The following is a 72,010-nucleotide window of genomic DNA, read 5'->3' as shown; positions in this document are numbered from 1 at the left end:
ACGGAGAAAAATAACCAGAGAGAGGAAGCATGTTGACAAGAATTTATATTACAAACTTAACTAAATGGCCACTAGAAATACTTCAGAAAACCTCCAATTCATTCGGAGCTAGCTATGTAGCCTTGTGGTCTAGCTCTTAATACTCTGAAATAATATAATGGCATCCCTAAAAGAAAAGAAATAAAATACCCACTAGAGTTTCTCTAGAGTTAATTCTTCCAGGAAGGCTGTCTCATCATGATGGGTCAGGACACCCTTGTGTATTTTTATACCTGCCCATCTTGATAAGCTTTTAAAAATGTTTGTTCTTGTATTCACAACCCATCTGTAAACATTTCTCATTTTGAAAAATGTCAGCGTGTGATGCAATCAGTGCTATATTGGGCTTGACCCCGCCAGTGAGAAGACAATGAGTCGTCTAGGGGAGCAACCTGTGGGGACAAATGTTACCTCTTACAAGCCATGATGAATGATTTATTAAATTACATCTCTTGAACAAAATATGAAACAATCGTAACTAAAAGATATTATAGTGCAGTAGAAAGAGGGCTGGATTTGTGGATGGAAGGACTAGTTTCCAATTCTGGCCTTTCCACTTACTATATGTGTAGTAACTTAGAACAGGGTAGCTCCCTGGTCCTCAATTTCCTCAGCTATAAAATGAAAGGATTGGTTTGAAAGACCTCTCAGATTCCTGCAATCTGTGTGTGTGTGTGTGTGTGTGTGTGTGTGTGTGTATGTGTATGTTGTGTATAACTGACCAGATCTTTCCCACAATCTCTTCTCACTAAGAGAAGGCAAACCATTCAATAGAACTGAACTTGGGGAAAAGCCACAGTCAGCATCTTGGACTGTTGTTTCACTATAAGATTTTAAGAGCGAAATTTTAAAATTTTTATCCTTGTGCTTCATAATATAATTAAAATATTTTTGTTGTTTAGTTATTTTTAGTCATATCTGAGTCTTCATAACCCCTTTGGGGTTTTCTTGGCAAAGATACTGGAGTGATTTGCCATCTCCTACTCCAGCTCATTTTACAGATGAGGAAACTAAGGCAAACAGGTTTAAGTGACTTGCCCAGGGTAACTCTAAAAGTTCAGGTTTTCCTGACTCCAGGCCCAGTACTCTATCTACTGCACCGCCTAGCTGTCACTGAAATATACAAAGGGCTTCTCTTTTGCTTCATTTTGTTTTTGGTGTGGGGCATGATGTAAGGGAAGGTTTTTTGGAAGAAAGCAGGGTAGTAATAGGGTGTACACAGGAAAAAAACAGATGTTCTTTTGCTTTGAGAAATGTACTTTTGTATAAGTATGGATTTAGGCTCTGATCCCAAACCTGTGGCCCAGCTGAAAGATTGTTTATAGCCAAAAGCATAACAATAACAATTCACATTTATAAAAACTTTAAGGTTCTTCATAACAAAACTGTAGGGTGAGTACCGTATGTATTATTATTGCAGTTTTACAAATAAGGAAACTGAGGAATAAAGTGATTTGTCTAAAGGCTCGAAAGTGTCTGGGGTGGGATTGAATTTCAGGTCTTCTGATTCCAAGTCCAGAGCTCTTTCCCCTGCATTCCTTACCTCATTAGCTCTGCAGTCATAGATAGGATAGGAAAGATGTCTGGAGGGCAGGATGAGAAAAATGGAATTGGTCATTTTCCAGAGAACCTATTTTGTTGCAAGTAAACCTCCTTCCCCCCACTTTTCCACCCCAACTGTACCACTCCTTGGTTTATGCTTTGAAACCCAGCTCCACTTTTTGTCATTTAGTTCTTGTCTTAGCTGAAATGTGAAAGGGTGAGGGAGAATGGAAAACTGAGAAGAGAGACAGAAATATAGGCATAGAGAGAGAGAAGAGAGACAGAGAGAGAGACAGAGAGAGAGACAGAGGGAGAGAGAGACAGAGACAGAGAGAGAGACAGAGAGAGACAGAGACAGAGAGAGAGAGAATGGTAAGAGGAAAAGTCAGTCTTCTGGTGAGCCAGGGCAAATAGAACAGTGTCAGAATGACATTTCATAATGATACCGGAAAAGTAATTTGCTCTTTAGGTGAGTGCTCTATCTTCCAGGGGTGTGTAACCCGAAGAAGGCAAATTGATTTGTCCTGGTACCATTTGGTATCCTGGAAGAGGTAATTTACCTCATCATGTCAAGACACTCTACTAACACAGAGTTGTTCATTCTCCCTGGTTTAATATTGGAAAAAAGGTTTTGCTCAGCATGGGTTCAAACCTCATAATAAAGTCACAGAATCAGAGACGAATGATTTAGGACCATCCAAACAAGTGCATGGAGAGCTTCTTTTCTGTCTCTGGTTGCATCTTTGTCAGACGTTTTCTTTTCAGTCAAAGATTTTGCTAATCTTAAGAAGACTGGAAACTGGAATAAGCAGGTTTTGTGTCTCTTCAGTCATTAGGCCACGGCTTCTCACACAGCTCCAGCACCAATTCAGGGGAGATCAGTGAGGCAGAGGGAGGCTCCTTTGCCCCTTTACAATGGTTACTCATAGGGTTGTAGATTTAGAGCCAGAAAGAACATTAGATAGAGACTGCATGATCGTAGAATTAAAGCTAGAAGTTATCTCAGAAACTCTCCAGTTCAACATACACGTTTTCACTTGAGGAAACTGAGTCCCAGATAGAGGAAGTGACCTGCCCAAGGAGATACAAGCACTAAGTGGGAAACAGGACCCATTCACTACACCACCTCCATTAAGAATAAAGGGGAAAAAATACCCCAATGCTAAGATACGGTACTGTAACACAGAGTCTTATTTGTGAGATAAATAGGAATCATCCCCGAGCAGATACTCATTCTGATTATGGAATGAATGCTGATCAGAGTACTCTGGCTGGTTGACTGGAACTTGCTCCTTAGGACAGTGAAAGCATTTCATGTGACAGACCAGCGGCAATTGGTGGGAGCCAAAGGCTTGAAGGGGCGCAGATGGTTTTTCGTTGCAGCTGATAAAAGGCAAAGTCTTCAGCAGACTGTTGTTCAGTTTCAGTCATGTCCAACTCATGACCATATTTTTTGGCTAAGATACTGTTTTCTTGGGTAAGGTACTAGATAAACTTCCCTCTTTCTGTTAAAGCCACTTCTTTCCTTCTAATCCAACAGGTTCAAAATTTTAGTCAATCTCAGTTCAGCCCCCCCCCCCCCCCCCATCATTAGTTGATTGACTGGAACTTGCTCCTTAGGACAATGAAAGTCTTTCATGTGACAGATCAGCAGCAGTTGGTGGGAGCAGAAGGCTTGAGGCAGAACTTTGAGGAAGGCTAATACAGTTGCTAAGCAACTTTCCCACTTCCTCCTCAGCTGTCTGTTCTACAGGGGGAATAGGCACCTTGGAAAGGATGAATTAGAAATAAGAGGGAAGGCAGTGTAGCAGACCAAGTGACAGATGTGGATTCAGGAAGGAGGGAGTTTGAATACTCAAAAAGACACCAGCTCCTGGGATAAAATATTAACCCCTCCATCTAACACTGAAAACCCTTCACAATGTGGTTCTTCCAATCTATCTTGAAAGAAGAATTTCACATTATTCCCTGCTCATATGTGCTTATTCCATCCAAACTGATCTGCTACTTTATTTTCTATGTACATGGAATCACATCTCTTACCTCCGTGCTTTATGCCACCATCTATCCCTTCCCCCTGCCCAACACAGAAGAAATACCTCCTACCTAATGCCTTCAGTATCTCATATTCTATTGGGCAAATATATAAATTCACAGATAAATGTGTACATGATAATTTTAGGAAAGAGAGAACATGAGCAGCTAGGCGAATTAGGAAAGGCATCCCGTAAAAGTTAGTACATAAATTTCGCTTTAAAAGAGCTGGGATTCGAGGAGGGGGAGGTGAAAAATGAATGGGATCTACATGGGGGTGTCTGTATACAAAGTCCTGTCTGTATAAAGTCCTAGAGATGGGGTTTGAGAAACATTAACTGCCAGTGTGAAGTGGAGTGACGTGAAAAAAAAAAAGCCCAGGAAGATGAGGTAGAGCTAGATTGTGCAGGATTTTAAACACCAAGGAAAGGAGTTTGATTTTACTTTAGTCACATTAGGGAGCTCCTGAAGCTTCTTGAGAAAGGGAGTGACATGCTCAGAATTGTGTTTATGGAAGATTATTTTTGGTACTCATGTAGAAGATGGATTGAAGATAGGAGAGTCTGGAGGTTAGGAGTTCAATTAGTGGGCCCTTGCAATAATAACCTTGGTGAGAGATGATGAGGGCTTGAAATAAGGTAGTAACGAGGTGAAGAAAGAGGGAGGGATATATTTGAGAGATGTTATGAAGGTATAATTGCCAAGACTTGACAGCTGATTGGGCGGAGGGATGGAAGAACAGAAATATTCAAGGATGATGACTCCAAATTTGTGATCAAAGAGTGCTAATTCTCCTGTAGAAATTCCTGATATCATTTCCTTTAAGAAGGTAGTGGCTTTATACATGAGTGGAGATAAAGAGATGGATGCAAGAAATGTATGGAAGTAGAACTGACAAAACTTAGCAACTAATGATAGGTAAGGGTTGAGTTGAGATTGACTAAAGTTTTGAACCTGTTTGATTAGAAGGAAAGAAGTAGCTTTAACAGAAAGAGGGAAGTTTATCTAGTACCTTAGCCAAGAAAACAATATCTTAGCCAAAAAATATGGTCATGAATTGGACATGACTGAAACAACTGAACAACAGTCTGCTGAAGACTTTGCCTTTCATCAGCTGCAATGAAAAACCATCTGTGCCCCTTCAAGCCTTCTGCTCCCACCAAGTTTTTCACGTTGTTTAATAATGCTTTTGGGTTCCATGTGGTCATGCAATTTTTGTCTGCTTTAACTATCAGAAATAGATAATTGCCTAAAGGTCTGACAAGTATGGAAATGGGTCTCTATCACTTCCCAGACATATAAATTGTTAATATCAAGTTATCAAAGGGATGCCTTAGTGCTCCTCAGAAAAGATATACCATATACCACTACTTGATTTTTTTCTTACTCTGAGACAGCTTTGGATTTGTTTCCATGTTTTAGGGCATTTCCCCCTTTCCTGAATAAACTGACTTCATACTCCTTTGATACCTTTAGACACATCATACATTCAAACATTTTTTGTTGTTCAATTATTTCAGATGTGTTCAACTTTTTGTGACCCCATTTGAAATATTCTTAGCAAAGAAACTAGAGTGGTTTGCCATTTTCTTCTTCAGCTCATTTTACAGATGAGTAAACTGAAGTGACTTGCCCAGGATCACTCAGCTATTAAGTGTCTGAGGCTGGATTTGAACTCAGGTCTTCCTGACTCCAGGCCTGGCACTGTATCCATTGTGCCATCTAGTTGTCCCCTGTCCAAACACAGGAGAAGTAATAAGTGATTCCTAAGTTATAATCATTTTCTCAATTTTTCAGTTGTTTCTACAACCCATTGATTAATGAGCTTAGTGAATCTCCTCAGAATCCTCTCTGCCTGAGGGACATATAAAAACAGTCCTCACCTGCAAAACATGTAGAAATCATGCCAAAGGATTAAGGGTCAAAAATCCAAATAATTCTTAAGCTAGTAAGCATTCTGGGCCCTGGACTAGTGCAAATTCCCCATGGTTACCTAGCACCAAATTAATATGTAATGTGCTCTGTCTCTTAGACGCTGGAGGTCAAATTCAGTCTTGCTGAAACAGACTATTAGTTTTTGAGTTTTATACTCTATGTAATTACTCACATAAGTATAATTACCCACAGGTGCTCTAGGCTAATTAATCTATGCCACAATACACTTTGCTTCCAGCTTGAGAGACCAGTGCTAGGACCTGGTTGCTTTATTTTCATGTTGACTTGACAACCAGTTTATTTCCCTTTTACATTTTCCATGCTCTCCCACTTTCAGATCCTCCTAAACTCTGCGCTTAGCAGCAGTATGGCATGGTGGTTAGACAGTCAACCTTGGAGACAGAAAGCTCTGGGTTCAGTTCCTTTCTGACATATACTCACTATGTGACTGTGTGTAAATTATAATATCCCAGGTAAGTTTCTAATACTAAATTACATATGAGTTGCTAGTATGCATTGGTGGAAGGAATTTTCACTTTGGGAGTCCCATCTAGTGGAACAATTTCCCTCCCCCCTCAATCCCTTTCTTTGGCCTATCCATCCTTCTGTCCTACTCAACGTCTACCATATATGTGGTTAATAAATAGCAAGCCAATCACCGAGGCTTTATCTTAGAGCCAAGGTAGTTAAGTTATGAGAACAAGATGGCAACAATGAATGTCAAAAACCTTCAGGGGATCAGTTTCTCTTCTACTCTGAGGCTTCCTGGTGGCACCATATAAAAAACATGCTCTCTAGCAAAAACAACAAAAAACGGTTGAAGATCTGATTGTATTAGCCAAAGGAGACTAAGAGAATTAGGTGAGGACACCTTGTTGCCCAGAAGTTCAGGTCTAGAAGTTCTGGTTTCCGCAGATGGCTTTTTCTGGGCACCAACATGTTGGTAGTTCCCGGGATGGCAAGCATTGAACATCTTTCCATTCATCATCAATTGGAGGAAAAACAGTATCTGACCTTCTTATGGTTTTGTTTGTTTGTTTGTTTTGCAAATCATTTTAAATATTTTGTACTACAGATCAAAGTGGGGTGTGTGGGATGTTTAGAAGGACTAACATCTCTGGTGTGAGGGCTTACCAAGCTCTTTTCAGGACTGCTCATCCACCTTTGGTGTCCACCTATCACCCAATTCTCATCTGTGGCTCCAAGAAATTGGAGCATCTGCAGTGGCCACACACCATGGTAAACCCTCTTGGCAGACAAGCTAAACCTGATTAAGAGTAACCAACAGGCTTCATACCTGCTACTGAGTTATGGAGATATCTATCCCAATCATGTGAAAACTTTCCCTGGTGGAATGTGAACAATAGCTATGAAGGGGTTTGAAGCAAGCTCTATGAAGTGCTTAGAGCTTGGTGCATCTACTGCATGCAGTTGTATAGACTTTTGTCCTATCACTGAACTTTGATGATTCAGGAAGAAAGTGAGGATGATGACTTTGTGTAATTCTACCTTACTTAGATACTGTTTATGAGAGAGGCAAAACAAGACATCATCCAAGAAGTCATTGGTTCTCCTTGAAAACAAAGTATTATGTACAGTTTTCAAAGTTCAGTGATCTTAACGAAGTTTGAATGAGTTTTGAATTTCCAAAGTGTAGCGTAAGGAAGCAAACACAGCAAGACAGAATGCAGAGAGATGGGAGTCAATATAGGAAAAGTAAACACAGATAGTTTTATTGAGAGGAAATGCAATGAAGATAGTCAAGGATGGTGAAAACAGGTATTTTCATAGGATTCTTATCTGGGTCAAGCATGTCAAGGTTTGGGGACTGGTGCTGATTAAAGCTGAGGAAAATAACTGGAAAATGGGATGAGAGTCAACATTTAAACTCTATGCAGAGAAAAGGGGACTTTCCACCTTCATTGTAGGCCTTACTTTCATGGGAGTGATTCAGGAGATTTGAGTCTTCCTGCTATGTCTATGTTGAGTAGGGCTACCTTGGAGTCTACTGAAGACCTTTCAAGTAGAAAAACAGATAGCAAGTGTAAATAGACCCTAGTATGTTCCACTTCTAAATAACGATAGTTAAGATTTCTGTGCAATGGGGGTCTGGTCCATTAAAGCCAGCTATTTATAAGGATGTGTAAGTAATCCTCTTGATGTAACTGCAGCCCTTCATCAAAAAAATGTGGATTTTGAAGTATGTACACATATTCTATGACTATTTCTTGTCCACTTACTTGTGGTGAAGAAAAGATTCTCTTTGACTGCTGAGCCAGAACTGAGTCTACATAAAAAAGAAAAGTCTCCCACAGAAACAACTCAAGCTCTTGCTCCCTGGCTACATTCAATTAAGGAAGCAATACTTGTATAAGTCTTTGAGTAGGGGGAGCCACCATGGCCAACTCTCCACAATGGGGCAACATACAGCCATGCAAATGTAGCCTTGCTATTGCTTCAGTTCGTTTTAGGTCTCTTCTTTCCTGTTTTAGATGGAGGAGTTTGGGGGACAGAGTGGATGATGATGTAGCTCTGCAAGCTTCAAAAGGTTGGGAGAGCACCACTGGTCCAGGACCTTGAATCCATGCTAGAGTTTGTAGGCAGCTGAGCCTGTGGAGAGGCAATCAGAGTGGTTCAGTATAGTAGTGGATTGATAGAAGTCAAGATGACTATGTCCATTTGTTGTTCACATTTGGAACTTGGTAGGGACGATACTTCGGAGCAGCCACTTTAAATTGGACCCTCCATTTTCCAGGGGCTGAGATGAGACAGGGAAAAGTGTTTTCCAAGTGCAAGGGGATGTTTGCATTTCTGTTCTTGCTATATCTTCTTGATAAATATTACTTTTAAGATTGATGTTTTAAAATTGGTGTTAATTGATGATACTACAGCCCTAATCACTGTGTCAATTAATAACATAAGAGAATACTATAACTGGTGATTGAGACTAATAGCTAACAGTTTAGAAAAATACCTCAAGCCCTTAGGTAATAACCCTAGAATTCTTAGTTTGGAGGAGACATAGCTAGCCACACATCTGGGGATTCAACTTTGGCTGTTCTGATTCTATGGACTGTACCTCTGTGGTTCTACTATTTTCTCAACCTGGAATTTCCCTCCACCATTCTGATCGCTTTTACTGATGAATTTCTCCCAGGGTCCTCAATTTTGGGGCCTAATCCAGACTGGCCATGCTTCATTCCCCAATGAACTGTATTTCTAACTCTCTGGACTTTGCCTCCGTATCCTTATTTGGGTACCTCTGTCCCCTAACCCTATTTTAGTCTCCCTTTTATGTATTATCTACCCCTATTAGAATATAAGCACCTCAAAGTCAAGGACTATCTTTTTTGCTTATATTTGTATCCCCATCACTTGGCATGGTACCTGTGCTTAATAAATGTATATTTCCTGCCTGCCAACTCATCATTATATATAGGAGTTGGGATAAGGGCCCCAGAGTTTACTTACTACATATTAGCTTTAAAGATTTCAAGTTGATTTTTCTTCAGATCTTTTTTATGTAGTCATCACAAAATCTCTGAAAGGTACTTACCCATTTATAGAAAAGTTAACTGAGGCTTAAAAATTAAGCAATTTTTTATTCTTTCAGAGTTACTAAGTATACAAGACAGGATGCATATGCAGATCTCTCAAATCCAAATCTTGAATTCTTTCTACAGCTCTCCACCAACACAACATCACAAATAGGTTAGCATGTCCACATTTGTACTCTTGTTTAAAGACAATTGTGTGGCAGCATTTTGTTATATTAAGGGAGCAGCACAACAAAGTGCTGGGAAAAGCTTTCCTCTCAGATCTTTTGTAAATGTCCTCTCTAACTCCCAATTCATAGAACTTATCCAGAAGCAGAGGCTAAACCTTTCAGGGATATTACTGAAGGAATTCTTATAGCGAATGGCACCTGGGATTAAGTGATCACTGAGGTCTCTCCCTAGTCTGAAGAGTTTCTGATTCTATGACCTAGGCTCTGGGTGTGCTCACCATTGTGTAGTCATTCTTTGTTAAATCTGAAACCTTCATATTACTGAGTTTGAACTGGTGAGAGAGTGGGTGACAATAATGAAGCTTTAGGAAATCTTTCTTTTCTACCTATCTTGACATGTGAATTATATAGTGATTATATATATGGGCTAAGGTGTTTTTCTTCCTGTTTTGAATTCACACAAATATCTGGACTGTTTATACTGTGTTCAGGTCCAAGTGTTCCAAAATTACCTTTTCTTTGAACCTAGAGTCTTCCATACTTGTAAACATGTGCTCAGACTCTCTTTGTAGTCAATGGACAAAAGAGCCACTGAATCAAAACTAAGGTGGAATTTTCAAAGTCAGAAAGGAAAAAAGGGTCAGAAATTGAAAGTTTGGTAAAGTTCACAGGAATCCACGTTCTGAGGGTAAAGTTACCTGGCTCTACCTGGCTCCTTCCCAGAAGTCAATACTTCAAAATTTCAGTGGGCTATGATTTTATTGGTGTTGGTAATGATGCAGAATGTTCCACCTCTAGGGGGTGTAGTGGATAGAGAACTGGGACTGAAACTTCCTGAACACAGGATGAAAGACCTGAGCTCAAAACTAGCTTCAGATACTTACTATCTGTATGACCCTAGGCAAGTCACTTAACTGCTATCTGCCTTAGTTTCCTCAACTATAAAATGGGGATAATGGTAGCACCTGCCTCAGAGGGTCATTGTGAAGATCAAATGAGGTCTTCTTTGTATAGCACCTAGTACAATGCCTGGAACATAGTAGGTGCTTAATAAATGCTTGTTATTTTTTTCTCTCCTCTTCTGTCCCTGTGACTTAGTAGATATTTGTGAGCTGCTGTAGAGAGACAATCCCCAAGCAACCGACCTGCTGATGAGCTTCTGCAAATATATTTAGACGGGCAATAGACATACAGTTTACCACTATACCATCCACCTTGGTAAGATGGAGAAAACTTGCATAGTTTTTGAGAATTTCAAGGTTATCACCATGCCACAATATGGAATTGGAGTAGGGGTTTAATTTAGTGGGGTAATTGGATTCCTTCCAAGAAGTAACTCATACTAAAATATGCTTGGGAGATGTTCTGCCTTGGAGACTAAGGTACATATCTACATGTCATTAGGAAGCCACTAACTTCAAATGTAATAAATTCCAGAGTAGCTATAAATTTGGAAATAGTAACATTATGAAAGTAGGACAAATTGAGGAACGGTGATGTTGTAACGAAGAAATAAAACAAGGAGGGAGCCTAGATAAAGGAGAATCTCAAAGCAAGAACTAGTTTCTGACACGGCCCATGAAAGAGGGTGCCCCAGCCTACTGACATGAATAATCTGGTTCACTTGGCAGGTGCGTCTTTTTTGTGAAAAAGTGACTCATCAAGCTATCATAGTTTAATGAAAACCATCTCTTGACATTTTTCAAATGTCTTTCCTCCAATTCTATATTCACTAAAAACCTTTTTTATTAGCTAAATTTCACAGATACTTTGGTAATAAGGGATTTGCCTGGCCACCTGACATTAGATTTCCAGTTGGTTTAAAATATAAATACCAGAGTTTAATTGCATAAATTAACATCTTTGTTTACAACGTCTTTGCCTTTTTATCCCCAGTGCCAAGAGCGATGTCTTGTACAAAATAGGTACTTAATACATAATTATTGAATTATTAGTTTGTTTCTTTGGTCCAGACTTACTCCATCAGCTTTGGGGAACTCCCAGGTTGGAAACTCCTTCCAGTGATATAGATCGCAACTCATCTGTAACTTAGAGGCTTAGAGAGCGGCAGCAGACATTGAGTGACTTGGTCATTGTCACGCAGCGAGGATGTGTCAGATGCAATGCTTTAACCCACTTCTTCCTGACTCTAAGACAGGCCTTTCTGTCCACCATACTTGCTTGCCTCACTTACGAGTTTTGTTAACATATAACAGCTCCCTCAAAACAGATCAGCTCTGGGTGAAATGATAAAAATCAAAGTTGAAGTTTTTTCATCTTATTTTAAAAAGTATTTTATTGATGATTTTGGCTTTTACATGGCTGTGATTTCTGGATATTTGCACCCCCTTTCTAAATCAGTAAGTCTTCCCTTATAACCAAAAAGACAAAGCAAAACAAATCAAAACCAAAACCAGTTAAGCAAAACCTTCTGCCATGGAAACCACATCTGATAGTTAGTATATACAATGTTTCTGCACTCATAATCCCCCACTTGTAATAAAAGGAAACATAAAAGTGGGTTTTGAATTATCAAAGCTGAGGACTAGATTCTCAGAGTTCAAGAGAAACTGTAACCTCTGAAGCCTGACCTAAAACATCCTGCCAATCTTCCAGTCAGGAGAGTAGGATCTATTTTGGATGTTATCTTCTCTTTTTGCCCTACCAATTCTTGGACACCCAGCTAGTGTGATCTCTCCCCCGCTCCCTGAAGCTTTCCCTGGCTCCCCCAGGATGCACCCATCTCTCTCCCTTCTCTAAAATCCCCCCCCCCCCCCAAAGCACTCAGAGTCCTACCAGAACCATTTAATACTTAATTATATCCTGCTTTACATTGTTCTGGCTCTAATTGTTTCATGTGTGTCAATCTTTCCCCCCAACAGTATAGTAAGCTCCTTGAGAGAAGGTGCCAAGGCTAGAAGACTCTTTTGTATTTTGCTCCGTCTCCCCTGCATCTCATCATCTCTACAACACAGTGCTGGGCACAGCCTTGGCAATAAATGCATAAATTCTAGTCGTCATTTTTCTATCCAAGTGCTCTATCGGTAGGATTGATTCACCAGAGACTGATTTTCCACCTCTTCTTCAATCTCCACTAGTTCTCTCCTGGGTTGAGAATGACCTTAACAACATCTTTTTGCTAGCAAGATAAATGCATCTCTTACTCAACCCTGGATGTCTAAAATGCTCAAATGACCAAATTTCCACATGGTTCACAAAGGAAAGGAGAGCTTGGTGACCTGACCAGACCACACTAATGGCCAAAAAGGTGTCCCCAAACATCAAAGGAGGCAAATGCAATTTCCCTTAGGATATTAGTAAATGATTATATCTCCTCTGAAGCAGCAGAACTGGCAGTCCCATTTTATTTGTCCCACATCCTGTGGGACCGGTAAGAGAAACTAAAACATTTCTATGAATGGAATTTTTTTCATTAACACAGGACTGTTTTAACCCCTTTATTAAAAAAAAAAAAATCAGGCAAATTTCCATATCCAGCTTAGCCCTTTGCAATTCTTAAGTTTGTTCGATCTTGGATAACATTCCAAGGCTTTTGAGGTGGGGCCAGAGTCCCTGCTTTCATCTGTGTGCTAGGGAAGCTGGAGGATACCTATGGTAAGAGTATTAATACCTATCAAACATTTTTGCCAATAGAACGAACAAAACTTTGCTAGCCACTGAGAGTGATAAAAAAAACGTAAATAACAGATTTAGAGTAGTAATTTATTCTTTTAAAATACAGGGTGGGCTGTGCCAGGTACTTCTGGGCAATAGTAAAGAATGAATTTCATGTTCTGGGTATGGGGAAAAGAGTAAATCCTTACTGTCCCCAGATCCTTTCAGCATCCTGATTCATTCTTAAGCCTTTACTAGAAGTTTCCAGAGGGTTCCTAAAAGTAATGGGTTGACCCTAGAATTCTTCCCCTTTCTGAGAATTTCTCTTTATTAGGAGGTTTATTAAAGGCCTTGGTTGAATTCAGCCTCCCTCCCTCCCTGTGTTTTCCCTCTCTTTGAATCCTTCCTCAGCAAACTAGGACCAAGGCTCAGTGAGTATCCTTCAGACTTGCCCTGGATGACTAGATTAGGTCCTAGCTCAAGAATTCCCGTGGAGATCTGAAGCACAAACCATCTTCTTTCTAATGTTCAGGGCACAAGGCTGAGGGATATAGGAGGCAAACTTCAAACTCACGTCTCTTTACAGTATCAACATCATGGTCTTGGGGCATTCCATTTCAAAGAGCCACTAAGTGCTATCTCCAAGAATTCTGTAAAGATCACATGCCATGAATTTTGCAGAACAAGGAAAGAAATCTGGGTCTTGGAATCAGAAGACCTGAATTCAACTCCTGACTTTGCCACTTAGCAGAGGTGTGACCTTGGGCAGGCTTCATCTGCATCTCAATTTCCTCACCTATAAAATAAGCAAACCAGTTGGATATGATGGCCCCTGAGGTTATTTCTGCCTCCTACATCCTGACAGACTTTGGTGATTCAATTTTGTTAAATGTGAAGAGTGGTAATGATACACTGCTGGCCTTTTAAATTGCCCCTTACTCCCCTACCCTCCATCAAATATTTAAGGCACTGGGTTGCAACAAGGTTTTTATTGATCAGTCGTTTTCAATCCATCCAACTCTTTGTGATCCCATTTGGGGTTTTCTTGGCAAAGATACTGGAGTGATTTGTCATTTCCTTCTCCAGCTCATTTTATAGATGAGGAAACTGAGGCAAACAGGGCTAAGTGACTTGCCTAGGTTTATTCTGCTAGTAAAGGCCTGAGACTAGATTTGAACTCAGGGAGATGAATCTTCCTGACTAGGCTCGGCGCTCTATCCACTGCACCACCTAGCTTCAAGTTTGATTATTTTACTTCTATGTTTCATTTGTAATGGTTCATATATATGTACATACATTCATATATGAATACATACATATATTTTTGTTATTGTTTGTCTTACCTCCACCCATTAGTTTCTGGAGTATAGAGAAAACATTTAATATTTCCTTTGTAATGTCCTAGTATCTAGTGAGTGTTCAAAAAAGATTAGGTGATGAGGATAATTGATCTAGAGTTGGAAAGGGCCTCAGAGACCCTCTAGTTCAATGCCCTCATTTTACAGATAAGAAAATTGAGACTGAGAGGTTAAGTGACTTGTCCAAGGTTATCTAGGCAGTAAGGCGGCCCAGCGTGGTCCTGGAAGAATTCACAGGTGCCTTCCCTATTAGATTAGAATAGTTTGACCCCAGGTCCTATGACTTTAATGCTAGTGATCAATCCAACGTGCCATTCTGCCTCTCCTGTCTTCATAGTAATTTCATAAGTAACCATTGACTGCCTATCTCCAGCAATCAAATCAGGTATTTAAGCAATTATTTTTCTTGACCTACTGCAAAAAAATCTATTATTCTTTAATACCTCAAAGCTATGTGATTTTCTTGGTGTGTATTTCCTACATCAATACCAATCATAACCTCTCTGAAGGTCTTTATAAGTTCCACTGTCTAAAAATATTTTCTCCATATTCAAGCAGCCCCTCATACATATTTATCCATCGTAAGACTCTTACTCCACACTTTTCCAATTTGATAGACTCTATCAGGTGCTTTTCTAGAAGAGCCTTTGAGAAGAAAGGACCACCTCAGTGCAATCATAATGAATTTGAATAGGACTTTGGTGGAGGACAAAATGTATACACACTGGAAAAAAATCTCTGTGTGGTCTTGAATTATAATCAGAATGTTGCAATAGTTTGTTTTTAAACAATAAATATTTTACAATATTTCACACAATATCACACAATGAGAAGCTTTCCAGAAGACTAATCATAAAGGTGTGGATTTGTTACCTAAAAGAAAAAGCATTCAGGACTTCTTTCTGCGTTGTGACTTGTGTAACCATTGTAGAGGTTGCAAAACTATTATAGAGTTATCACTGCCACCCTAAAGCCTGAAAAATGCCCTCTTTTGCCCTCATCTCGGAATAAGTCTAAGACCAAGCTTATGATTTGCCCAAGAATCCATGATTCATTCAATTATTTAGCACAACATAAAATATTGTCTTCTTATAACTGAGGTTGGCCTCAGTCTTCACAGGCAGGTAATTCAAAGTTCCAGACTTGCAACTACAAAAGTCACTCTTATTGGATTAGTCCTGAGCAGAATCAGAGACGGAGCAGCAATTGAGTGGGTGGTATATTGAGGCACTGATCAGCTTTAAGCCCAATGAAATGTTTTAAGAATCCTGAATTGGCACCCAAAATAACTTGAAAACTGATACAGGAAACAATATTTGGAAGCAAAATACGGAAAGTAGCTTTCCTCAGTTTAGGGGATTCACAGCATCTTGTCCCTAATCTCCCCTCCACAGGACTCTTTGCTAAAGGTTCAGGAAATGTGTTTGATAGGAATCAACTTGGATTTGGAAAATGCCTATATTGTTTGCTATTACCTTAGTTAGAAAGGCAGGGCTGTTGGTTTTTGAGGTAGGTACTTGAGGTATACCTAACCAATAACAGTATGTACTCAATAAATGGTTGTTGATAGATTTGTTAATGGGAAGGCAGTGGCTACTACAAATAGAGCGAACAAAACTTTGCTAGCCACTGAGAGTGATAAAAAAAAAAGAAATAACAGATTTGGAGTAGTTATTTATTCTTTTAAAATACCTAAAGCCCCAATTTTTTCTAGTCTTCGTTTAAAACAGATGACAAACCATCTTCTTAATTACCAGCACATTTTTGAAAAATGTCACAGTTTTTTAAATATATTTTATTTTATTTTCAAATATAGCTAAAAGCAGAAAGGATGAATGCAAGCACAGAAGTCTTTGTCCAGTCAGGGACTTCTACCTTGGAACCTGAGAAATAACTGACTTTTATATAAAATTCCCTAATTTACTATTGTTTGTCTAGCACAGTGGCTAGAGGCACCACTTGACTGAAGTTACAGGGATGACAACACATGGCAGACTTTGACTTTTACATATCTGCTTATGCTTTGCTGGTTCAACTCTGGGGAAGCCTAAACCCTAACAAGGGGGATCCTCATTCTCATATTCATTAGCTCATAGTACCTAACCTAGAATCCCAGAGAAAAGTGTTTTTTTTTAAGTACCCAAGGTATAGACATGAATCAGGTGTGAAATGGATAATTTATTCATTGTCCAAGGAAGAGAACATATAAGAGTCAAGGGTTGCCAGGAGCCCTGGTATAAGTTTAGTTAGTTGAGTCTCTGCTCCATGTTGGGATCAGTGGGAGCCATTGCCATTATGGGGTAGAGAAGGGCTATCTTTCAGCCCTTTTTGATTGTCTTCTTGTCACTTGGAAGGCTGTATCCAAGAAGTTTTACATTATCTTCTACTCTGTGGGATATTCTGTTATGAGCTTCTTTTGTCCTCCACCAAAGTCCTAATCAAATTCATTATGATTGCACAGAGGTGGTCCTTTCTTCTCAAAGGCTCTTCTAGAAAAGCACCTGATAGATTCTACCAAATTGGAAAGGTGTGGAGTAAGAGTCCTAAGATGGATAAATATGTATGAGGGGTTGCTTGAATATGGAGAAAATATTTTTAGACAGTGGAACTTATAAAGACCTTCAGAGAGGTTTTGATTGGTATTGAAGTAGGAAACACGCACCAAGAAAATCACATAGCTTTGAGGTATTAAAGTATAATAGATTTTTTTTGTGGTAGGTCAAGGAGAATAATTGCTTAAACACCTGATTTGATTGGTGGAGATAAGCAGTCAATGGTTACTTATGAAATTACTATGAAGACAGGAGAGGCAGAATGACACATTGGATTGATCACTAGCATTAAGTCATAGGACCTGGGGTCAAACTATTTTAATCTAACAGATAATATTCTGTTATTAACTGCCAGTCAGGAGACTCTCAGCAGGTGAATTTCTCCTGTGGTTAATTGGCATTGTGGTTGCACATGACCTGGTGGGGTTGGGGAGGGTAGCCACTACACTTGCAAAAAATAAATATTTATTTGCTTTGTGTTTTAAAACACACTTTAATTCCTTTATTCTGTAGCAAGGGTTCCCATCTGAATAAGATTTGGCTACATTATATATTAATAAAATTCTGCTTTGAAGGCTTATTGTGTCATGAGGACATGAAAATGACCCTGGGTTGTCAAAGATTATGCTACTAAGACTAGAACTGGACTAGAATTGTCCAGTATGGAAAATTCTAAAAAGTCTTGCCAAGTTAGAAAGGCTCTGAGTTGGGGCCCAGATTTGCACTGGGTCTCTTGTCTAGGACCAAACTAATTAAGTATGGGGAGGCTTAGTAATTAAGTGTGGGAATTTGGGGTCTCAGATAATGACTTGTTTTTGGGCCATAGCAGCTCACAAAACTGTCTCCTAGAGCATGGAGGGAAGTTAAAAGTAGCTCCTTGAGTAACCTTGGTGACTTTCATACACAATACAGGACTCTAGGCTTCTCCACCCTACTACAGGGGTGCTTCAGGACAAGGATGTGAATAGGATATGGAATCCGCAGTATAGGAACATAGGTTAGGAATGTAGGCTCCCCAGTGGTGGATCTCCTCTTTTTTGACTGGGGATGAAGATCTATGGTTTTCCACTTTACTCCTTGGAGGCCATGTAGACCATGAGGTCTACTACATGGTTGCTATAAACCATGCTCATTGTCATACCAAGAAATGAGCTTGACAAATTGGTCATTGAGGGCAATACTGGTGCCAGCATCAAAGGTAGAAGAGTGGGTGTTGCTGTTAAGGTCATAAGATACAACCTGGTCCTCTGTGTAGCCCAAAAGGTCCTTCAAGGGTCCCTCTGATGCCTGCTTCACCACTTTCTTGATATCATAATATTTGGCAGGTTTCTCCAGGCAGCAGGTCAGATCCACAACAAATATATTGGGAGTAGCAATGTGGAAGCCATGTCTGTGAACTTCCCGTTCAGCTCAGGTAGGACCTTGCCTAGCCTGGGCAGCACCATTGGAAGCAAGGATGATGTTTTGGGTAGCACCACCCCCATCACACCACAGCTTGCCAGAGGGGCCATCTACTGTCTTCTGGATAGCAGTAAAGGCATGAAGTGTAGTCCTGAGTCTTTCCAAAATGCCAAAGTTGTCATGAATGACCTTGGCCAAAGGGACCAAGCAGTTGGTAGTGCAGGAAGTATTACTGACAATCTTAAGGGAATTATCATATTTCTCATGGTTTACTCCCATGATGAACATTGAGCCATCAGCAGAAGGGGCATTCATGATGAATCTCTTGACTCCACCCTTCAAGTGAGCCCCAACCTTTACCATGGTGATAAAAACTACAGCGGAGTTTACGACATATTTGGTTCCAGCATCTCCCCATTTGATATTGATGGGATCCTGCTCCTGGAAGATGGTAATGACTTTTCCATTGATTACTAGCTTCCCCTTCTCAGCCTTGACAGTACCCTTGAACTTGCCATGGGTGGAGTCATATTGGAACATATAAACCATGTAGCTGTGGTCAATGAAGGGGTCATTTATGGCCACAATGTCTACTCCACCTGAAGTTAATGCAGCCTTCATCACCAATATGGCCAAATCTGTTGACTCTGACCTTCACCGTCTTGTTTCAGGAATGCAACTGAAGCAGGAGAACCTGGCACCAAATTTGGGAGAAAAGCCCTCACACAACTTTTTTGCTTTATGAAATGGAAATAATGCTTTTTCAGTAGGAATGACAATCAGTGAGATGTTGTACCAAAGATTTTACAGCATTAAATTTGCTTTTTAACTCTTGCCATTCAGTCATCCTTTCAGCAAACTTAGGGAGCACTGTGTCTACAGTACCAAGCACTACATAGTACTATATTAATAATAGACAATTTGTAAAGGCCTCCTGGAAGTACTGCACTCAGGAGTCCTGAATGACTATATGTACACATGGTATATGCACATTGCATACTTGTGCACATATGTGTAACACATGTATACAATATGCAAGGCACATTTATGTGACACATGTATGTATACATACGTTTAATGCATGTGAAATATCTGTACACACTCATTGGATATATGCATATTGTATATATGTGCATATATACACACACAGATATAGATCTATTTCTGACTGTACAAGAAATTTATTCCTGTACATTTTAGCTCATCGATTAGTACCCTTTTGATTCAGTTTCCAAAATGAATTTACTAAAAGATATGAAATGATTCAGTCTTCCCAAATGGTAGATGATTTGCATTATATTAGCCTATGATGATAGTCATAAGATTGTGAATTCTAAAGGTCTTCATGGAATATCTAGTCCTATCATATTATTTTACATGAGGAAACTGAGGACAAGAAGATTGTAACTGACCTGTCCAGTGTCACGCAAGTAGTCAATATCAAATCCAAGATTCAAAAAAAAAATCCCTTTACTCCAGATTCTGTGTATTTTTTGCTATACCATGCATTTTTCTAATGTTCATAATTGTTGTTTTACAGCAATTAACAATGTCAATTGGTAGTTAAGAGATCAGATAAAGCATTATTTTTAAAAAATCCAATATGGACAATTTAATCAACAATTATTAAGGGCCAACTGAATGCCAAGTATGGTTCTGGGTGTTGGGACAAAGACAGAAATGAAACAATGTAAGTCTTTAAGGAGTTGACATTCTCTCAGGGGGAGACAGCATATACATATATGAGTACATATAAAATATTGGCAAAGCAAACAAAATAAATAATTTATAGATGGCACAGTTGCTGGTAAGCTTAGGAAAGACAAAGTAGAAGCAGGAGTTTGAGATGATTCTTTCAAGAAAACTAGGGATTATAAGATGCAGAAGTGGGGAGAGAGTGTACTTTAGTCATAGGCATAGGCAGGTAAAAACCGCAAGGGATCTGGGATGGAGTGTTGTGTATAAAGAGCAGCAACAAGCTCATTTTTTTGTGATGAAAATTGCAAAAGTTTTCATTACTGATTACTTTAGAGGGTAAATTTAAATTCAATTCCTTACTTATTAAATGTATTCTCTAAATTTCAATGACTGCTTTTTAGTGAAAATTAATAAGATAATAGAATCTTAGAGCAAATATATATTTTTATAAAAACAAATTATGTAGAATATTTTCCCACAAAACATATTTATACATGACTTTATATATAAATATGTATATATAGATATTTAAAGGATGAAGATACATGAAAATCACCTCTCTTGATTTTTCATTATGACATAGAGATGACCCTGAACACTCAAAGGTAATGTCATTGGAATATGCTTTGACAAGTGACACAAAGCTAGAAGAGCTTTGAGTAATGGTCATAATGATGAACTGTATGTCTATCACCTAAGAACAAATCTAGATGAGTTCAAAGTTCATCCCAACAGTAACACCTACACCCACACATGTGTATGTATGTATGTAGATATAGATATATCCTAGCCTACCAAAAACTGATAGTGGTTTGGGGTTGTTTCAATTACAAGGTTTCTGTTCAGAAGTCTTTTAGTCCAGGTCATACTTGAAGCAGTCTTGACAACTGGTCCTCAACCCTCCAGGGATAGATGATGCTTTTTAAAAATACATTTTATTTATACGTTTTTATATTGAGTCACTTCACTCCCCATCTATAATGAATCCTTCATTGTGACAAAAACATGACAGAGTAACTGTATAAGACAACATCCATCCATACATACATATGTGTGTAATTAGTCCTATTAGTTCCTCACCTCTCTAATATGAGGGAGTAAATATATTCTCTATTGTTTCTCTACTTAGAATTTAACTCTCTTTTAATGACTTTGTCACTTGCATTATTGTAGTCGTTTTGTATATTGTTCACTTGGTAATTCTTATTTTATGCTGCATCAGTTCATGTGAGTCTCACATTTCTCTGAATTCTTCATATCCTTACTACTCAATAATATTCCTTTACATTGTGAGACCAAACAAAGTAGGATCTCTTGTCTTTTTGTTTTAGTAAAATCAAGAAATATAATGCTTCTATTTGAATGTGATTAAGGAAAATCTTCCCCATCCATTTATGGGCCTGCCCACTGAGGGAAGCTTGATTAAGGGAGTTGTTTTGTAGGAGAGTCTCAACTACCTTTTGTTTTTTTTTTCCTGTTGAGGTACTGAGTCAGAGGGTCATGCCCACTGGCTCTGAAAAGTGCATAAATACTTTGAGGGCCAGGTTTTATTTTGGGGTTTAGTTTTGGGGAAGAAGATTTGTGTGCCAGATGGGACTCTAGAAAGCTGCTAAGCAGTCCCCTGGCTTTGAAAACCCAGATGCTGGTGTTTTCCTCTCTGGTAACTATGATCAGACAGTTGGATCTGTCTGTTGATTTATGATATATGTATTGCTTATGTCAGACAGTTTGGAAGCTCTGTCTGTTGACTTTTGATTTCTCTGTATTTTTTCTGAAGTTCAGGGTGTGGACTTTTTCCTCTGAATGAACTGAATGATAAATGTGCTTGATAACCCCTCAAAAATTGTCTTTCCTTTTAGAGAAGCAAATCAAAGAACCTGTGATAGCAGGTCCCTTTGTGTGTGGTGGGTTACTTACTGTTACATACATTCATATGACATGGTTCAGATGTTTTTTTCCAGACAGATTCATTTATCCATAAGGAAAGCCATTTCACTTTTGGACAAGGTGATTTAAAAAGGTATTGAAACAAAATCTCTTGAAGCTTAAGTTTTTGTTTAATTGAACTGAAGTACAGCTTCCATGCATCCATCCTGGTTCTACCCTAGAGCATTCAATTAGGGTCCTTTCTTTAGGTTGACGTTAATCCATTAATTATCAATTGTCAGGTCCAAATTCACCTAATTGGTTTAGTCATCCAGTCCATATTTTCCATTTTGTTCACAATGACAATGTGAGAAATTCTGTTAAATGCTTTGTAGAAATCCAAATATACTATACACACACACAAACACATACACACACGTCATTTTCCTTAACCATCTACTGGGTAATGTAAAAAAAAGAAAACAGATTAATGAGAAATTAGATTAATCTTGCTTGCCTTATCCTTAATGAATCCATGGCAATCATGATAATTAAAATCAATCAAGTTTTTAATTAAGCACCTACTATGGGCCAGGCTGCTAAGTGCTCATAAACCATAAATGTCTATTCATCCACAAACATTTATGGTATAAAAATGCACTATTAGATAATGAGGGAGCTATAAGCATAAATAAAACATTTCTTTCTCATAAGAAGCATACGCTATAGTACAGGGAAAGGTTTCCTCATTTATAAAATGAGGAGTATTAAACTAGATGGCCTGTGAGAATTCTCATAGCTTTTGATCTATGAACCAATAATATTATGACATGCACACAGAAAAATATATTGTAAATTAGAATATAAGCTTGTAATAGAAATATAATATACTAAGAGAAAGACATCACTTCTAGCATGGGAATGCAAAGAAGGTTTCACAGACGAAGAGGAGGAGGAGGCATTGGAGACGGTTCTATATGGATGAATGAGAACATGTTATTGCAAATAAGTATCTTAATGTATACTATTGTACCAGTCATTATAAATAAATTCCTTTTGTTAACTATTATACTGTCTAAGATAAGTGATGTTGAAATTCCAGAGCAAGCACTGCACTGATGACCAGTGAACTATGTTGAACTTCACAGCATTAACCAGACATGCAGGATGTTGCAATGTGCAACCAGAAGTGTTGAAAATGTAGTTAAGTGGCACATTGCTGTGTAACTCATCACTATTTCAGCATGATAGATATCTACTTTTTTTGTCTTTTCAGGTGGCATTTCTATTCCGAGCAGTGAGATCAAAGAAGTTGAAGTCACATGGTTATGACCTACTGACCTAGTTTTAGCTTTATAGTGTTCAGGGAGTGACCTTTGCCTTGGAGAACAAATTTAAAAAATATACTGTTAGCAAACACTGATTAGGCTTCTAACTGTATCTGATACCACAGAAAGAGAATTATTTATTGTCCTTGACCTCAGGGGGGAAAGAGAGAGAGAGAGAGAGGTGTCAGTTAAAGGCAATACCAGTTTTGAATATAAACTTGTATGATAAAACCTTATGGGAAAAATGGTGGAAACTTGTGAGTATAAAATAATGAGAAATAGTGGAGAAAAAATGTTTAAAGAAAGCATGGGAAAAAAACAACAAAGTTATACTGAGATCATTTAAGAATGAAACAGGAAGAAGGGCTAGAAACAGGTGAACAGTGAATAAGATCTGAGGGGATTTTTATAGCAAATTCAAGCTAGAATAAATATACACAAAGGAAGTCTGCAATGCAGTTGATGTGATGTTGAAAGCCTTGAAGAAAAAGGAGAAGAGAAGGAAAAAAACCAAAGATGTGGAAAAAAATCTCAGACCTTATTTTATCCTCCACACAAAACCCCCAGTCCCTCCAAAACTAAACCAAAACCAAAAAAACACCCTACCAAGTCTGAGAGAATGTCGATAACTACTGACCAACATACTTACTTTCTGATCTATGTAATTTTTTCTAATGAGAATTCCTCTTCAAAGAGATTGAGGGAATTCTTTGTAAGGATATTAGAATGGAATAGACAAGCTTCTACAAAGTGATATTCCATGATAGATTATGTCTTTACTATCAAACAATTGAATAAAATATGTGGGGAATACAAGATCACACTGTTTTTGCTTGTTGACTTTTTTTAGGCATTTGATTTGGTAGAGTAAAATACCTCAGTGTCTTACCCCAAACAAGGTGAATCTCATGACATCAATATTATACAAGATTATTATAAAGAACTAACAATAGTTATTCATTTATTTGATGAACCTCTGATCGTTACCATCAAGCAAGACATAAAGCGTGAAAAATGTTTGGAGGAGATTGAGTACAAAGTTCAAGTTGAAAAAAGATTTGTTATAAATGGTGGGATTCTCCAGGTGTTCCTGGTTTCCCAGTGACATTGTTTTGATCATATCAAGGCCCAGACCAGCGTGGAGCCTTCTAAATGAGATCTGTAATCACTCAAAGGAATTTGGCCTAATTATTCACATAGAACAAATCAAGAGGATGAAGAATGACTGTTGTCTAACCTAAGATATGCAGGTGGAAGGGTGACCTATTATAACTTTTTTATCTATTTTGGGCAAACTACAGATCAATAATGAGTTGGACTCTGGGTTGAACCAAAGGGTTGAGGGGAGAGGGTGAGGAAAATGATCTGGGATTGCTTTAGAAAAATGGAAAAGTTCTTTTCCTACTCAAAATTCTCCTTGAAATAAGGACCCACTTAAAAAATACCAATATTCCACTCATGCTATTGTAATGGTAATTTAAATGGAAAATCTTTCATATTCATGAATAGGCCCATGTGCCCTGCCTGGGTCACATGAAAGCCTGAGTCACATGCGTCTGAGTTCCATGGAGCCTGTGGTGGAAGCAGTTTGCTGAATGGGTGGAGCAAGAAGAGGTAGAGCTAGAGCACAGGTGAGAGGAAGTTAGTGAGAGAGCAGTCAGAGCTAGGAAGGATGCAGGCTGCTGGCTAGTGGGAGTGAAAGAGCTTGTTTGTGATTTTGTTTAAGAGAGTCTGCATGTGAGTTGTTTAATGGAGCTGGTTTGTGGGAAGCCTAGCAGGGGGAAGGCTTGAGGCTAGTGCTGTCCTCTGCGTTGTTATTGTGTATAGATTTTTGCTGCTGTGATGGATTTGGCTCTCTGGTGTCTGAATAAATGTTTTGGTTCTGCCTTCTATGTGGAGAGTCTGGGGTATTTCATGATTCAGAATTGTGCCATGGTATCATGGTTGTTGTGGGCATGGTGAATATTACATTGGCGCTACACATGTCAAGCTACAAGTTATTGAATATGACTATCTCTGAGGATTGGAAGATGAGAATCAGCCAAAAGGCAATGGAGAAGTTCATGGCAGGCATGGACAGGCTGTAACAAATTATAAATGAGGAATTTTGAAGGAGAAGCTTTACAAATTATATAATTGAAGATGTGAAAAAAATGAAAAAAAAAGATGTGTTGATAACATGAAGATAGGAATAATCAGTAAACAGCTATGTGCTTTATTGGTTGCCTAGGTATATCATGAAAACTAAAGGAAAGCTCACAGTTTAATGGCAAATATATGGACCTTAATCAAATAAGAAGGGCAACTGTGGATGAGGGCAGTCTACAGTACTGGAAGGAAAATCCTGTAATGAGATGAAATCATGACAGATAGGAGGCACAGTATATAGAACTTTGGACTTGAAGTCAAAAAGACCCACATTCAATACTGTGTATGTTGATATGTATGCTAATATGCAATTGAGATGTATATTAGCCATGTGACCTGAGTAAGTCAAATAACTTTGATTAGCTTCAGTTTCCTCACCTGTGAAAGGGGATAGTGATAGTGGTTATCTCACAGGGCTAATAATGTTGTGAGACATTATCATGTGAGGTAATATATGTGAAGTGTTTTGCAAACTTTAAGGTGCTACAAAGATGTTAGGTTTTATTATTTTTATAGATTCATTAGATAACGTGACTAAGAACAAGCTGTAGGCATACCACTAAAAATATTACAAACATAAGAGGCAGTCTTGCACAGTGGATAGATTTGGATTGAAAAAGACCTGCCTTTGGATTCTGCCTCTGATGCTTATTGGTCATGTGATCAATGAAATCACAGGTCTTTGACATTTTGTTGAGGGCAAGGATTTTTCCTTTTGTCTTTGTATTCCAAGGGCCTAGCACAGTGCATGGCACTTAATAGATACTTTAAATACATGTTGAGAAACTTCTGGGAGCTGAAATTGGGGAGTAAGCAGTAAATCACCATAACTCTCCTATATTCATCTCCAAACAACCATAAAATAGCACCCCAAAACAAATCCTGGAATAATAGTTGGACCAGCAAAAAGATGGGGTCAAACAATCTTTTAGCCCAAGAAACTTGGAAGATTGTCAACACAGTTCTGTCTGACTCTGGTAAAAGGGGAGGAGAGTCCAGGAAAAGAAGCATCTCAGCAAACCAGCAGGAAACCTTGCCTCTACAAACAGGGACAGATTCTGAGGCTCTCATATTCCTCAACCACAGCATAGCCATTGGACCTAGCAGACTCCAACTCTCAGAACCACCACTTGCTTCAGCACAGCCCCTAGCAAGCAGGTACACACCAGCCCTACAGTTAAGTTAAGCAAATAGGCAGCCACAAACTTGCCAAGTGGTTTAGTGTAGCCCTGGGCAAAAAGGCAACCTTCAGGGACCAGACCTCCTCAAGCTTCAGTGTAATCCCAGGGAAACACTTCTGTGCCTACCAGCCTACCAGCCTTAGCACATGACAGACACCAGCACTAGGATGACAGCTCAACACCTGGTAGGCTGCCAGAACTCTATATCCTCTTACAGCCACACAACCCCAACCAATACAGTGCAACACCAGACATGAGGGTCCCCTGTGGACCTCAGGTCAATATCACTGTAGCACCAGTAAACAGCCAGCACCTGCAGCCCCTGGCACAAGAAGCCTGAGACAGTGCCCCTCCTACATGAGGAGCAGAGCTCATATTTAAAAGAAAGGAAAAAAGTAAAAAAAGATGAGCAAAACCCAACAACAACAAAGAATCTGATGACAGAAAGTTATTGTGGTGATAGAGAAGATCAAGACACAAATTCAAAAGAGGGCAACAACATCAAAACACCTATGGGCAAAACTCTAAAGAAATACAGGAAATTGTCTCAAGCCCAGGACAGAAGAGCTCAAAAAGAGTTTAAAAAAATCACATAAAAGAGGTAGAAGAAAAATGGGGGAAAGAAATGAGAGTGATGTAAGAGAATTACACAAAAAGAAAACAATTGCTTAAAAAGTAAAACAATGGAAATGGAACACACCAAATGGATAAGGAGATGCAAAAATCTACTGAAGAAAACAACTTCTTAAAGCACATGATTGACCAAATGGGAAAAAAAGTACAAAAGCTAACTGAAGAAAAACAACACCTTAAAAGTTAGAACTGGACAAGCAGAAGCTAATGACTCTATAGGACATCAAGAATCAATCAAACAAATTCAAAAGAATGAAAAAATGGGAGAAAATGTAAAATACTTTATTGGAAAAACAAATGACCTGGAAAAGAGATCCAGGAGAGACAATGTCCAAATCATTGAACTTCCTAAAAAGTTATGATGAAAATGAAGACCTGGACATCATCTTTTAAGAAATTATCAAGGAAGACTACTCTGATATCCTGGAACCAGAAGGCAAAATAGGCATTGAAAGAAGTCGCCAATCAACTCAGGAAAAAGATTCCAAAATAGAAAATTCCAAGTAACGTTATAGCTAAATTGTCGAACCATCAGATCAAGCAAAAATACTGGAAGGGTCCAGAAAGAAACAATTCAAACATTGGGGAGACACAATCAGGATTACACAGGATGTAGCACCTTCAACATTAAAGGATCAGAGGTCATGAAACACGATATTCTGAAAGGCAGAGGAGTTAAGACTACAACCAAGAATCACTACCCAGTGAAATTAAACATGATACTCCAAGGGGAAAAAAATGGTCATTCAATGAAATAGAAGCACTCCAAACTTTCATAAGAAGACCAGAACTGTACAAAAATTTTGATCTCCAATATTAAGACCCAAGAGAAGCCTAAAAATGGAAAAAGGGAAAAGAAATCATAAGGGATTAAATACAGCCAAACTGTTTACATCCCTACGTGGAAAGATGATACTTTTAAAAATTGCTCTACTGATAGTACAGTTAGAAGGAATATAAATAGACAAAGGGTATCAAGGCATAAGGTAAATTTGGGAGAATGACATAAAAATAATTAAGGGATGAGAAAGAGGTGTATATCTGGTGCAGAAGGAAGTGAGAGGTAAAATGTAAATTATTTCACATGATGAAGCACAAACACAATCTATTACAGTGGAGGGAAAGACGGCAGAGTGGGAGATGGACATTGCTTAAACCTTATTCTTATCAGTATTGGCTTGAAGAAGGAGTACACACAATCATGTGAATATAGCAATCTATCTTACCCCACAGGAAAGTAAGAGGGGAGGAGATTAAGTAAAAACAGTGGGAAGACTGAGAGAAGTGAGGGAAGATTAGGGAGGTGGTGGACAGAAGCAAAACACTGCTGAAGAGGGAAAGGGTGCAAGGAGAGAAAGGATAAACAAGAGGGAAAAGAGGATGGAGGGAAATATGCAATTAGTAATTATAACTGTGGATGTGAATGGCATGAACTTTCCCATAAAATGAAAACAGATAGTAGAAATGGATCAAAAACCAGAATCTTACAATATGTTGTTTACAAGAAACACATTCAAAGCAGAGAGACACACATGCAGAGAATAAAGGTAAGGGGCTGGAGCAGAATCTATTATGCTCTCACTGAAATTAAAAAATAAAACAGAAGTAGCAATCCTGATCTTAGACAAAGCAAAAGCAAAAATAGACCTAATTAACCAAAAGAAATAAGGAAGGAAACCACATCTTGCTAAAAGGTACCACAGACAATAAAGTAATATTAATAATTAAACATATATGCACCAAGTGGTATAGCATCCAAATTCTTTTTTTTATTTTAAACATTTTAATACTTTTTCAAACAAATCCAAAGCAATTTAATTTTTATTTTTTCTATTTAAATTTATTTATTTCAGTTTTCAACATTAATTTTCACAAAATTTTGAGTTCCAAATTTTCTCCCCATTTCTCCCCACCTTGACCCCAAAACACCAAGCATTCTAGTTGCTCCTGTCACCAGTCTGCCCTCCCTTCTAACATCCCTCCCTTCCCTTATCTTCATCTTCTCTTTTGTCCTGTAGGGCAAGATAACCCTCTATACCCCATTACCTGCATTTCTTATTTCCTAGTTGTATGCAAGAACAATACTCAACAGTTGTTCCTAAAACTTTGAGTTCCAACTTCTCTTCCTCCTTCCCTCCCCACCCATCCCTATGGGGAAGGCGAGCAATTTAACATAGGCCATATCTATGTAGTTTTGCAAATGACTTCCATAAGAGCTGTGTTGTGTAAAACTAACTACATTCTCCTCCATCCTATCCTGCCCCCCATTTCTTCTATTCTCTCTTTTGATCCTGTCCCTCCCCAAGAGTGTTGACTTCTAACTGTTCCCTCCTCCAACTGCCCTCCCTTCCATCATCCGTCCCACCCTACTTATCCCCTTCTCTCCCACTTTCCTGTATTGTAAGATAAGTTTTCATACCAAAATGAGTGTGCATTTTATTCCTTCCTTTAGTCGAATGTCCTCCCTTTTGCCCTCCACTGAAAAGTCTTTTACTTGCCTCTTTTATGAGAGATAATTTGCCCCATTTCATCTCTCCCTTTCTCCTCCTAATATATTTCTTCTCACTCCTTAATTTTATTTTTTAAGATATGATCCCATCCTATTCAATTCACCCTGTGCTCTCTGTCTCTCTCTTTCTCTATGTATGTGTGTGTGTGTATGTGTGTGTGAGTGTGTGTGTGAGTGTGTAATCTCACCAACTACCCAGATACTGAAAAAAGTTTCAAGAGTTACAAATATTGTCTTTCCATGTAGGAATGTAAATAGTTCAATTTTAGCAAATCCCTTATGATTTCTCTTTACAGTTTACCTTTTCATGCTTCTGTTGATTCTTGTGTTTGAAAGTCAAATTTTCTTTTCAGCTCTGGTCTTTTCATCAAGAATACTTGAAAGTCCTCTATTTCACTGAAAGACCATTTTTTCCCCTGAAGTATTATACTCAGTTTTGCTGGGTAGGTGATTCTTGGTTTTAGTCCTAGTTCCTTTGACTTCTGGAATATCCTATTCCATGCCCTTCGATCCCCTAATGAAGAAGCTGCTAGATCTTGTGTTATCCTGATTGTATTCCCACAATACTTGAATTGTTTCTTTCTAGCTGCTTGCAATATTTTCTCCTTGACCTGGGAACTCTGGAATTTGGCCACAATGTTCCTAGGAATTTCATTTCTTGGATCTATTTCAGGAGGTGATCAGTGGATTCTTCCAATATTTATTTTGCCACTTGGTTCTAGAACATCAGGGCAGTTTTCCTTGATAATTCATGTAAGATGATGTCTAGGCTCTTTTTTTGATGATGGCTTTCAGGTAGTCCCATAATTTTTAAATTGTCTCTCCTGGAAATATTTTCCAGGTCAGTTGTTTTTCCAATCAGATATTTCACATTATCTTCCATTTTTTCATTCTTTTGATTTTGTTTTGTGATTTCTTGGTTTCTCATAAAGTCATTAGCCTCCATCTGTTGCATTCTAATTTTTAAAGAATTATTTTCTTCAGTGAGCTTTTGAACCTACTTTTGCATTTGGCTAATTCTGCTTTTGAAAGCATTCTTCTCCTCATTGGCTTTTTGAACCTCTTTTGCCAATTGAGTTAGCCTATTTTTCAAGGTGTTATTTTCTTCAGCATTTTTTTGGGTCTCCTTTAGCAAGGTGTTGAACTGCTTTTCATGATTTTCTTGCATCCCTCTCATTTCTCTTCCCAGTTTTTCCTTCACCTCTCTAACTTGATTTTCCAAATCCTTTTTGAGCTCTTCCATGGCCTGAGACCACTGAATATTTATTTTGGATGTTTGGCATACAGAAGCCTTGACTTTTATGTCTTTTCCTGATGATAAGCATTGTTCCTCCTCTTCTGAAAGGATGGAAGAAGATATCTGTTCACCAAAAAAGTAACCTTCTATAGTCTTATTTTTTCCCCTTTTTTAGTCATTTTCCCAACTGACTACTTGACTTACTGCTACTCCTACCTCTTTTGTCAAGAGTAGGGTATACTCTAGGAATCTGTAAGATCTCAGTTCCTTCAAGGTGGCACAATCAAGCATGTACACTGGTCTGGGAGCAGGGAGAGATTTTTGTGCCCAGAATCTTAGCAGAGTTTCTTCTCCACAGCCACCTGGCCTCCAGTTTTGCCAAGCCAGCACTGGGGGGCTGAGATTCAGATAAGGTGCATGGGCAGGGCTGCCATTCAGTGTAAGATAAAGATCAACTCCCTCAGGTCCTCTACACAGGGCTGAGGTAATAATCAGCTGCTCAGTGCCCCCAGGGGTTTTACGATCCAACCCTGGAGGTGGGCTGGGGTAGGGGCTGCTGTGGGAACTGCTGCTGCCTGCCCGATGTGACTTCTGGGGCTATTGCCTGAGGTCAGAGCTATGGGAAGGCCCTTCTCCCTTCCTGGCAAGCTGAAAAAACCCTGCCACTGACTTTTGGTGCCTGTGGGTTGAAAGATCTGTGAATCACTGCTATTGGGACTGAGATTCCACCTCTGAGGTGTCCTCCTCCCAGAGTCATGCCACACCACCTGGCCAAGGCTGGGTTGGGTTCCACTCTGCATCTGGTGCAACCTACGTTTCCTGTGGGTCTTTCAGGTCACCCTGGGCTGGAAATCTCCTTCACTCTGTTGCTCTCCACTTCTGCTGCTCCAAAATTTGTTGAGAGTACCTCTCTACAGATTTTTCATGGGCTGTGTGGGGAGAGCCAGCATATGTGTGTCTTTCTACTCCACTGTCTTGGCTCTGCCAACCTAGCATCCAAATTCTTAAAGAAGTTAGTGAATTAAAGGTTCATGACCAAACAAAAGATCAAGAGCAGCAGAAAATATAAATTAGATCATTGTGATGATATTAAATTAAAAAGCTTTTCCACAGACAAAACCAATGTAACCAAGATTAGAAGGAAAGCAGAAAGTTGGGAAACATCTTACAGCCAATTTTCCAGCCTCATTTCTTAAATATGTAGAGAATTGAGTCAAATTTACAAAAAATATCAGCAATTGCCTAATTGATAAATGATCAAAGGATATGAAGAGGCAGTTTTCAGATGAAGAAATCAAGTTTATCTATAGGCATATGAAGAAGTGCTCTAAATCGCTTTTGATTAGAGAAATGCAAATTAAAACAACTCTGAGGTACCATCTCACACCTGTCACAATGACTAATATGAGAAAAAAAGGAAAATGATAAATGTTGGAGAAGATGTGAGAATATTGGGACACTAGTATACTATTACTGGAATTGTGATCCAATCATACTTGAGAGCAATTTGGAACTATGCCCAAAGGGCAACCAAAGTGTGTATACCTTTGATCCAGCATTATCACTACTGGATCTGTATCCCAAAGAGATAATAAAATAGAGGAAAAGACCTACATGTACAAAAATATTAATAGCATCCCTTTTTGGGGTGGCAAAATATTGGAAATTGAGAGGATGCTCATCAGCTGGGGAATGACTGAAAAAGCTGTGATTTTTTAATGTAATGTAATGCTAAAAGAAATGACAAACAAACAAACTTCAGTGAAACCTGGAATGATTTGTATAAACTGATGCAAAGTGAAATGAGCAGAACCAGGAAAACATCATACACAGTTTCATAACATTGTGTGATAACCAACTATGAATGACTCAGCTCTTCTCAGCAATACAATGATCCAAGACAAATACAAAAGACTCAAGAAGGAAAATGCTATCCATATCCAAATAAAAAACTGATGGACTCTGAATTCACATCAAAGAATACTTTTTCATTTATTTTATTCTTTTTTTGTGTTTTTGGTTTTTTTCCCTTTTAATCTGTTTTTTCTTTCACAACTGTGACTAATATGGAAATATATTTTACATGATAGCACATGCTTAACCTATCTCAGATTGCCTACCATTTTTGGAAGTGGGGAGGGAAGGGAGAGAGAAAAATTTGAAACTCAAAATCTTGCAAAAATGAATGCTAAATATTGTCTTAACATGTAAATGGAGAAAAATAAAATACCATTAAGAAGAAAAAAATGCATGTTGAGTGGATGGATGTTTCAGCACTTTAAAGTGTAAAAAGTGCCTTTATTCAATTATATTCAACACAAATAGTTTTAATTTATTTCCTATTGAAATACAAAATAAGCCATTAATGCTGCTGTTTTGACTTTAGAACACAAAAGATGATATTTGAAGAAGAAAAAGATGGTATTCAAAAACTATTTTTTAAAAATGACATCTATTAAAAATCAAATGAAGTTATATATAAAATATATATTATAATAAAGTACTTGGAAAAGCAAATAATCATTGTGTGAAATGAAAATTTTGTACGATTAATCAGTTCACTGATTTTGAAATTAGACATCAAGGACAACAACAACACTTGAATAAATTTTTAAAATCCATTTCAATAAACCAATATGGTACTGCTCTCAGTTCTGATTTTCTACCATTGACTATGTGTCCTGAATAAAATAAAATTTCATTCTATTCTTTACCATTTTTCCTCTTAATTCTGACTTTTACATCTGTAGAAAGTCCATATCCCTCTTCTAAGGCTCATCCCAAAGTGCTTTCAGTGATCAGTTCCTCCTCCAATCCCTGGAGTCAGTAGTTTTTACTTCCTCAGCAGATGGTGAATGGAGCTGCTCCTTTGATTTGTACACTCCTGCTTCTGGAGCCTCAAGGGCTATAAAAGGTAAAATTTTCCATCCAGGGAGTGATTTCCTTCAGATAAATTTCTAGAGGCCAAATGTGGACATTGCATCATAAGGCTATAGATTTAGAGACACAAGGAACCTTAGAGGCTGGCTAGGCCAAATTTCTCATTTTCCTTATGAGGACATTGGGGTGCCCATGATGTTAATTGAATTGTCCAAGATCTCACAGGTAGTCAGTAGATTTATACTGTTACCAACTCCAGATCCAGGGCTCTTGCCACTGTGATCCCAGACAAAGAGATATCTTTAATCTCTGGATCATATTTATTTGACTATGAGGATAGGTTTAAGCCCAGTCTAGTCTGTCAGTTTCTAGATGGCAAAACACAAGCTTTTGTTCTTGCATTCCTTTGAAATAAGGCTATTGTGATACCTTAGACACATAATCTGCAAAGTCGTGGAAACCAAATAATTCAAAGGAGAAAGGATATGACATCTAAAGGAACTAAAGACATTTATAGCAAACTCGGAGACCATAATCCAGGGGTGAGGAACCTGTGGCACATGTGGCCTTCTAGGACCTTAATTTAACAAAAGAATTTGTTCTGTAAAATTTTGATTCAATCCAAAGGCTACACTTAAGGATCTAGAAGGCCATGTGTAACCTTAAGGCCACAGGTTCCCCACAACTGATCTAGTCTAACCCCTTTATTTTCCAAATGACAAAACTGAGGTCAAGGTCAGACAGGTAGTATCTGAGGCAGGATTTGAATCTAGGTTCTCAGACTCCTTAGCCAGTGTTTTTTCAAGTGTATCATCACGTTAGAAGTAATTTTGAAGCGTGGAAGTTGTGCTTTGTGGGGTGAGGAAGTTGGGAAGGGGACAAATAGAGAGAAAAGTAATCTATATGAAATAATTCTCTTTGTACTTGATGCTAGCAAATGAATTGTCATTTGATGCAGAGCAAAACTCCTAACACCCAAACTAAGCCCACAGAACTGATGCAGAATTTTAATAGCACCAACTCCACAGGGCTCTGCTAATATTGTTGACTCATACTGTGCACACCTATAATCACTTTGTGACTTACTAGATTGCTGGGAAAATCTACTAGCTAGCAATATGCTACATCTGTTTCGTTTATTGGCAAAATTTTTTCTTCAGTTACTTGTAAACAGTATTTGGAGGCTTAGGGATCTTAGAATGGTTCAAATTAGTAACAAACATTATTGGTTGCTGAAATCACATTCTGTTCTGTTCCTGTATTTTGCCATATAGAAACTGACAGACTAGAAGCCCGAAAAAAATGTGTGAGGTAGACATACTGGAGAGGTGTAAACCATTTCAAAATGTGAAAGGTCCCCAATGTTATGAAGGAAATTCATCAGTTCTGACCTTTGTTGATGTTCTCTGTGCTAAAAGAGTTGGGAAAGATTTCAGATCCATAGTTCTTGCAACGGATTGATTTTGTGTAAGTTCTAATTATAAAGGATCTAGGCCCTCAAAACACGATAGGGGGAGGTTTTGAGAATATTTCTTTGTTTCCTTATTTAAACAAGCCCTGGTTGAATAATACCCACTATGGAGAACACTTGCAAATGTTTGCAATGAGCAAAATGAACATTCCCTGAAAAATTGATGTATTCTCCTATATCTTATCTAGGAATATCATGTTGGAATCAAAAAGTACTAGACTGAGTGTCAGAAAGCTGGGGTTCGAATCCTAGTTCAGCCAATTATCAATTATATGATGTTGGGAAAGTGGACTTTTCTCTCCAGGACTGTTCCCTATATATAAAGCGAGAGAGTTGGAAAAAATGATACCTAAAGTGCCTTCCAGCTTTCAATGCTATGTCTAGTCTCCAAATGATTATAACTTGTATTTGTAGAGTGCTCTGTGGTTTACTAAATGTCTTCCCTACAATAACCTTGAAATCTTTCCCTTTCTTTAAATTCCGGTGCCACTTCCTCCAGAAAGCCTTCCCTGACTCATTCAGTGAAAAAGTTTTTTCTCAAAATTTTTTAAAATGTTACTTTCTACATTTTACATCACCCTAGAATCCCACTTATTTCTCTCCTCTTTTTCTTTCCAGAGAGTCTTCTTATATTACAAAAAGAATATTTTTAGAGAAGAAAAAAATCTGATCGATATATTGAAAAGGTATGAAAGCATGTAATTGTGTAGCATGTGTCCTTCCACCTCCACTAACAGGAAAGTTGGGGGGTGTCTTCTCATATCTTTTCATTTGAAACCCAATGTTCAACACACAAACCACTATGAACAAATATGATACATGCAGGATAAGTGGAAATAATGATACTAGAGGGCACTGGCAAATAAGTGGCTAGGGAACAGCTTCTTAAAATGGTAGAATGATAGTTGAGACTTGAAAGAAGGCAAGGGAGGCCTGGAGGAATAGACAAGGAGGGAAACGCATTTCAGATATGAGGACTAACCACTGAAAATTCAGGAAGCCTGGAAATGTGTCTTATGCAAGGAAAAGCAAGGAGGCCAGAGTCATTGGATCATGGAGTGTGTGGAGGGAATTAAAGTGTAAGAAAATTGGAAAGTAAGGAAGTGACCAAATTATGAAGGCCTTTAAAAACCAACCAAAAGATTTCATATTTGATTCTGGAGATATATAATAGGAAGCCAATGGATTGTATTAAGTGGCTTCTATGTAGCAGGTACAAAGATAAAAACAAAGTAGTCCTTATTCTGAAGAATTTTCCTTCTCTTGGGAGTTTGTAATATGTACTTTGAAAAGTAAATACAAAACAAAATAATTTCAAGGCAAGGACAAAAACATCTGAGAGGCATCAAGACTGACCCCATATTGAGGGTGAGCCTTTAAGGAAACCAGAGAGAGATTTTAAGAGCAGTTAAGGAAGATCCTAGGCATGGGGGACAGCCAGTTTTGAAGTCTCAGAGAAGTTAGATGAAATGACACATACAGGGAATAGTATTTAGGCCAGTTTGGTAAAGATATAGAGGATGTGAGAGAAATATATAATAGGCCTAAAGGTAGACTTGAGACAGAGAAGGGCTTTAAAATCCAAACTCCAAAATTTGTATCTAGAAGCAAGATACAGTTTTTTTATGAAGATAAGTGGCATTGTCAGACTTGTGTTATAGGAAATCTATTATGTGTGGATGGTGGATTGCAGGAGAGAGGTTGGATTCTGGGAGAATAATCAAGAAGCTATTTCAAAAGCCCAGATGAGAGGTGATGAAGTAAACAGAAATAGGGAGGTTAGGAAGAGGGGAGAAAAGTTAATGGATTGTGTTTTGAATATGTTGAGTTTGAGTTTTCTTTGAGGTATTGTTGGAGATGTCCAGGTGCTGATATGGAACTGGTGCTCAGGAGAGAGATTAAGAATGGATACATAAATTTTGGAATCCTTCTTCCCTTTCCCATACCCCTCAGATTTAATCAGATACCAAGTCTTATTAATTCTACCTCTGATATATTTCTTTCATATTTCTCCTCCTCTCCACTCAGATAACTATTTTCCTAGTTTAAACTCTTACCACCTCCACCAGGACAATTGAAAGAGTTTCATAATTGCCTCCCTACCTCAATGCTTTCCTCCATCTTACCCATCCACATGCCAAGTTGATATTCATAAAGCATAATTCTAACTTTGTCAAGAAGCTCCAGTGGTTTTCTCTTGCCTCCAGCATAAAATACAAATTCATTTATCAGTCATTCAAAACCCTTTGCAATATAGTTTCAGTCTACTTTTACAGGCTTTTTATACATTGCTCTCCATATATTCCACATTCCAGCAAAACTGACCTGCTTACTATTTCCAATTTACAATATTCCCTCTCTGTACCTGTGCACAAGAGATCTTCCCATGCTTTGAATGGACTCCTTCCTTAGCTCCATCTTTAGACTTTCTAGATTCTCTCCAAACTCGGCTCAAGTGGCACCTTGGAAGCAAGTTTTTTCTGATCTTTTCAGTTACCCTTCTCTCCCAATTTTGTGGTATCTATTTTATATTTTTTGTGCGTCTTATATATGGTTCCTCTGACATCCTAGAATATAGGTGCCTTGAGGGTAGACTGTTTCATTTTTATGTTTGTATGTCTATATCTATTATAATGCCTGGCACATAATAGAGGCTTAATAAATGCTTTAATGAATGAATGATGAATTGCAGAGAACTGAACCTATGGGAGCTGATGAGGTCACTAAGTGTGTTTTGAAATGTGGAGATAAATAAGAAGAGAGTCCAGGACCTATTCATAGGGTCTGGGACATGGATAATAAGCCAGCAAAGGAGTCTAAAAAGAAGTGGCCAGACTGGTAGGAGAAGAACCAGGAATGAGTAGTATCATGAAAAACCAGGAAGGTACAAGTGTCCAGAAGAACATAAAGTCAATAGTGTCAATACAAATCAAGAAGGATGAGGACTGAGAAAAGGTAAATAAAATGCCATTGGTTCCTTTGCTATGTCAGATTTCAAGGAATTGAAAAGAGATTGAGATGTGGACAAGTAGAGGCAATGAGTATAGATTGCTTTTTCTAGTTTTTCTGTGAAAAGAATGAGAGACATAGGAAAATAACTTAAGGAGATAGGATCAAATGAAGCTTTTTCAAGGATAGAAATATTTAGTTATATTTGTAATACATAGAAAAGATCCCCATGAATATGAATAATGATTGAAAAGGCAAGGTCCCAGTGGAGATGGGGAGGGGATTATTGTGGGGGCAGTCTTCCAGAAGAGATGGGAGTAGATGAGATAAAAGGGTAGAGAGGTTGACCTCGACAAGAAGAAAGGTCACCTCTTTCTCTGAGACTAGAGCAAAGGAAGAGAGAGTGGAGGTAGTGGTATTGGAGTTATTTGAAGTACAGAATTATAGAAAAGGAGGATCTTGGGACAGATAACCTTGTTTTTCTTAGTAAAGTGTGAGTTGAGATCTTCAAATGAGTTAGAGGCAAGAAGGATGGCATAAAAAAGAAGGCTCTGAACAGAAGCAATGGGGAGTAGGATAGAGAGTCAATCAGGAAAGAGTGAGATTCAGCAGTATTGGCCCTTTTATTACATTCCATTAATTTAGAGTGGATGTAGTCAGAACAGCTGTTAGGTTTTCTCCATGGTGATTCAGCAGTATAAGTATGAGTGGAGAATGTGGATGATAAGGATGACGCAGGAGGTTGGAAAGGAATAAATGTTGAAATCTAAAAGGGAAGAAAGTGAAACCTGAAAAGGCCAAAAGAGCTAAAGTGACTGGAGGTTGTGATGGGGATAGAGAATAAGTCTAGAAAGGCATAGGAAGAGATGGGAGGATAACAGGTTATGGCCAGAGGAATTTCTGAATTATGAATTGCAGTGGTAGAACATTTGTGAGTGACTACAAATGACTCTAAAGGTATAACCAATCATGTATGACTGAAGTGAAGTGAAGATGCAGATTATAAGAGCTGGTAACTTGGAAGCAAGGGCATTTGAGGGAACACCAATATGTAAGATGAAGTCCCAAATATTGAAAGTGAGGGAAGGGGGGGATAGAGGAAGTCTATGAACCAGGTACTGAATTCCTTAAATAAGGAGGAATGATGACCTAAAGACTAAGAAGAATAGTCACCAAGATCTGGATTGGGTAAGATGTTTGGATGGAATGAAACTCAAAACACCAGAAATTGCTGAATGCAGGTGGTAGGGAAGGACCCAGAAATAGTGGTAACAAGATACATGCCTAATCTTCCCCTTGGCCCAGTGTATCAAAAGACATGAATGTGAGTATATCTAGTACTGGAGAAGGTAAACAGGTTATTGTGTCTTCTGAGGGAAGCTGGGTTTCACTGATTCCAAAAAGATAGAATTTTTTACTTGACCTGACTACATCTAGTATAAAGGTCAATTCATTAACAAAGAAAACGGGTTCCATAAGGTACAATGGAAAGGTAAGGAAGAATGTGATATGGACACGGGTTAAAATAAAGCTGACATAGATGGGTATGATGAGGCAGGCAAAGGAACCTTTTACCTTGGTAGCTTGTTATTGAGAATCTAATCTTGATAGCCTTAGTGCCACTCATGATTTGATTATCATTCCAATAGCAATTGGTAGAAATGGGTTGTTCATGAAATTGAATGGCAAATCAGTCATTCCTAGAGTCCAGGGGACTCTTCAGTCATCAGTCAGGGCAGCTGATGCTCTGTTGACTGAGGCTGTAGTTATAATAGGAAGTACAACTTTATTCTTTTCTGTAGTCTGTCAGAAGGGACAGGAGAAGATAAGGTGACCACAACTACATTTTTATTATTTATACCCTTTTCTGTTGTGATATATATCACATTAAAATTCCACATTTGTGTGTGTATGTGTGTGTTCTGTTACCCCTCCAGATAGCTCCCTGTCTTATATTGAGTTCAGCTTCCCTGACCCCTATATCTATGTGACCCAACCCTCTCTCTGTAATTTATGATCCATTTTACAAAAGAATAGAATAAACAAAAATATTATCTGACGGACTACATATTTAGGTGCTGCATCTATTTTTCCAGTTTCTGATTTAAATACTATAACTTAAATGAGCAACTAACTACCCTTCTATCATAAGTGCCTCTTAAGAGAAAAAATGGCCCAGAAAATATTTGTTTTACAGTGCCCCTTAATACAACTTTCTGTAAGTTGCTCCAAGAAAAGCATTTTGCACTATTGGGAAGAGCAATTTTGGTAGTCCTATGTAATCCAGGAAATTAGAACAAAGAAAACATGATTTAATCACCTGGGACAGGCCTCTTCTCTTGCTGGGATGTTGGTCTGTGCTGTAAAAATAGTTCAGAGCCTGTATCATCCATTGGGGGTTGTGGACATAGAAGCTGACCTGAATATTACAAGCTTTGTGGAACTAGAAAAATGATTTGACTCCTACTTTATTAATATATTATTCATAGTATGAATGAATATCAGTAATAACAATGACCATGCATATATGTTTGCAAAGCTCTTTGCAGTTGCTCGTTCATTTTATTCTTACAATAACCCAGGGAGGTAATCCTCATTTTACAGATCAGGAAACTAAAGCAGGCAGGATAACAAATTTGCCCAAAGTTGTAAGATAAGAAGCCATCTGATATAGGAATTGAACTCAGGTCCTTCTGGCTCCAGGGCCAGTGTTTTAGCCATTATACTACCTCAGGGTCTATTAAACAATATTAATGCATAGACATACCTCACAAGCATGTCCTGAAACAGTGTTCATGTTGCACCCTGAGTCCTTTAACTCACAGAATTCAAAATAAAAGCCTCAGTGACTATCTAGTCTAACTTGCATCTGAAGGAAAATATCCTCTGCAACATTCCCTAGTGATCGGGGCTTGAGAAACACAGTAGAGTCTGTCAAATTCTATTTTGTTCTTGTGGTTGTTACTGTGGTTGTCCTCCAACACTGTCCCATAACCTAGTGTAAAAGCAAGCACCCCAACATACATAGGAGGGCCTGCTCTACAGATGCTAGATCTGTTTTTTTTCTAAAAGGAAAGCAACTCTTGAGGAGTCAACAATCACTTTAATCAAGCACCTATATCATTCACTTAGTCCAGGGGAAAAAGTCAACACCCCGAACTTTAGAGAAAATAGAGAACTAAAGACCAGCAGACAGGGCTTCCAGCTGCCTGACCATACATAAAAACATATATAGTTACCAGAGAGAGAAGCACCAACATGTGAGTTTTCAAAGCCCAGGGGCTCCTTAGCAGCTGCCCAGAGTCTCATCTGGGACACAAAATTTCTTCCCAAAACTAAGCCCCAAAGTAAAACCTGACCTCAGAGTATTTATGCACCTTTCAGAGCATCACAACCCTTGAGAATCAGTGCCTCATTAGAAAATTAACAAAAGGTGTGGGCCTGCCTTAATCAAGCTTCCCTTAATGGGCGGGCCCTTCAATGAGTGGGAAAGATCTTTAACTCTTTAATTAACATTACACCTAGGAACCTGAGCAAAGAAGGGAGATGGTAGGGATTACCTAGGATTTAGGATTGGCAGGTCAGGAATAATGGTAGGATAAGAGAGTAGAGTATTTAAGAATAAAGGTTAATGACCACATAAAATGGTTAACTATGGGGTGTTGAGTCTCTGAAAGGAAAAAAAAAATGATGCCACAATAGTATTTATGAACTGGGGAGAAAAAGAGAGAGAGGGAGAGACAGAGACAGAGACACAGAGACAGAGAGAGACAAAGAGACAGACAGAGAAAGAGAAGATGTTTTTAATGAGGACTAAGTGACTGAAGAAGAATGAAGCTGAGAGTCAAAGGACTTGAAGTAGATAAATGAGGAGACTATCATGTTAGCAAGATCATCAATACTTACTATTGAAGTTACAAAGGATTATGGCAAAGGTTAGAGTGGAGAGGGAGACTGTGAATTAGGTTAGAATTAAGTTAATCATGAGAGTAATGATAAGTATCTAGACAAGGTGATATAATTAAATGATGTGAACTTTACAGAAAATTGAGGATGTTGCATGATTGCCAGATCTAAAGTTGTTTAAGTAGCAGTGGTAGGAAAATACTTCTAGAGCTATGTAGTTGGGTTGTGAGGAGCAGCATCCAGAATTGGAGACCCTGGCAAGAGTTAGAAAGAGTGAAGAATATTGTGGTACTACATATTATATTCAGTATTTTTTTTCAGCAAACATGGATTTGGAGGTAGTATTGAGCAATGCAGAGTGCTGAATTTCAAGAGCTTAACTTGGAATCAAGATTCCTGAGTTCAAATCTTGGCTCTAATGTTGACTGAGTGAATTTGGACAAGTCAATTTAATCTTTGTTGGCCTTAGTTTATTCATCTGCTAAATGAGGAGTTTGGATCGGATTAACTCTGAACTCTGAATCTTCTTCCTATGATTAATTAAAGTTAGGAATTGGCAGGTGCATAAGAGAAAGAATTCATTTAGTAAATACTGCGTAATTACTATGTGCAAATGTAATGGAATAAGATCATTGATGGGTGACCACCTTGATGTGACCACACCACAATGTCATACCATATCACCTCTCCCATGGAGTGGTTCATTCTTTTCACTCATTCTCTGGATCATATCCTGCTCCCTTACCTGTCCTTACCTGACAGGACTAGATTCCCAGAAATCAGTGCTACCAGACACTCAGAGATAGATACCACCGCATGATTCCACTCACACTCTCTCAGGGTCCTAGGAGTAATCATATCAAGAGGAAAGACACTTCTGCTCACCAGTCTAGCTCTTCATCTCTCCCACCATCTCAATCTGATGCATTCTCTTTCTAACAATCAGCCACTCACAAGGTAATATATTATTATACTGTGTGTGTGAATACACAAACATCCACTTACAATGATGACATTTTTAGATATGAAATAAAAAGGTACAAGAAATAATATCATATATACTCATATTAAAGTTAATAATAAATATATCACATATACCCCTGGATCATACTCTTTCCACAGATGTACTCAGTGAGGGTAAGCATAGGATATACAGGAACCTTCCAGGGAACTATATGAAACTGCAAAATTGATACACTCAGGATAACTCACAACTCTGGATATAGGCTTTGCTACCATTATTTCATTCAGGATCACTGAACCACATTAAACTGTTTCTCTGTTCATTGCTAGACTGCTGGTTCTCACTACTCAGCCAACTCCTCTTCTGTAACCAAACATTGAATTTACAATTTTTTTCAGATTGTGATCTTCCTTCTCTTTAGTCAAAGAACACTGCTCATCAAACTGGCTATATCTGGGCTATACAAACCAGCTCAACCAGTTATTCATTCCCTCAAATTCTGTGTTGTTCAGAATGGAGCTCGTATTTAAATCTTTAAGCCAAACCAAGAAACCCAGGGAGTTCATGAGGATACAAAACAGTTGTAAAAGACTCTGCTTTTCCTTCTCAAGCCAAAAGCAGCAGCAGATAACAGAGACCATATTTCACTTAGCTGCACTTAGGTGCAGGTGATGGGTAACTTGTCACTGAAATTCTTGCTAATGCAATTTGTTATCTCTCTCACAAACAGGTTAATCCTCAAGTCAACTGATTGCTTCTAACTGTTGCAAGCTCCCCTCCTCTCTCTTACCCTTTCACTGAGTTCTCCTTAACTGGTTCCTCTGCACTTCAGCAATTTAAATAAGCCTCCTAAATCTCAATAACCCCTCTTTCTAATAAAAAAAAAAATCACTACTATCCAAACTTCCCCTATCAAACTGATAACATCTTACTTCATCCTTTAGATGTTTATGAAACTTCTCATTTAAAAAATGTTGCCCTCTTCAGTCATAAACTGTGAATATTTGAATGAGCTGAGCTACCACAATACCTTGAAGTTGTAAAATCTTCAGTATTAATCTACCAGTAACTTTGGTGTCCTGGAACATTTTTCTTTATTCATATTTCTCCATATTTCTCCTTTCAATTTCTCCATATTTTAATAAGTAAAATATCCTCCACTTCTTTATAACATAAAATAGTTTCCACACAAATGAGGTGTCATTCTATATTGTGCCCATGAATATTTCCCCCTGTATTACTCACAAGATTATTTACACAGTGGTTAATTTTCTGTCCCAAACTGCTTGAATCTCATTTTAAAGCTATACTTCTTAATATGCATATATTGATAGCTTTTATTAAAGAAAAGGGTTTTTTCCTATTTTAGATATCAAAATGTTCATTTATAACATCAGCATCTTATATCCTTTAACTTTTTGTGATATCAAAGACTTGGAAATTCCCATTGGAATTGGAATTGAAAATATAAATACTCATTGATTGGGGAGCGGCTAAACAAATTCTGGGATATGAATGTAATGGAATATCATCGTGCTGTAAGGTATGGTGGTGTGGGATGAATACAGAGAAGCCTGGAAAGAACAATATGAACTGATGCAGAGTGAAGTAAGAAGAGCCAAGAAAACAATACACACAGTAGCTATGAAATGTAAATGGGAAAAATAATCATACATCAAAAAATAAAAAGTATAAAGATCAAGTGATGCTTGAATGGAAATATATGAGAAGATACCCCCAACCAAGCCCTTCATGTAGATGGGCAGATTACAGGTGTTAAATATGTTTTGAACTTTCTCAATGTATATAGATAAGTTGTGCTGATTTTTTTTCTTCTCTCAAAATAATATTTTGCCATATGGAAAGCTCTTGGGGAGGGGAAGGAGAAAGGAAATATATAGAACACTATGGGGATAAAAGAAACAGAAATTTTAAATAAAAAATATTTTTTAAAAAATTATATATTCAGGATCACATAATTAGGGAACATAAAACAACATTATTTAATACAGTATGAAATAACTTCACTCAAAAAAATTCAGTTAAAATTATTGCATGTGCTATGAGAGCTTACATTTTTCCATGTCTTCAGCAATATCAATATTGTACAAGAAAAAAAGACAATCATTTGCCTTGAAGAATTACAATATAATGGGAGAAAACATTCATAAATTTGTTTTGCTGTATCAGTTAATATAGCTTTAAATATCAGTCTTTTTCATTAAAATGTCAATTATTACACTTAATTCAACTTGGGCATCCTATAGACAGACAACTTCCTCCAAATGAAACTGTTGAAATACTGTGAAAAGACTTCTTTACTTGGTGCTTGCCAATAGTTCCAATTTTTATGAATATAAATTTAAGTTCTGTAAGGGTTGGGGTCATGTTTCTTAGTGTTTTATATATCATGCAGGAATCATCACTATGCTTTGGCAGCATTAAGCACTGAGTAAGTGTTACAAACAATGCCTTGGAGATCACTTCTATTTCCATGCATCTACTCTGATATCCTAGCACTTTCCTGAGTTTTGATACCCAGTTGACAGCCCTGGATTTTCTTTGACTGTAAGTTCCACTTTAGTCCACACAGAGGCAATGTGATGTAACGGAAAAAGTAGTAGATTTTAGAATCATAGTATGTAGGTTCAGATGACAACTTTTCTATTTACTACATATATGACATGCATGAATACCTATATCACAGTCTCTTAGATTGTCTGACCATTTAATCTCTGTATTTTTTATCTTCAGGAAATAACTTTTTTGGTCAGATTTTGGTAGTAGATTATGCCATTTTCTCTGGTTACAAATAAAATTTAAACTTTGAGTGTTTTATCCATTATCACCAGATCTCCTCAAGATACAACTCTCTTTTTGCTTTTGCTTATTGAAAAACAGATGGCATTCTAACAGCAAAGTGAGGTATTTACTATGGTTTTTGAAGCCCATACTTTTTTCTTCATAGTGAGCAAGGCAGTATGTGGGTAACGAGGTAGAGCACTTGACTTGCAGTCAGAAAGACCCGAAGTTCAAATGCCAGCTCAGACACCAGCTGAATGACCCTGGCCATGTCACTTGATCTTTCTCAGACTCAGGTCCCTCATCTATAAAATGGGGATAATGATAACATATCTTACAGACTTGTGAGGACAAAATGAGATACTTGTAAAATACTTTGCAAACCTTAAAATAATATAAAGTGCTCTTTGTTAGCATTCTTACCACTACATAAGCTGAGCTTCCTTTAAGAGGGCCATCCTTAGGATTTGATTGGTTCAAAAAATTAAGATTTGACCCATTAGCATGGTTTCCCTATCTAGAAGCCTGGCCAGTGGAGAGTTGATGTTCCTGAAGTTTGACAGAACTCCCATTGTCCTGCCCAACATCTTTCTGCCCCAGTGTTGTTTCCTTGGCAAAAAGCAGAATCCATTTGTACTGAATTGTATCTTTTTAACCCTGTTATAAGTCTACCAGTGTTTCATTGTGTTCCAATCTCAAACCTCAACTAGGCTGGGACCAGAACACTTGGCGATTATTTCTTAAACATCCCTTTTTTTCTGCTCTCATCATAATAGCACTAATTCCAGTCCTCATCCCTTCTCTCTTAGATTAGCATCCTAAAGGACCTCCTTACTTTCTCACTAAACTTGTTCTCCTGCCCCAATCACCACCAAATCCATACTTTAGATTACTAGCCAAGCAATATTCCGAACACACTACTGTGAATCACATGACTCTTCAAAAACCTTCAGTTGCTTCTTTGGTGTTTCAATTGCCCATCTCCTGAATTGTTTGAAGTTCTTATCCTGGAGCTGAAGACTCTTCAGGAACTTAATAAATCTTTGCTGAACATACTTGAACTGAGTTGAGTCAAACTGGACTTGAAAAATGTTTCTGGAGTCTATTTCAATATATAAATTTACCTAATAGGAAATTAGAGCTGGAAGAAATCTCAGACATCATTGAAATGACTCATTTTACAGACAAAGAAATAGATGACGTGTCTTCATCTGTAGAATGGGGTAATGATACACTATAATCTGTTGTGTAAACTTAAAGGGCTATGTCACTGGGGCTCACCTTTAAGTGACTTGTCAAAAATCACTTAAGTAACAGAACCAAGTTTAGAGCTAGTTCTCATTTAGTCCTCTCCAACAATAATGGAGACCAGGGCATGAAAACAGAAGCTCCAGGAAACTGATTAGATTTAGGTTTTCATCCTGAGTGAGAGGATAAGGGTGATGTTAAAAGAAACAGTTAAGTCAGGAGAAGGAGTAGTTTTTTATGAAAAATAAGCTGTTTGTTAATGTGTTGGCTTTAAGATGTAGCATAATGTTGGAAATAAGGTTCCAAAGTACTTTTCCAGTCTTTAGACATTTATGCTGGCTTTCCTGCTTGATCCTTGAGAAATTTTCAGGTCTTGTTCACCTGGAAAGGTGTAAAAAATCTGTTCGGTTTCCTTTCTATCATTAGCACTTAACTGAAACTGTATTGATTTTCTATCTACTCAGAATAATTACAATCAGATTTTTAACTAGTTAAAATAAATCTGATTTTTTCCAGTTAGATAGTGCAAGAGTCTGATTTCTTCCTATGCGAACAGAAGATGGACCCTGAAAAGCTAGCAACTGATATACTTCTGTTGAAATGATATCCTGCTGAATTTTCTTACACAAGGAACAAACTTTTAAAGTTTGATTTAGAGAAGTTACATTGGTTTATTATTTTATTAGTATTGTTATTGCTAAGAGCTATCATTTATATAGCATTTTAATGTTTTCAAAATATATAAACATCATCACGTTTGCTCCCCACAACAACCCTGGGAGATAGGTGCTCTTGTTATCCTTATTTTGCAGATGAGGAAACTGAGCCACAGAGAGGTTGTCTAACATCACACAGGTAGTCAGTGTCGGAGGAAGGATTTTAATTCAGGTGTTCTCAACTCTATCCACTGTACCATCTAGTTACCTAATTATTATTAAATATTATTGAAAATATTTACTGAAAACTTCTAGTAAGGCTTGAGTGATCAATGAAAAAAAAATCATTAGGACCCATCCTGTGATGGAATTTAAAATGAATTTCCTCCACTTTAGGGTAAAGGAAATTCCTGGACAGGAAACATTTTGAAAATACAGCTAAAATAATTGGAGAAAGTTATATGATGTTAAATCAAATTTTTCCTTGAAATGAATAGTTTTACCATTCATGTAACTTGCTACTCTTTCACAGGGTAGAAAATTTATATCTTTCAAAGACTGAACAAACATAACAAAGATAATGTTACTAAAGCCAACAGTCACTTGATACAATTAGACAATTCTATTCCAGTCCCAAGAATGTTTGTCTTAGTTGAGAAAACTCTGGCATCAGAAAGGTTTCACTGAGGATGTGAAACTTGATTTGGGCCTTGAAAGAAGGGAGAGATCTCAGAATGTAGAATTGCCGTAAGGTAGAGCAAATGCACTCCAGGCTTAATGAAACAGAAGGTTGGTAACCCATAGATTAATTTCAAAGCCCAAACTCCTCAGCATAGTGGTAGTGGGGGTGGGGGATGTAACATTCATCCTCAGTTCCTATATCTCCCTCCCATAGGAATGATAAGTAACTTCTGACATGTCAAGAGTTTACAGTCATTCTTTGCCTTCCTATAAGGACTTCTTGCTTAGGAGTATATCAAGAAATGTTACAAAGGGATTGTCAATGTTTTCCATCCCTCCTGTCAGGTAGAAGAACCTCTCCTGAGAGGGATGGTGGGCTGACTCAGTATTCAGACATTGCCTTACCTCTCATCATGCACATTTAATATCAGCGGGGCCTGTAAGTCTTGTTGTGAATTTTAGGAAGCTGAGGATCAGGGCTGGTTATGTTGAATCATTCTGCCATCGCAGAGCCAGTAGAAATAAGCTACAGAGCTGCTAACATTCCCTTCAAGCAATATTTCTGCACTTGATATTCTCCCATGTAATCAAGTCCAGTACTTTGTAATGAGAACTTGAGAATTGGGAGCCTGATGTAGCAAGTATGAAGGTATTGTGAGTAAAAGGAGAAGATAGAAAAAGAACAGGGAATGACAAATGGGCTAATTGAGCAGGGACATACATGAAACAGAGCAGCATCAGAGAAAGCAGGAAAGGTTGCTTGGTGCCAAATTTTGTATGACCTTGAATTTCAGTTTATTTTTTTTCATTTGGCAGGCAACAAGAGCCATCGAAGGTTGTTGATGAATATGATTTGGCCACAGTTATCAGAAAACTACTTGCTCATTTTCTGTTCTTAAAGAAAAACCAGTGGGATGCCATGAGATGGCAAGGGGGAAAAACATCATACCTATATTTATGTAACACTGACCCTGGCCCCCACTGCCTAAAGGCCAGTTATGTTGTGTTTCTTTTCTTCCACAGGATTCTCTAGGGGGATTGGGGGAGGATCTAGACTCTCTGTTAATGGCTCCAGTACTCATTAATGGCATTCCCTCAATTGTAGGGAGAGGTACCCTGAACTCTAGCTTCATTTCATTTTAGTTTCATTTCATGACGGTGTAGCTTTTACACAGAAATATTTACTTCAGAAGGTATGATCACAAATATACAAACTTAGTCCTCCTCCAATATGTAAGAGGCTTAATTCTCCTCTTCCCTTATACCACAATTCCTGGGGAAAGGAAGGAGATTGTGTTTATACCTTAGATCAGAACAGTCCCAGTTTAAAAGTACAAAAACTCCTTTGAGCTTGAGTTTCAGAGTTTTCAGGGTTTCCATGCTGGGTTGGCTGTCTGGAATCCTGGCTTCAAAAATCATAATATCTCAAACTTCCTGGTCCATGTGTATCACTATCTGGCACCCCAAATCAAGAACAAACAACACAGAACAGAAATAAATACCCCCAGGCCTATTTCTTGGTGCCAGACTAAAAGAAGAAAAATAGGAGGCAAATCCTTTCTTTCTCACCAGTTCAGTTCATTAGCATATGTGCTGGGCAAAGCAGGAGTCAACCCCTCAGAAAGAGCAAAGCCAAAAAGATGGTAGAAAACAGAGCAAAGGGTTCAGCCAAATCACTTTTAAAGATGTAAGCTGTCAATCAAAGGAAACAATCTCCATTCACAATGTAGGACTGCACTACTGAGCTCCATGTTAAGCAAACTAGGCATGCTCAAAAGTCCCCTCAAAGTAGACTCCTGGTTGGAGATGGACATGCCCAGAAGAAGCAGAGTCTACATTCATAAAGAGAAAAGGAGAATGGAATTAAATTTTAGGCATAGAACTTAAAACTTTGGTACTTTTTGTAATGTTGAAATAAATCATAATTCTTTTTTTTTTTTGAAAAAAAAAATTACTTCTTTATTTTCATTAACCTCTAGCTAGATTTTAGAATTTGCCACAATTATTTAAAAACATCATTCTAAGAAGGGGCCCACACCAGATAGCCAAAGGGGTCTGTGACACACAAAACATTAAGAACCCCCCATTTACCAAAAAAGGAAGAAGGAGAGAAACATTCACTAAGTACCCACAGGGACACACATCATGCTAAGGGCTTTGCAAATATTTCATTGGATCCTCACTACACAGGAAGATGCATTATATTAGCAGCATTTTACAGACAAGGAAACAGGCAGTCATAGGTTAAATGACTAGCTCGTGTCATACAGCATCTGAGACCAGAACTGAACTGAGGTTTTGTGACTCCAGACAGCCCTGGAATCTGCCAGGCCCAGAGATTCTATGAGCATCTGAATTTGATATCTAAAGTTGCCAAGACAGGCATACCCCTGCCCCCGACCCCATCTGGGGAATAAGTGAACACCTCCAGAACCTGTCTTTTCCTAGGAAATCCAGATGTAAAAAGTAAAGTACTCATAAAAGATGAGTACCACCTGCAAGTCGAGAACTGTCAATGAAACAGTCAAATGATAGTTTGTCTTTCCTGTCCTTTCACCTTCCTCTTAGACATTGAGCTTGGGAATCTCTTGAACTCTATCAACCTCAGTTTCCTCATGTTTTTGTTAATAAGGCTTGAATCATCTGCCTCAAACTGGAATCGCCAGAAAAGCGTTGTAAACCTTAATGACCTATTGAATGTAAGTTATTATTGGGAAAAGAATGTGAAGTAAAAATAGCTCCTTGGCTTCTCAAATTATGTCGGGAAGACAGCCTATTTCTCTTCAGGCCAATGGCCAGCCTGATCTCTATATGGAATTGTATTTTAGAAGCCAGATCAATATTATCTGCTTCAGGATATAAATCCCACCTTGAGTATCACTGGATTGTAGAATACAAGGGAGAGCAAAGCTTAAAAAGATTGAAAAGGCAGAGGGAGGGGGTCATAAAAGGATTTGAATGCCAAAGAGAGGGATTTACATTTGATCCCAGAGATTTCCTGACCATGACAAGATGGCACAAGACAGTGCCTGCTGCCAGTCTCTACCTCAAGTGGCCTGCCTCAGAGTCAGCCTCAGACCTACCTTGAGACCCAAGAGCAGAGGTGGGGAACCTGTGACCTGGAGGCCACATTGGGTAAAGCCTTTCAGCTGAGTCCAAGTTTTACAGAACAAATCCTTTTAATAAAGGGATTTATTATAAACAAAAGCTCACATTTGAGGACCTTGAGGGTCATATGTGACCTTGAGGACATAGGTTTGCCACCCCTGCTGAAGGGGAATCAGGTGCACCATGGATCTGTGGACAGGAGCAAGGGGTCTGCCCAAAGAAAAAGGTATTAATGGCCCATGTTCGTGTAGGTTATGACACATAATTTAGGCCTAAGGCATTTGACTGCAGAACAAGGAGTCCCTGGTTAAAAGCAAGATGCCCTCTATCAGTTACTTCTCTTGGTGCCTCAAGTACTCCTCTTCCTCCTAAGCTAGGGCATGTCAACTGAGCCAAGCCAAGAGCGACCCCCTCATATCTTCTAGCAGACCTCCTGCCTCAGCCTAAGCCTCATCTTTTTATTTTTTTTAATTTTTTTTAATTAATTTATTTAACTTTTAACATTCATTTTCACAAAATTTTGGGTTCCAAATTTTCTTCCCATTTGTCCCCTCCCCCCACCCCAAAACACCAAGCATTCTAATTGCCCCTATCACCAATCTGCCCTCTCTTCTATCATCCCTCTCTTCCCTTGTCCCCATCTTCTCTTTTGTCCTGTAGGGCCAGATAACTTTCTATACCCCTTTACCTGTATTTCTTATTTCCTAGTAGCAAAAACAGTACTCGACAGTTGTTCCTAATACTTTGAGTTCCAAATTCTCTTCATCCTTCCCTCCCCACCCATTCACTTTGGAAGGCAAGCAATTCAATATAGGCCATATCTGTGTAGTTTTGCAAATGACTTCCATAATAGTTGTGTTGTGTAAGACTAACTATATTTTCCTCCATCTTATCCTGCCCCCCATTGCTTCTATTCTCTCTTTTTATCCTGTCCCTCCCCAAGAGTGTTGACTTCAGATTACTCCCTCCTCCCATTGCCCTCCCTTCCATCCTCCCCCCCACCCTGCTTATCCCCTTATGCCCCACTGTCCTGTATTGTAAGATAGGTTTTCATACCAAAATGAGTGTGCATTTTATTCCTTCCTTTAGTGGAATGTGATGAGAGTAAACTTCATGTTTTTCTCTCACCTCCCTTCTTTTTCCCTCCACTAAAAAGTCTTTTGCTTGCCTCTTTTATGAGAGATAATTTGCCCCATTCCATTTCTCCCTTTCTCCTCCTGATATATTTCTCTCTCACTGCTTAATTTCATTTTTTTAAGATATGATCCCATCCTATTCAATTCACTCTGTGCTCTCTGTCCCTGTGTGTGTGTATGTGTGTGTGTGTGTGTGTGTGTGTGTGTGTGTGTGTGTGTGTGTGTAATCCCACCCACTACCCAGATACTGAAAAGTTTCAAGAGTTGCAAATATTGTCTTTCCATGTAGGAATGTAAACAGTTCAACTTTAGTAAGTCCCTTATGACTTCTCTTTGCTATTTACTTTTTCATGCTTCTCTTCATTCTTGTGTTTGAAAGTCAAATTTTCTTTTCAGCTCTGGTCTTTTCATCAAGAATGCTTGAAAGTCCTCTATTTCATTGAAAGACCAATTTTTCCCCTGAAGTATTATACTCAGTTTTGCTGGGTAGGTGATTCTTGGTTTTAGTCCTAGTTCCTTTGACTTCTGGAATATCCTATTCTGCACCCTTCAATCCCTTAATGTAGAAGCTGCTAGATCTTGTGTTATCCTGATTGTATTTCCACAATACTTGAATGATTTCTTTCTAGCTGCTTGCAATATTTTCTCCTTGACCTGGGAACTCTGGAATTTGGCCACAATGTTCCTAGGAGTTTCTCTTTTTGGATCTCTTTCAGGCAGTGATAAGTGGATTCCTTGAATACTTATTTTGCTCTCTGGTTCTAGAATCTCAGGGCAGTTTTCCTTGATAATTTCATGAAAGATGATGTCTAGCTCTTTTTTTGATCATGGCTTTCAGGTAGTCCCATAATTTTTAAATTGTCTCTCCTGGATCTCTTTTCCAGGTCAGTTGTTTTTCCAATGAGATATTTCACATTCTCTTCCATTTTTTCATTCTTTTGGTTTTGTTTTGTGATTTCTTGGTTTCTCATAAAGTCATTAGCCTCCATCTGTTCCATTCTAATTTTGAAAGAACTATTTTCTTCAGTGAGCTTTTGAACCTCCTTTTCCATTTGGCTAATTCTGCTTTTGAAAGCATTCTTCTCCTCATTGGCTTTTTGAACCTCTTTTGCCAATTGAGTTAGCCTATTTTTCAAGGTGTTATTTTCTTCAGCATTTTTTTGGGTCTCCTTTAGCAAGGTGTTGACCTGCTTTTCATGCTTTTCTTTCATCTCTCTCATTTCTCTTCCCAGTTTTTCCTCCACCTCTCTAACTTGATTTTCAAAATCCTTTTTGAGCTCTTCCATAGCCTGAGCCCATGGTATATTTATTTTGGATGTGTGGGATACAGAAGCCTTGACTTCTGTGTCTTTCCCTGATGGTAAGCATTGTTCTTCCTCATCAGAAAGGAAGGGAGGAAATATCCGTTCACCAAGAAAGTAACTTCCTATAGTCTTATTTTTTTTCCCTTTTCTGGGCATTTTCCCAGCCAGTGACTTGACTTCTGAGTTTTCTTTCTACCCCCACCTCGCCTGCATATCTGCCTAGCCAGCCCTTAGGGGTTGAGATTCAAATGCTGTTTCCCAGCCTCAGGACTTTGGGCTGGGGTGGAGCTGCTATTCAGTGTGAGATTAAGTTCAGGTGCTCAGGTGGGGGCAGGGCCACCTCACAGGACTCAGTTCCCTCAGGGGGTTTATGCAGAGACCTTCAACAATGGATCCCAGCTCCTGCCTGCTTGGGGAGCCCTTGTCCACCGGCAACCCTGCTGCTGCCTCCCGAGGGGGACTGAGCCACGGGATACCCCACTCCCCTGTGGGCCACCCAAAACGACTCTCTCACTTGTCACCTGTGGGTGGAGGGACCTGTGCGGCAGCTGGAGATTCTGTCCCTGAAGCCTGCTGGGATCTGCTCCTCTCGGGGCCATGTGGCCCAAGGCAGGGCTGGGCTCTGCTCCGGGTCAGTGAGCAATGGACCTTTTGCATCAGGTTTTCAGATCTCTCTGGAACAGAAATCTTGTCTGCTAGGTTGTTATGTGGCTTCTGCTGCTCCAGAATTTGTTGGGAGTTCTTCTTTACAGATATTTTATGGGCTGTGGGTTTGGAGCTAGCGTATGTGTGTCTTTCTACTTTGCCATCTTGCCTCCTCCCCCTAAATCACAATTCTTAAAGATTAAAATGTAAGTCTTATTTGAGATTGTATCTACCCTTATAGCTTTCAGAATGCCTGTTTTGTAGTTGATTTTTTTTTTACCAGACATAATTATTTCAATGACGTAGAAAGGCCCATCTAGCAATGCAGATCAGCAGGTACCTGCTTTACAATATATTGCCTTAGAAAGTTGCCTTAGAAAGGATGCTAAGAAGATGAGTGACTTGTCCTATGTCAATCACACAACCCATCTGTGTCGGATGTGGGACCTGAACAAAGCTCTTCCTGCACAAAGTAGAAGCTCAAAAACATCTCTGTGAAATTGAACAGAATTATAAATATTGTCTTTAAGTTGACAACATGACCAAATGTTCTACTGGAGATATCTTTCTTTTTCCATATACAACTATCAATTTCAGCCAGGAACTCCTTTAGAGGCCCTAAAGCACAGTATTGGTAACCTTAAATGTTATCTTCCCATTCCTCAAAAACTTCTAGTGACTCCCTATTACCTATACACAGTGGTTGGCAAACTACAGCAGGAGGGCCAAATCCCACTGCTGGTTTTCAAATAGTCAACATCTAAGAATAGTTTCTGCATTAAAAAAAACCAAACACCCTTATTTTAGAATGCAGCAAAACATTCTTAGTTCATAGGCAATACAAAAGGCAAAGAGTCCTTGTGAAGCATTTTGTCGATGCCTGGCATATGGAATAAAATGAACAGTCCTATCAGGGACCTCCTTGATTTCTTGCCAAACTACTTTCTAGTCTTCACACAATTCCCCTCTAAACATTTACTTCTAGGAATATATCACTTATGAGCTTTGGATCTCTCCCTGGGCCTGGAACAGGAATCTATAGGACCATAGGAAGGTGCAATAGGAAAATCCTTGTATTTAGAGTCAGAGGGCCTTATACAAATGCTAGTCCTGCCAAGTCCTACTTGTTTGATGTTGGGCAAGTCATATCACCGTCCTGAGACTCAGTTTCCTCATCTGTAAATGAGGGTTTTTGAGTCTTTGGCCTCTATAATCTCTTCCAGATCTGAGTCTATGACTATATGAATGCCTAATTTCCTCCTGGATTTCGTTACATATTTTAATAGCAGTTCACAGGAAAAGGCTAATTTTGAACACAAGGCACTTAATAATCTCCAATGACAGAATTTTAAGTATTAATATCTAGTTAGGAGAAATTTTGGGGTGAGACTTCCTTGTTCCCATACAATCATACTACATAAATTGGTTAGGTACAAGACTGACTCTGAGCTTGCCCTTTCAGTCATCTTCCCCTTCCCCCCTTTTTATTTTCATGCATATTCACTTCAGGGAAGAATCTTAGAGTCTGTACTCTACACAGTACTCTATACTCTACCCAGGTACAATGAGCTGCTCTATAGTGCTCTCACTTCTACCTGAAAATGCAGACCTTGAATAAAGCTTCAGAATTGTTTTTGTCATCCAAGATGAACCAGGCAGATACTGTGCTCACCTAGGCCCACTAGGATCTATCTGCCATTTTGTCATCCTGCTCTTTAGAGGACAAAACACAAAAATTAGTTCCAAGTGTTCTGCCTGAGTCCCAGAAGCAGTCATAAATGACATGTAATCTTAATCCGGCTTCTGGAAAAAAAAAATCATCAGAGGTCAGTGACATTCTTATCACTCAGATACATTAGAAATCTCTTTAAAGTTTAATAACAACCACAAAAACATTTATTGGAGACTTAATGCACAGTATTTTCTCTTCTCAACAATACATTCGTATGCCATTGTGGAAAGTGAATATTTTTCAAAATAATGACAGCAGGTCATTCAGAATAACTTGGAAAGACTATGGCTCTTCTGTTATGAAACCACATGCATTCTTAATAGAGAGATAAGATCTACAGAGAACAGCTCTCATTTTCCAAAGTTTTACTTTTGGATGACAATAGTACTGGGACCTCTCTCTGTACTAAAATCCTATTTAGAAAATTACAGAAACAATTTGCATTATTAACAAAAATAAAAAGTAATACATATGCTTCTTCTCTGCCTGCTAAGGAATTTTTCTTCCCAAAAACACAAGAGAGAACTCTGTGATGGGAAGACAAGGAACAATTCCTCTGCGTGATTTACCAGATGTCATTACTCTGATTATACAAGCTATAGGAATATAGGAGACTGACAGATGTGATACTTGTAAGGAAACTCAGAGGAGACAATTTTTTTTCTTCATCTGCATACACCAATTAGCATGCGTACAATATACACACATAAATCATGTAGCATAAAGTGATGGTGGCCATTATTTCAGGGATTTCTAATAGTCCTCCATTGTAAAGTTCAAGGAATCAAGTAGGATCTGCCCTTCCAAACTTATTAGTTTTGAAAATTGCTGTCAGGATCTTAGATTACTAGAAAATTTTGTTGTCTTTGGCTTTGAAAAAATATTTGACTCTATACATATTTGAGCTAAGTAATTAGGTTTTTTTCCTTTCTACTTGGAGCAAGCATTTGAAGAAAAGAGAAAGAGGTGAATTTTGAAAACTAGCTTTATCTGTTGTGATTGATTTCTGTTGCTTTGTGTCTTCTTCCATGTTCTCCTAAACATATGAGGTGTTAGGTTTAATTCTGTCTATTCTGATTTGAGTCAAAACTGAAATTTCTGGCAGAACATATGTATGGCAGGTATCAAAGAAATTTTGTCTTTTAGAAGATTTCAGTCAGGGAGTGGGCAGCTAGATGGCACAATAGATAGAGTTCTGGGCCTAAAGTTAGTAAGACATCTGCATGAGTTCAAATCTGGTCTCAGATACTTACTAGCTGTGTGACCGTGGGCAAGTCACTTAACCCTATTTGCTTCAGTTACTTATCTGTAAAATGAACTGGAGAAGGAAATAGCAAACCATTCTGGTATCTTTGCCAAAAAAACCCTAAACAAAGTCATGAAGAGTCAGACACAACTGAAACAACTGAAGAATAGCTGTAAAGAAAGGTGGGAGCATGACCTTAATCATTTCCAGTAATGTCAAATGTGATGAAACTCCATTTGCATGGAGTGAATTAAAGTTTCAGAAGAACAACTCCAAGGCTGGTAGAATGAATGTTGTCAAATTGGAAGTATTCCATAAAAAAAGTAATTAGGAATGTAGCTCTATTTGAAATTACAGCAAACCCAAGCCACAAATAAGAGATAGGCTCCCACATGCTCAAAACATTTCATTCCAGCTTTTCTTTCACTGTTAATTGTCAAAAATGCGGCATATAGATAAAAATAGCACAAGATTTCCCTCTGGAACTGTTATGTTGATTTAAAAAGTCAAGAAGTAAAGAAACATTTAACTCTTCAAGAATATGTTATTACATTGATATGACTTGTCCTTCCTTCAACAGAGATTGCAGACTATATAATTTGTTATATTGTCTCTAAAAGTTACTGTGTTTGGAAAAATCCTCACCTTGCAGTTCATTTAGTGATGTCTATTTCCCTTCGCTAGGCTGTTTTTCAGACAGCAGCCCATCACCATGTATAACCTAGACGCTTCTATAGCTTGGTAGAACCTTCTAGAGCTTGTGTTCTACTAGCACAGCATTCAAAAACCCTAGGTCACCTTCACATCATTCACCAGTTTTATGTCTTGTTTTATTTTGTTACAGGCTGTTTTGTACTTATGTTTATATAAAACTTGCACATCTTGTTATCTTAACTTCAGATGATTTATGCATAGTATGTAATGTGGTTATTTTTATTGGAATTTCTCTGATTATCTCTCCCTGATTTCTTTTAGTATAATGAAGAAATGTTGATGACTACTGTGGATTTATTTTGTATCCTGCTATTTTACTAAAGCTATTAATGTTTTCAATTAGAAATACTCACTTTACCATTCAGAAGACACCATAGGCCAGTAAAATCCTATTTTTCCAATAATCTCTTCAGCTCTATAGTTTTCTTCTGGTTTATCTGCTTTATTTTTGAGAAGAATATTAAAGTCTTCTATAGCTATTGTGTTGCTATCAATGACTTTAAAAATTCGCATAGCTTTTCTTTTAAGAATTTAGACATGGCTGACTACAGACAGTTTAAGTTTGGGCATTGTAGGAAGCACTATAGCAGTGAGACCTAGAGTACAGTAGCAAAATGAATTTTATTAAAGCATTGTTAAAGATAAGTGAGGGAAGCTTATACTTTTTTTAAATTTTTTAAAAAAATTTAGATATACTGAAATAAATACACAATAAGAAAAAGAAACATTATAAACTTAAATATTTAAATATAAATTGAGAAAGGAAAAAATGTCATATGCACAGCAGAACTTAGGAGAGAATTCAGAATATATAGCAATAACTTTCCATTTCAGGAAAGCCTATATATTAAATAATGTGCATTCTGTTGAAAGCTGTCCATCTTTGCTTCCTTGTAGATTTTCTTTTGTTCTCTGCTGCACATTTTTGTTCTTTTCTCCCTCTTCCTTCCCCCTTCCCCACTTGAGCTACAATTAAGTGTGGATATATTTATAAATATATATATACATGTAGATATATACATATATGCTTATACATATATATGCAAACATGTACGTTCCCTAAGAAATTCTACTCCTAATCTTTGTTTTTATGTTTATGTATATCTTTTTTTCATGTCTCTCCTAATGCCTCTACTTCTACCACTACCTTGCTCTCCTATTACTTAACCCACCCACTCCCAACAATTCCTCTCTTATCCTCCCATTCCCATAGATCTAAACATCCTTCTAGATCCCCCTTTTAAGCTATTCCCTCACCCTCCCCTCTAAAGATCCTTCCCTTATCCTCCCCCCTCCCTATTCCTTAGAGTTTTATTTCTTTTTAAATCTAGAAGAATTTTATATTCTTCCAGATGTGTATGTATTTTTTCCCTCTTAAACCCATTCCCAATGAGAGTAGGTTTCCAGAACCAACAGTCCTCCTTCCCCATCTAATTCCTCTATATTGGTTCTCCCTCTCACAGCTCATTCATATAAGTTAATTACTCTTTGAGTTGTTCTTGAACAGTTTTCCTTTTTGAAGTAATATCTTCCTTAAAAGCTACCTAATTACTAATAACAACCTAAGAAATAGGTTCTATATTTTACATACATGAAAGGTAAACAGTATATCCTTATTGAGTCCCTTGTAATCGGCCATTGGTATATAAATTATATTTCTCTTAACTCTTGTATGTCAAATCTTCTATTAAGTTCAGGGTATTTTTTTTAACAAAGTCCTCAAAATCTTACAATTCATTAAATGTCGATTTTTTTTCATTCAGAATTATACTTAGTTTTGTGGAGTATGATATTTTCAGCCAGGAACCCAGTTCTTTTGCTCTTCAATATATAGTGTTCCAAAACTTGTGGATTTTAGTGTTACCAGTGATAGCTCTGGTGTGATTCTAATTGTGATACTACAATATGTAAATTGTATTTTTCTTGTTGCTTGTAATATTTCATCCTTGAGTTGGAGGCTTCAGAATTTGACTATAATATTCCTGTTAATTCTTCTAATAGAATCTCTTTTAGGTGGTTTTTGGTGCACCTTTTCTACTTCTACTTTCTACTCTATGCTTCAGGACAATTGTCTTTATTTCTTATTGTATCAAGATTTTTTTTGCATAGTTTTCTGGTAGTCCAATTATTCTTATGTTTTCTCCTGATTTGTTTTCGAGATCAGGTGTTTTTCTTACAAGATGTTCACATTGTCTTCTATTTTTTTCATTCATTTTGTATTTTTATTTCTTGATCTCTTATTACTTTGCTGGCTTCCCCTTACCCAATTCTGCCTAAGTAATTTTCTTCTTTAATATTCTGGATCTCCTTTTCTAATTGGTTGACTTTCTTTTCATAACCTTGTTTTTCATGGCTTGTACTTATTTTCCTTTTTAGTTTTTCCTCATTCTTTCTTATTTGATTTTTAAAGTCTTTTTCAAGTTCTTCAATTAATTCTTTTGGGGCAAATGACCATTTGACATTTTTGGAGTAAAAGAGGATTTCTTTGCTTGAATATCCTCCTCTGAAGAGAAACCCAGGTCTTCTCTATCCCCATAATAGCTCTCTGTGGTTGGATTCTTTCTCCTTTGTCTGTGCTTTTTTTGGGGTCATAGTTCAGTTTTTATAATTGCCTCTAGTCCTGGAGTATGGGAGATGTTGCCTCTAGCCTCAGATCCTTTTCAGTTCTCCCCTCAGACCTTGAACTCAAACCAAGACCTCTGGCGTTCTGTAAGTGCCCCAAACCCAGCAGCATCCCATCCCATTGCCTCTGCACTCACCTGGGATGTGCTGATTCCTTCTCGTTACTGCTGCTCTCTGCAGCACAGCTGGATCTGGCATTCCTAGTCAGCAGAGGTTCCCTAGTTCTTCTTCCCTCAGAAGCCCAATTCCCCCCACTGTTCTAGTGGTAAAAGTTCCTATAGCTGGGGCCGAGGCAGCCTCCCAACCCAGCTAACCCCAGGGCTTGCCACTTGTTGTTTAAAGGGTCCCTATCCTGGAAGTATTTACTCTTCATAGGGAGGAAAATTTGTCCTGGGATTTTTCTTCAGATCTTCTCAGATTGTCCCAGGAGGACTTCTGTTCTTCTCCAACTCTTATTTATTTCCTTGCTCTATGTTTGCTCCAAGACACTATTTTATCTCTTTCTGGAGGAAAATCTTGAGAGCTTGAAATTTTCTAACTTACTTTGTCATCTTTCCATAATTCTCCAAAGCTTACACTTCAACCAAGGGGTGGAGATCTCAATGATATCCTTGAAGTGCAGGCAAGCTATATTTGGAGCTCCCAGAATTATAAGTTTGATCTAGGGACAAACCTCATTGTTTTAAGCTAGGAGAGTAGTTAGGTGGAGTAGCTAATAGGGTACCTGAATGGGAATAACACCAGAATTTGAATTCTACCTCAGACACTTGGTAGCTGGGTGACTTGGGCAAATCACTTAACTTCTGTTACTCTTATTTTTCTCATTTGTATAATGTGGATAGTAGTTGTACCTACCTTCCAGGGTTATTGGGATCAAGGAAGATAACATATGTAAAATACTTTGGAAATCTTAAAGTACTAAAAATCCTAGCTTTTATTATTACTTTTTATGTGAAATTGAGTGCTTTGTCTGGGAACCAGTCCAGCAATCTTGCACAACAGGTGTCACCCAATGGTTTGACCATACAAGAAAACAAGGAAATTCTGGTGGTTGGGTTCAGGCAGAGGTCGCTTCATGTTGGAAACCAAGAGTTTTTTGTTCAACATAAATAAACTCTGTGATTTACAAACAATTAATTATTATTTTTCATTGTCTATGGTGCATTTAAGCACAATGTAGTTTCCTTATCTTGACATTTTATCATGATTATAGCTCCAATTTTTAGTACTTCCTGAAGCATAATAGATTTTGTTCCATCCCACAATTTTCTTAAAAAAAAAACATTAAAAAAATTTAAATGCCCAAAAGAATATTTACATGTACATAGCAAAATATGAAAAGATTATACATGATGCCACAATTTCCATTTCATACTACTTCCTTTCAAAAAGTTTGTAATAATTCCAGCCATTAGTTTTAAAATTATTTTGCTTATCTGTGCTTCTTTATAAGTTTCTTTCTGTTCTTTTTTGTGTATTTAAGAATGTTTCAATGACCCTCTTTAGGTGGGCTGACTATGGAGGGTTTAAGTTTGGGCACTGTAAGAAAGACTACGGCAATAAGACCCAAAGTTCACCATTCCATTAAAGGTCAATTTCCTCTCCTTAGGATTAAATTTAGCTTAGAAGGGTAAATTCTTCTTGGTTGTTAGGATATATCTTTTTGTCTTTTGGAATATTGTATTCTAAGATCTCCTTTTGGTTTAAGTAGAAGCTGCCAGGTCTTGTGTGATCCTGACTGTGGATCTCTAAAACTTCAATTGCTTCTCTCTTTCTGGATGTGCCTCGAAAGACATGTATGTTGATTTCTGGTTCTGGGGGGCAAGATGGCAGAGTGATCAGTAACTGTTATCTCCTTCTCCTCATTGACTTTGACCAGCTCAGAGATTATCTCCCTGGGAAAAACCCTGGAACAGTGGAAGCAGCAAAAGGGATAAACAGACTCTCAGCCCAGGAGGCTAGAAAGATCGCTAAGGAGGGTACCTCTTGCTGTGGCCAAAGGTGACCATTGCAGGATCAGAGTTGTCCCAGACAGCCCCACCTCAACAAATCAAGAGAAGATCCTGAACCCCAGGTGGGTTAAGCTGGCAACTGCCAACACCAGGACCCCAGGCATGCCTAAGCACCCTAGTGGAAGATGAAAGACACTAGGGCAGAAAACTGAGCTTAATTATGCTCTAGCTCACCAGAGGAGCCTCCAGAGTCCAGGCCATCCTTCCCCCATACTTAATGAGCTACCTCCAGGGCAACTGTGAGGAAACCCAAAAAGATCTAACCAGCTTCTGCTTTCAAACATCAGTCAGCTCAGCACCAGGTAAGCTGTAGCATTTAATTTCTAGAGGAAAGAACCAGAGACAACAACACACAAAGCCTCAAGTTTTAGGCACAAGAACTGTGGGACAGAGCTCCCTGTGCCACAGATGCAGAGATGTACCTTAAAAGTCAGGAAAAAGGTTATTATCATGAGTAAAAAGCAAAGCAGAAAATAAAAGACCATATAATCTTTCTATGGGGACAAGGACCAAAAGACAAAGAGGTCAGCATTGAGATTGTACTCCCATCTGAAACTTCAGAACGCAATATGAACTGGTTGGAAGCACAAAGAGCCTTCTTGGAAGAGCTCTGGAGGGATTTTAAAACCAATATTAGAGAAATAGAAGAAAAACTTGCCAATGATTTCAAAAATATGTAAAAAGAATTCACTGAAGAGAATAGCTCCCTAAAAAGGAAAATTGGACAAATGGAAAAGGAAGTACAAAACCTAACTGGTGAAAATAACTCCTTAAAAGGAATAATTGGACAGATGGAAGAGGAGATGCAAAAGTTAACCAAAGAAAACAGTTTGATAAAAAATAGAATCGGGCAAGTAGAAGCTAATGAATCCATGAGACATCAAGAATCAGTCAAACAGAATCTAAAGTATGAAAAGATAAAAGAAAATGTAAAATATCTAATTGGAAAAAACAACTGACCTGTAAAATAGACCAGGAGAGAAAATCTAAGGATTATTGGTCTACCAGAAAGCCATGATGAAAAAAGAGCCTGGACAATATCATCCAAGAAATCATCAAGGAAAATTGCCCAGAAAGTCCTAGACCCAGAGGGCAAAATAGTCATCAAAAGAATCCACCATGCACCTCCTGAAAGGGACCCCAAACTAAAACCACCAAGGAATATTGTTGCCAAATTCCAGAACTGTCAAGTGAAGGAGAAAATACTGCAGGCAGCCAGAAAGAAAAAATTCAAATATCGAGGAGCTACGGTCAGGATCACACAGGACCTTGCAGCTTCTACACTGAAAGACTGAATGAATTGGAAGATGATATTCCATAAGGCAAAGGAACTGGGACTACAACCAAGGATTAATTACTCAGCAAAATTGAGCATAATATTTCAGACAAGGAGATAGTAATTCAATGAAGTAAACAGTTTCCAGACCTTCCTGATGGAAAGGCCAGGACTCAAAAGAAACTTTGATCTTCAAATGCAGGTCTCAAGAGAGACATAAAAAGATAAACAGGGGAAAAGAAAAAAAAAACTTGTTACACAAAATGGGCAAACTGTGTGGATCTGTATAAAGGAAGATTATATTTGTTAATCTTGAGAATTATATATTTATTATGAAATATAAAAGGTATATACATAGATAGAGGAAGTAGGTATAAATTAAATGATGTGATGAAAACAAATGTGATTTAAGGGTGGCAAGGGATTGTAATTGGAGATGTGAAAAGGAGGAGGCAGAAAAAAAAATTCCATCACAGGAAGAGGCACAAGAATATATTACAGTAGAGGGAAAGAGAGAGATGAGTATTGTTTGAGAGATACTCTCTTCTGATTGAATTCAAGGAGGGTAAAACAAACTCAGTTAAGGATAGAAATACAACTAGTTCCACGGACAATAGAAGGGGAAGGGTAAAGAAAAGGGAGGGGAGGCTAAAAGGGAAGGAAGAAGTAGTAAGAGAAAAGGGGATTAAAAGGGAGGGGGACTGAAAGAATGGAGGGAAGACTGAGGGAGGTGGTTGTTAAAAATTAAAACTCTATTGTGGAAGAGAAGAGAGAACGAAAATGATAAAACAAGGGGAAAGAGAATGGAAGGAAAGAGACAAATAGTAACCACAACTGTGAGTGTGAATGGGATGAAATCTCCCAAAAAACAGAGATGGATAGCAGAATGGATTAAAAACCATAATCCCACACTATGTTGTTTACAAGAAACACATTTGGAAAGGGGAGATACGCATAAGGTAAAGGTAAAAGGTTGGAGCAGAATTTATTGTGCTTCCCATGATATTTAAAAAAAAGCAGGGGTAGCGATTCTAATCTCAGACAAAGCAAAAGCAGAAATAGATCTAATCAAAAGAGATAAGGAAGGAAACTATATCCTGCTAAAAGGCACCATACACAACAAAGCAATTTTATTACTAAACATATATGCTCCAAGTGACATAGCATCCAAATACTTAGAGGAGAAGTTAAAGGAATTACAGAAAGAAATAGACAGCAAAACTATACTGGTGGGGGACCTCAAACTCCCCTGCTCTGTTTTCTAACCTCAAAATAAAAAAGAAGTTAAGGAGGTGAATAGAACTCAGGATAAGGTAGATATGAAAGGAATACACCTTTTTCTCAATGGTACATGGCACATATACAAAAATTGACCATGTACCAGGCCAGAAAAACCTCACAATCCAGTGCAGAAAGGAAGATATAGTCAATGCATCCTTCTCAGATCATAAGTTATATGTAATTAAAGGCTGTGGAAACATAAACCAAAAATTAATTGGAAACTAAACAATCTAATCCTACAGAATGACTGGGTTAAATAACAAACTATAGAAACAATCAACAACTTCATTCAAGAGAATGACAATAATGAGACAACCTACCAAATTTTATGGAATACTACAAAAGCAGTTCTTAGGGGAAGTTTTATATCTTTGAGTGCCTACATGAATAAAATAGAGAAAGATGAGATTGATAAATTGGGCACGCAGCAGTGGAAACTTGAAAAAGAACAAACTGAAAATCCCCAAGTAAAAACCAAATTAGAAATACTGAAAACCAAAGGAGAGATTAATAAAATGGAAATTAAGAGAATTACTGAACTAATAAATAAAACTAGAAGTTGGTCTTATGCAAAAACCAATAAAATTGATAAACCTTTCATCAATTTGATTAAAAAAAGAAGAAAACCAAATTACTAATATCAAAAAATGAAGAGTGAACTCACCTCCAACGAGGAGGAAATTAAAACAATAATAAAAAATTACTTTGCCCAACTGTATGCCCATAAATTCGACAATCTAAATGAGATGGATGAGTATTTTAAAAGATACAAATTACCCAGACTAACAGAAAAGGAAGCTGAATACTTAAACAACTCCATCTCAGAAAAAGAAATTGAACAAGCCATCAATGAACTCCCTAAGAAAAAATCTCCAGGGCCAGATGGATTCACAAGTGAATTCTATCAAACATTTAAAGAACAGTTAATTCCAATAGTATATAGATTATTTGGGAAAACTGGGGAAGAAGGAGTCTGCCCAAATTCTTTTTATGATGCAAATATGATTTTGATACCCAAACCAGGAAAAGCCAAAACAGAGAAAGAAAATTATAGTCCAATTTCTCTAATGAATATAGATGCAAAAATTTTAAATAAGATTTTAACAAAAAAAAAAAATACAACTAATCATGAGAATAATACTACGATCAGGTAGGATTTATACCAGAAATGCAGGGCTGGTTCAATATTAGAAAAACTATTAATATTATTGCTCATATCAACAACAAAACTAACAGAAACCACATGACTATCTCAATAGATGCAGGAAAAGCTTTTGACAAAATTCAACACCCATTCCTATTGAAAACACTAGAGAGCATAGGAATAAATGGAGCCTTCCATAAAATGATAAGCAGTATCTACCTAGAACCATCAGCAAGCTTTATATGCAATGGGGATAAGCTAGATGCATTTCCAGTAAGAACAGGGGTGAAACAAGGATGTCCATTATCACCACTATTATTCAATATGGTACTAGAAATGTTAGCTGTAGCAATAAGAGAAGAAAAAGAAGTTGAAGGAATTAGAATAGCAAAGAAGAAACTAAGTTATCACTCTTTGCAGATGATATAATGGTATACTTAGAGAATCCCAAACAATCAAGTAAAAAACTCCTTGAAATAATAAACAACTTTGGCAAAGTTACAGGTTACAAAATAAACCCACACAAATCTTCTGCATTTCTATATTTTACTAGCATAGCCCAAAATCAAGAGATAGAGAACTCCCAGTTACAGCTAAGGGTGACACTATAAAGTATTTGGGAATCTATCTGCCAAAACACACCCACTGACTATATGAACACAATTACAAAACAATTGTCACAAAAATAAAGTCAGATCTATATAAGTAGAAAAGCATCAGTTGCTCATTGGTGGGCCAAGCCAAAATAATGAAAATGACAGTTCTACCTAAATTAATTTACTTATTCAGTGCTATACCAATGAAACTATAGATAATTATTTTTCAGGGCTAGAAAAAATAATATCATAATTTATCTGGAAAAACAAAAGGTCCGGAATATCAAGGGGACTAATGAAAAGAAATGTTAGGGTAAGTGGCCTAGCTCTACCAGATCTCAAACTGTGTTATAAAGCAGCAATTATCAAAACCACTTGGTACTGGCTAAGAAACAGAAGCATAAACCAGTGGAATAGGGTAGGTACCCAAAATAGAGTAGTCAATGAATATAGCAATCTAATGTTTGATAAACCTGTGGACCCCAGCTTCTGGATAAGCACTCACTGTCTGACAAAAATTGCTAGGAATACTGGATAACAGTATGGTGGAAACTAGGCAAAGACCAATGCCTGACACTGTACACAAGAGTAAAGTCGAAATGAGTACATGATGTAGGTATAAAGTCTGATACTATAAACAAATTAGTGGAGCAAAGAATAGTGTATTTATCAGATTTATGGAGAAAAGAAGAATTTTTGACTAAACAAGAGATAGAAACTATCATGAAATGCAAAATGGATAATTTTGATTACATTAAATTGAAAAGCTTTTGCACAAACATACCCAATGCAACCAAAATTAGGAGGGAAGCAGAAAACTGGAAAGAGTTTTTGCAACTAGTGTCTGTGATAAAGGCCTCATTTCTAAAACATATAGAGCACTGAGTCAAATGTACAAGAATACAAGTCGTTTCTCAACTGATAAATTATCAAAGAATATGAACAGGTAGTTTTCAGAGGAAGAAATCAAAGCTATCTATAGTCATATGAAAGAATACTCTAAATCACTATTGATTAGAGAGATGCAAATCAGAACAACTCTGAGATACCACATCACACCTCTCAGATTGGCTAATGGCTAACGTGACAAAACAGAATGATGATAAATGTTGGCAAAGATGTGGGAGAGTTGGAACACTAATTCATTATTGTTGGTGCTGTGAGATGATGTAGCCATTCTGGAGAACAATTTGGCACTATGCCCAAAGGGTTACAAAAATGTGCATACCTTTTGACCCAGCACTATCACTTCTAGGACTGTATCCCAAAAAGATCATAAAAATGGGAAAAGGTCCCACATGTACAAAAATATTTATAGTGACAATCCTTGTGGTGGCCAAAAACTGGAAATCAAGGGGATGCCCATCTAGTGGGGAATGGCTGAATAAACTGTGGTATATGAATGTAATGTGATACAATAGTGTTATTTGAATACAATATTATATACAAAATTAGATACTATAGTGCTATTAGAAATGATGAACAGGAAGACTTCAGAGATGCCTGGAAAGACTTATATGAACTGATGCTGAGCAAAAAAGAGCAAAACCAGTGGATCTTTTTACACATTAAGAACCACAGTGTGCAAGGATTTTTTTCTGGTAGACTTAGAACTTCATTGCAATGCAAGGACTTAAAAAATTCCCAGTGGTCTCTTAAGGCAAAATGCCTTCCACATCCAGAGAAAGAACTATGAAATTCAATGGCTGAATGTAGCAGATCATTTTCTTTTGTATTATGTTTTAGTTTGTTTTATGATTTCTTCCATTCATTTTAATTCTTCTATGCAACATGACTAAGGAGAAAATGTATTTAATAGGAATGTATATGTAGAACCTATATAAAATTTTATGCTGTCTCTGGGAAGGAGGGGGAGATACGGGGAAAGAGGGAGAAGATGGGGGAAAAATTCCAAGTTATATGGAAGTGATTTTAGAACATTGAAAACAAATAAAATAATAATTACCAAAAAAAGACATGTATGTTTTTCTCTGACATCAAATCTCTGGAATTTGGCCATGGCCTTTCTGGGACTATTCCTTTTTGGAGTCATACAATGGATGCTTTCTATGTTATTCTGTCCTTTGATTATAGTAAATCTGGGTAGTTTTGATTTGGATTATTTTTTTTAAATAAGATGTCCAAACTCTGTGTGTGTGTGTGTGTGTGTGTGTGTGTGTGTGTGTGTGTGTGTGTGTGTGTGTGTGTGTGTGTGTGTGTGTGTGTAGTTTTCAGAAAGTCCAGTGATTCTTAAGTTATCTCTCATTAACTTTTTTCAGGTCAATTTATTTTTATATTAGATTTTATATCCAACCTTTTCATGTCTCAGATTTTCTCCAATTTTTTCAATCCTTCCAATAATACGAGTAGAGAACAAGTTTTTAGAAGATATATTTAGTGTATGGGAGAAATTAAAAGATTTGGGTCTTCCCATTGGTATCCTGGGCCTAGCATTCTATCCCTGATGGTAGCAGCTGGTGGCAATGACTACATTAGGAGTCAAGAACAAACTGGAAAAACTGAGAAAAGGCAGCTTCTTGACTCTGCAAGGCACCTTGAAGGGAAGCCTAAGGGGAATAGTATGAATGTACTATGGAGAGGAATAAAGAATTTCCAGCAATCAGGAGCTGTGAGTTTACACAGTTTTGCTATGCACCCTCTCCAAGCTTTAGTCCATTTTCCCCTCAGTTGTGTTAAATGTGTATATATCAGACTTTTGTTGAATTTAGGAAAATTTTATTCACCAATGTGAAATAGAGAACACAGAGAGCATAGACAACTGTAGAATTTAACAATCATTTTTATTATATGACCTTTGTAATACCCCTTTCTAAAAAAGCTTATTATGTCTGGTAGAATAATTGATATTAATTGATAATCATGGCAGCGTGGGCACACTTATAAGAGCCCTTAAGGTTAATTGTACTCACACAGGTATTGTTAGAGTCAGGTTCACTGATAGCAAAACCAACATTAATTCAGCTCTTCTAGTAGCTCCTTGTATGGACGTAGGTGAGATACTTAATATTTCTTTTACAAACAATTTTCCTTTTTTACCACAGAAAAGAATTGGATAAGAAGATTTCCCAGGTCCCTCCCCAGTCTGAAATCTGTGCTACTCTGTATTCTTTTATGTTGTCTTCTAATTTTTCATGTTTAAATTAATATTCTTAAATCCAACAAATATTTATTGAGGAAATATAGCACTAGAGACTAAGGGATAAACAAAGATAAATAAGACAAAGCTCCTATGGCTATGGAGTTTATAGTTTAGTGGCAGAGATTGCAAGAAGCTTACGTTCTACGGAGAAAAATGATGTGTACATATTAAGTACGTACAGAATACATTCCTAGTGAATTCAAGGTAGTTTGGGAGACAGGGCTCCAACATTTGTTTTGAGATGGAGTTAGGAAAGGTTTTATGCAAAAGATGTCACTTGAAGTGGATCTTGAAAGAACCCAGAGATTTCTAGATATAGAGAGAAGGAAGGAATGTTTTTCAGGCGGGGGGAGCCAATACAAAGGCATAGAAACAGGAGAAAATAGGTCAGTATGGCTGACCAACAGAATGTGTAGGACGGAGTAATGTGTAAAAGAACTAGAAATAGAAAAGGGCTGGGTTGTGAAGAGCTCTTTATACCAAACAAAGGAGTTCCCATTTGATCCTAGAGGTAATAGGGAGCACCTGAGTTTCTTGAGCAGGGGAATGAGGTAGTCAGATCTTTGCTTTAAGCAAAAATCACTTTGGCAGCTATATGGGGAATCAGAATGGGGAGAGGCTTAAGGTGAAGAGAATAATTAGCAGGTTTTCACAGTCGCTCCTGTGAGAGACCCTTGCCTGAATTAGGTAGGGGCTTTGTGGACGGAAAGAAAGAGATGGATGCAAGAAGGTTTGATTAGCTAATTAGGTTTGGGTTTGTATATATTTCTTTTCTGTTTTTGTTTTCTATGTGTATGTTTGTGTCTTATTTCCTTCAAGTGCTATTTAAGAGTAGACACGTGTTTATTCATCTTGTATTTATTTTTTTCAAACATTTAGTGTTTTGTGTACCAATGCTGCTCCATAAACATTGACAGACTGACATGAAGGTATAGCTGGATTTCAGTTGAAACTAGAGACTAGGTATACATGGCCTGGAAAGACTCCATTTTCTAGAATTTTCCCCCCACATCTTAATGACAATTTTCTGAGTCACCAAATTGCTCAGACCCTTGGTACAATTTGATAGTTATTATGGCTCCAAATACCAAAATGACTATTTATGGTGCCATTTTTTTGACCACTTATACGTATGGCCGAAAAATAAGTCTTCTTTCTCTTCAGTCCTGGCATTCTCCTGCATGCTCATTAAATCTCCTCTGCCTGGGAAAGACAAGGACATCCTGACCTTTTCACAGCTGCTTCCAAATCCTCATAGGTCAGCTGTTCACTAGCAGGAAAACCAAGGCTTGGAGATGACAAGAATGTAAGAGGCCATTTCCAAGCTCTGTTTTCTTTTGGTACAAAATATACAGAGACCACAACTAAGTTTCCCTAAATTGCTTGATGCTACCAAGTGGATTTAAAGCTGGGAACAATGCCATTTTAAACTCCTACATGCTTTATGCAGGCTGGCATTGTCAAAACACAAGACTTTCAAATGAGTCTCTGTCTTCCTCTTCAAACACCACCAGATCAAGACTGAGTGGGATCAGATTAATTGTTCCAATTCATCATTTCCCAGCATTCAACTGGGACCCATCAAAAATTACACCTACAGTGGCTTAGAGAGATATGTATCACTGTTCCAATTCATTTAGCTGTGTTGGGACTTGGATTGTGTCCATATACCAT

At 37.8% G+C, this 72,010-nt stretch overlaps 1 pseudogene; it reads right to left on the bottom strand.

Annotated features, from left to right (window-relative positions):
* Positions 1-17,839: 17,839 nt before the first annotated feature.
* On the bottom strand, positions 17,840-61,065 carry LOC140507715 (glyceraldehyde-3-phosphate dehydrogenase-like; annotated as a pseudogene).
* Positions 61,066-72,010: the final 10,945 nt, after the last annotated feature.

This window comes from Notamacropus eugenii, chromosome 5 (genome assembly GCF_028372415.1).
Source record: "Notamacropus eugenii isolate mMacEug1 chromosome 5, mMacEug1.pri_v2, whole genome shotgun sequence".
In the NCBI taxonomy this organism is placed as follows: Eukaryota; Metazoa; Chordata; class Mammalia; order Diprotodontia; family Macropodidae; genus Notamacropus; species Notamacropus eugenii.
This window is presented reverse-complemented; position numbering and strand designations above follow the sequence as displayed.